General features: G+C 45.6%; 1 protein-coding gene across 5 annotated transcripts; it reads right to left on the bottom strand.

Annotated features, from left to right (window-relative positions):
* Positions 1–39,925: 39,925 nt before the first annotated feature.
* On the bottom strand, positions 39,926–67,612 carry LOC125508556 (outer envelope pore protein 37, chloroplastic-like). 5 transcript variants are annotated; one of them, XM_048673292.1, is made up of 8 exons: positions 67,133–67,612; positions 63,544–63,690; positions 61,275–61,499; positions 41,270–41,359; positions 40,872–41,042; positions 40,694–40,788; positions 40,333–40,453; positions 39,926–40,206 (listed from the first exon to the last, which is right to left on the bottom strand). In XM_048673292.1, exons 1-8 carry the CDS (start codon positions 67,523–67,525, stop codon positions 40,075–40,077), a joined length of 1,374 nt encoding a protein of 457 aa, XP_048529249.1. In that variant the 5' UTR covers positions 67,526–67,612; the 3' UTR covers positions 39,926–40,074. The 5 variants fall into 5 exon arrangements, with proteins under 5 accessions (XP_048529249.1, XP_048529250.1, XP_048529251.1 ...); XM_048673293.1 differs by having other exon boundaries at positions 61,311–61,499; positions 67,133–67,611; XM_048673294.1 differs by lacking the exon at positions 63,544–63,690 and having other exon boundaries at positions 67,133–67,611.
* Between the last annotated feature and the right edge of the window lie 4,477 nt (positions 67,613–72,089).

Genomic DNA, 72,089 nt, shown 5'->3' with positions numbered 1-72,089 from the left:
GGAGATGATCTAAGACCGCGTGTAATGGGAGTATCATAAGTGGTATCATGCATATCAACTAAGCTTTTATGATGATGTGACACATAATTAAATGAGGAAAGAGAGAATGTCTGCAGGCGAGGGAGCGCGCCCTCTCTCGCAGCGGTGGCTAGAGGGCCTAGAGGGAGTTCGACCGCATTGGGGACGTCCTTTGGCTGACCACCAAGCGTTTTCACGAGGTGGAGCTCGAGCTCATCGAGGCAAAGGAGGCGGTCGCAAACGAAGAAAAAGGCACCGATGTGTGGCTTGAGGCAGCCAAGGAGGAGTACCATCTCGCCTTCACTCTCTCCTACTCCGTGTCGAGTATTATCTTCATGTCAAGGACTAGAGTAGTTTAGATTAGGTTTATCTAGTATGTCGAGTTATAATATTGTGAACTCTATGTTTAAATTATGTTGCTTCTGCCATATCTTTTGTGGTATGGTAAATAATTTCATAGTTCTAAAAAAAGTAAATCATTTGATAGTATATCACTTAAATGAGCGTGTGTACGTTCATAGGGATGAGTGTATGTGTGTATGTATAAGCGCTTGCATCTGTACTGATGTTAAAAAAGAAATTGGTTGTGATGCGGTTTTAAGGATTTGCTAGTGATGCTTTGTAAGAGCATCTCCAACAGCCGCCGAACGCGCCGCGCGCTAAAACCTACTTTGTCGCGCGCCCATCTCCTGATTTGGCACGGCGGGCAGCGCTGGCTCCAGCAGCCGCGCTAAAATGCAGCGCGCTCGCAGCTCCAACAGTGCGCAAAAAATGCAGCGCGCGCGACTCGCACAAACAACATATGCATTTCAAATAGAAGCAAAAATGATCAAACTATAACAAAATAAATCAACAATAAATAGTTCAATTTCGTTATTACAACCCAAACAAATAGTTTATCGTTCAGTACAACAAATAGTGCAATAATCACAACAAATAGTTCATGAACAATACAATGTTGAACGCACAAATCATGCTCTTTGTCGTCCATGCCATGCCCACCACTCCTCAATGAGATCCTTCTGAAGATCATTGTGCGCTGCGGGACGCCGAATGGAATGATATGAGGCAACAAAACGGGCCACCCTTTCAGCCCTCCTCCACTTGCACGGGATGTCCCAAGAGCTCATACTGTGGGTAGTCTAAATCTTGGCCACGGTCATTCTCGATGATCATGTTGTGCATGATCACACAAGCGTGCATGATGTACCGAAGCATTTTTTGATCCCAAAATCTAGCCGGTCCTCTCACAATAGCAAATTGGGCTTGCAAAATCCCAAAAGCTCTCTCCACATCTTTTCTAGCCGCCGCCTGAGCATTGTGGAAATCAAGATTTTTCTTACCTCCGGCTTTTTCAACAGCTTCACGAAGGTTTGCCACTTTGGATAGATGCCATCCGCTAGATAATATCCATAGTTGTATGTACGGCCATTTGCTACAAACTGCACCGGTGGCAACTCACCATTTGCAATCTTATTCATCAGTGGAGACCGGTTGTAACACCCCAGACACACCCGCCGGTGGTCGTTACTTCTGGCGGGATCTAGACTGGCCCCACAGATCAATACTAGTCTTTTCTGCGCACTTTGTCCTCACTCGTGCGCGCCCGGGAGCAACTTCCCGGTCGATCACCCATCCTGACACTACTCCAAGCTGAGCACGCTTAACTTTGGAGTTCTATCCTAATGGGCTCCCAGAAAAGAAGGAATTCCTTATTGATATGAGTAGTCTATCATCCCTAATAAGCCAGGCTATCACATACACCCCCACTCAGAAGAACCGACGTCCTCGTCGGGCCACGGGAACATTCCCTCTTGGCACATACGTCTGTGCATCCAGTTCGGCACATGTGCCATGTCGTGTGCCACGACGGGTCACAAATGTCATGCACAACATGACCGCGCACCTGTCCGCAAACATCCGTGTAACCACGAGGGTCGGCTATGATACCAACTTGTAACACCCCGGACACACCCGCCGGTGGTCGTTACTTCTGGCGGGATCTAGACTGGCCCCACAGATCAATACTAGTCTTTTCTGCGCACTTTGTCCTCACTCGTGCGCACTCGGGAGCAACTTCCCAGTCGGTCACCCATCCTGACACTACTCCAAGCTGAGCACGCTTAACTTTGGAGTTCTATCCTAATGGGCTCCCGGAAAAGAAGGAATTCATTATTAATATGAGTAGTCTATCATCCCTAATAAGCCAGGCTATCACACAGGTTGACAACATTGATGTCATTCAAAGATCCAGGCATTCCAAAGAATGCATGCCAAATCCAAGTCTCTTGATCGGCCACCGCTTCAAGGATTATAGTGGAACCCTTTTTTTGCCCGTGGAATTGCCCATGCCATGCCTTTGGACAATTCTTCCAACTCCAATGCACGCAATCTATTGAGCCAAGCATGCCAGGAAAGCCGCGAGCTTTGTTCATCGCCAATAGCCTTGCGGCGTCTTCAGCATTGGGAGATCTCAAATACTCCTCGCCAGACACTTGCACAATTCCGACTGCGAAGCGCTTGACACACATGATGGCTTGACTCTCACCCATAGCCAAGTGATCATCAATTAGATCAGCCGGGATACCGTATGCCAACATACGCAAAGCGGTTGTCACCTTCTGAAAGGTGCTATGCCCGAGCTCTCCGGCGGCATTCCTCCTTTGGTGAAAAACCCGGTCATGGCTCGCTAGTTTCTCTGCAATGCGCCTGAACAACTCGGTGCTCATCCTAAACCGGCGACGAAAGTACGACTCCGGGTATGTGGGATTCTCCACGAAATAGTGCCTCATCAATCTGTTATGGGCATCGATCCTATCCCTCCAAATTTTCTGCCGACCCATAACCGAACCACCGTGCTTTGGTTTTTTTATTGATATGCATAGCTAGGATCATTGCAAGATCCTCCTCCTCTTCCATATCAAATTCTTCTTCGGAAGAATCATACGACAAACTCATCTACAATGTTCAATACTATGCTATAAAACTAGAATCAACATGCACCAAATTCATGACGTTTGAGCAATACATACCTTGCAGGCGTTTTGTCGAACACCTTGCGGGCGTCGAGCGGCAGCGAGCGCTCGAGCGCTGTTCGTTGGACGAGGGACGCGCGCGAGGGGCGGCGGGACTAGAGGGAGGGCGGAGAAGCCGCCGCGGCGCGGGGATAGGCCGGGGAAACGCCGGAACGGTCGCCGGGTGGCGCGGGCGGCGGCGATGACGTGGTTGGAATCAAAGCAGAATCCAAATTTTCTGTTCATGTACTGGGCGCAAAATTTTCTGTTCTCTCACAGAATCAAAGCAACTATCATCCAAATCATCCCAAAGGCTTTACTTGCCACAAACACTAATTTAAACACAAAACACAACCATAACAGTAGCATAATTGTGTCCACACCAAAAAATAGGAAATAAACAAGAAAAATAAATATAGCTATTAGGTTGCCTCCCAACAAGTGTTATTGTTTTACGCCCATAACTTGGCGTAATGCATAGTTTCAAGTGTTGTCATTCTTCAAATTAATTCCATAGGTGGCTCTCATAATAGATTCATATGGTGGCTTAACTCTCTTTCTAGGTAAGTGTTCCATACCCTTCTTTAATGGAAATGGAAACTTTATATTACCCTCTTTCATATCAATAATAGCACCTATGGTTCGAAGGAAAGGCATACCAAGTATCATGGGACAAGACGGATTGCAATCAATATCAAGCACAATGAAATCAACGGACACGTAATTCCTATCTACAAGAATAAGAACACCATTTATTCAACCCAAAGGTTTCTTAATAGTAGAATCCACTAAGTGCAAATTGAGTGAACATTCATCCAAATCATGAAGGCATGGCACATCACATAAAGATTTTGGTATATTGGAAATACTAGCACCCAAATCACATAAAGCATTGCACTCATAATTTTTATCTTTATTTTAATGGTAGGTTCACATTCATCATATAATTTCCTAGGTATTGAAACCTCTCATTCTAGCCTTTCTTCTAAAGCTTTCATCGTAGCTTCTGCAATATGTTTAGTAAAGCTTTATTTTGTTCATAAGCATTGGGTGAATTTATCATGCATTACAACAAGGAAATACACTCAATTAAAAAACAATTATCATAATTTAAATCCTTGAAATCCAAAGTAGTGGGCACATCACTATTTAAAGTTTATACCTCTCCAAACTCACTTTTATCAAAAAAATCATTAAGATTTTCACCCTCCGAACAATGGAGACGTCCTCTAGCTAAAGTTGACTCATCTTTAGTTTCCATTTCAGCAAGTTTTATATTGCTAAACAAAGATTTAATGGTGAGACACCAATCATTTTAATATCTTCAGCGTTACCAAGTGCAAAAGATTTCGATTTAGCCACCATTTTCTTCACTAGATTAGTTTGCGTATCAGAAATTTTCCCTGGCAGATTTTCAGTAAGAGCAAGTTGAGATTGAAGATTGTCAACTTCTTTATTAACATCATCGAGTTGTTTTCCAATAGCATCTAATAAGGTAGAGTGTTCCTTAAGTTCTTCAGTAAAGAATTTATTGTGCTCAAATTGCGTAAACATGAAGTCCTTAGTATTTTTCTGAATTTTGACCAACCTTTTATGATAAGAGATATGATGATAATTTTCTCGAGGCATAGCGACAAGGCAAGCAAACAAGCAAAAAGGCAAACGAAAAATATTTTTGTGTTTTTGTGGAAACATTTTAGAAGTAGGGGAGATCAAAACGAGAGGCAAATGGAAAATGAAAGTAAATGCAAGCAGATGAAAGTTTATGCCATGGTACTTGATAGGTGTTGGTGATGTCTCCCCGGCAATGGCACCAGATATTCTTCCTGCTACTTGTGAGTTGCGTTCGGATTTCCCCGAAGAGGAGAGGATGATGCAGTACAGTAGAGATAAGTATTTCCCTCAGTTAAGAACCAAGGTTATCAATCCAGTAGGAGAACCACGCAATACCTCGTGAACAATATGTACACACAAAATAACAAGTACTTGCACCCAACGCAAACAAGGGGTTGTCAATCCCTTGGCGGTTAATTGGAAAACCTCGTGGTGATAGATAGATAAACAAAAACACAAATAAAATAGAAGTAAAGTAAATAAATTGCAGCAAGGTATGGATTTTAATATATGATAAAGATAAACTCGGGGCCATAGTTTTCAGTAAGGGCTTCTCTCTTGAACAAAAAGCATATGGTAGGTAAACAAATTACTGTTGGGCAATTGATAGAAATCGCATAGTTATGACGATATCCAAGGCAATGATCATGTATATAGGCATTATGTCCGAGACAAGTAGACCGACTCATGCCTGCATCTACTACTATTACTCGAGCATCGACCGCTATCCAGCATGCATCTAGAGTATTAAGTTCATAAAGAACGGAGTAACGACTTAAGCAAGATGACATGATGTAGACAAAGTAAACTCAATCAATATGAATAAACCCCATCATTTTACCCTTAATGGCAACGATACAGATATGTGTCATGTCCCTTTCTTTCCATGGGATTGAGCACCGCAAGATCGAACCCATCACAAAGCACCTATCCTATTGAAAGATAAATCAATCTAGTTGGCCAAACCAAATGGATAGATCAGAGAGAAATAAAAAGTTATAAAAATCATGCATAAAAGAGTACAGAGAAGACTCAAATAATATTCATGGATAATTTGATCATAAACTGACAATTCATCGGATCCCAACAAACACACTGCCAAAGAAGATTACATCGAATAGATCTCCAAGAACATCGAGGAAAACATTGTATGGATGATCAAAGAGAGAGAAGAAGCCATCTAGCTACTAGCTATGGACCCATAGGTCTGTGGTAAACTACTCAAACATCATCGGAAGGGTAGCAAGGTTGATTTAGAGGCCCTCTATGACTGATTCCCCCTCCGATAGAGTGCTGAAAAAGGCCTCCAGACGGGATCTCGCAAGAACATAAGCTTGCAGCGGCGGAAAAGGTATTTTTTGGGGGTGGCTCACTGTTGGTTTCCCAATTTTAGAGAATTTATATAGTTAGAATTAGGTCAAATGGAGGAACAAGGGGCCCACAAGCAACATGGGCGCGCCTACCCCCCTGGGCACGCTCATGTGCCTTGTGGCCTACTCCTTCGCCTTCTAGCCTCCTCCCGAAGCTACTAGGGTCTCATGTCCAGAAAAAAATCGTCAAAAGTTTCATGGCATTTGGACTTTGTTTGGTACTGATTTCCTGGAAAACCAAAAACAGGCAAAAAACAGCAATTGGCACTTGGCACTAAGTTAATTGGTTAGTCCCAAAAAATGATATAGTATTGCATATAATTTCATATCAAACATCCAAGATTGATACTATAATAGCATGGAACAATCAAAAAATATAGATACGGTGGAGACTATCAGAGCTCAAAGAGCTCGGCAATGGTCTGCACCTTGTGGGTATTGAGCTTCTCCCTGATCTTGGGATGATGAACGTTCGAGTGAAAGACTGATGATCGTAGTAGGATCAATGTTAGGGATATTGTGTTGCACTTGGCTAAAGTGTTGTACGTTCTTGCGCAATGGTTCCCCGGGCTTTTGCACCAGGAGGTGCAGATCATTGGGCATCCCTGGTCGCTTGAACCGTCCTTGGAAGGCGCCCGCGAATTGCTTGCAAAAATCATCACATGATGAATGGAATTCTCTAGAAGATTCATGAGCCATGAGCGAACTTTGGGCTTGAGTGCCATGGGAAACTAGTTGCCAAGTGCTCGCTTCCTGCCGCGAGCAGCAACAATAGTGATGGTGTGGATGCTGAGGAACTCATCAGGGTTGGTTTTCCCGTCATACTGGACAGAAAGGTCAAGGGGCCTTGGCCACTTGATGCAGCATAACTTCGGGGTGAACGCGGTGCAACCTTCCCCATAAGGCAAGTTGCCCTATCCTCGTCAAAGCACTCCGCATCCTCAAGATCCGCATGTGCATCAGATTGCCGATGAGTTTCTCAGTGTCTCTCTATGCGGGTGCACGCATCTTGGCCTTGGTGATCGCTGATAGTCTAACGCTGGTCTTGATGACACCTTGGGAGGAGAAGACGCCACCAAGACTGGGTGTTCGCGGTCACCACGCGGCCTTGCCTGAGCCTGATGTCGTGGGGACTGCGTTGATGCCACGTGTCACTTGCTTTGGCGGCCATCATCATCGGCCGGAGCAGTGGGTGGGTGGCGCGTGGACACGCCATCCCACTCGCTCTGGACAGCATAATCTACCACACTTTGAATGGTGGCCCTCCAAGCTTCCATCCTATTGGCTTCAGGATGGAAACCAAGCAGACATCAGGCTCGGGCCAGGGCCTCGGTGGGTGAACTAACCATGTCATAAGCTTGAGACAGCCTAGAGCCCCTAGTGCGGTTGCCTGAGGGAGCGGTGTTGCCACCTCGCGGGGACACAAGGCTGCCTCCTGGAGGAGGGCAGCATTGTTCCTCGTTTGTTGTCCTGGATGGATGCTTGGAAGTGTGGGTTGCTGCCTCGCCGGGACCTGTGCTTATGTGCCTTGTGGGGCATTCCTCGCAACCGCCGAAGGCTACAAGGTCTGCCTGTTGGCATGAGCGGGAGAGTGATTCCCTGCAATGCCAGCTTGGGAAGGAACATCTGTGGTCATCGAGCTCTTACTCCCAGCCGCCTGTTGACCGTGGGGCCTGAGATTCTGGGAATTTCGTGCCACATGGTCTTCTTCGGCTTGAGGTTGCGATGGAGCTTTTGCCAAAGAGCCCAGGCCTTTCGCAGTGTTGCGTGTTTTTGGAGGCACCATCCCTACCGTGTGATGGTGAAGAGGTCGATGAAGGCAACGATGAATCTAGCGTTGTCAGAGACGCCGGCAGCTTTGTCGATGTAGATCCACACGAGCACCCCCCTACCTGGTGCACCAGATGTCGACGCACATTTCCAGAACACACGCAAGACACCGTGGACTGGGGGCGTACTTCTGTTGATTCGTGAGTGGGCCGCAAGGTGGGGACCTACACTACCAAAATGCACGAAGTTGACATGATGATTTACCCAGGTTTGGACGACATGGTTGCGTAATACCCTATTCATGTTTTGTGTGTGGCTATTTCCATAGGATGACGAGCTACATGCCCTTCCCGGGAATGGGAAGCATTGTGTGCTTCTACTGGTGTGCTTGTAGGAAATATGCCCTAGAGGTAGTAATAACGATTATTTTGTATCTCCAAGTTTGTAATGGATGTTCATGTTCCATGCTATAACTGCAATGATTCTCGAGTCTGCAATATCCACAAGGCTCGGAGGAAAACTCATTTGCACGTGTGGTATATTAAACGGTAAAATGTATTCCTAGTCATGCCTCTAAGACTACCTCAAGTGTTGCACGATGGTCCTATTTTCCTGATCATGGGCATGTCATGCCAGCAACTTTGAGGGCACAATGTTAGAAGAACACGTGTAGAATTGACCTGAATTGATGTTATGCTATGAGATACATTCGTCACAAGTTAGTGGTTAATAACACGGAGATAGTTAATGTTTACATAATTCCTTAGACCATGAGACTATCGAGTTCCTTCGCACTTGCTTCGTGAACTTTGGGGTTTGTTAAACGTCATCCGTAAATGGGTGGCTATTACGACGGCTTTAGGGTTCATGGAAAAGTATGACAAGGAATGAGTGTAACGCCCTCGATGCGGCTATATCTCCCACGTGTCGAAGCACGACTTAGAGGCATCACCGCATTGAAAGCAATGTCGCAAGTGAGGTAATCTTCACACATCACATGTAATACATAAGGGAAAGAGATACATAGTTGGCTTACAATCGCCACTTCACACAATTACATGAATAAAGCATTACATCATCCAGATACAATCAAAGGTCCGACTACGGAACCAAAATAAAAAGAAGACTACCCAAAATGCTACACAGATCCCCGATCGACCCCAACTGGGCTCCACTACTGATCAACTAGAACGAAACAACACAAAAGGACAAGATCTTCATCGAGCTCCTCCTTGAGCTTGGTTGTGTCATCTGCATGGTTCAACGGCACCTGCAAGCTGGTTTTGGAAGTATCTGTGAGTCACGGGGACTCAGCAATCTCACACCCTCGCGATCAAGACTATTTAAGCTTATAGGAAGGGTAAAAGGTATGAGGTGGAGCTGCAGCAAGCGACTAGCATATATGGTGGCTAACATACAAAAAAGAGAGCGAGAAGAGAAGGCAAAGCACGATCGTGAAACTATGATCAAGAAGTGATCCTAGAACAACCTACATCAAGCATAACTCCAACACCGTGTTCACTTCCCGGACACCGTTGGAAAGAGACCATCACGGTTACACACGCGGTTGATGTATTTTAATTAAGGTCAACTTCAGGTTTTCTACAGCCGGACATTATCAAATTCCCATCTGCCCATAACCGCGGGCACGGCTTTCGAAAGTTCAAATCCCTGCAGGGGTGTCCCAACTTAGCCCATCACAAGGTCTCACGGTCAACGAAGGATAAACCTTCTCCCGAGACATTCCGATCAGATTCGGTATCCCGGTTCTACAAGACACTTCGACAAAGACAAAACAAGTCCAGCAACACCGCCCGAATGTGCCAACAAATCCCGATAGGAGCTGCACATATCTCGTTCTCAGGGCACACTCAGATTGTCCAAACTTCCGGTAGGCCAGCCCAGAGTTGCCCCTGGTGGCCACCGGCGGCTGACAGGTTAGACCAACACTCAGAGGAGCACTGGCCCGGGGGGGTTAAAATAATGATGACCCTTAAGTCTGCAGAACCCAAGGGAAAGAAAAGGCTAGGTGGCGAATGGTAAAACCAATGTTGGGCATTGCTGGAAGAGTTTTATTCAAGGCGAACTGTCAAGGGGTTCCCATTATAGCCCAACCGCGTAAGGAACGCAAAATCCGGGAACATAACACCGATATGACGGAAACTAGGGTGGCAAGAGTGGAACAAAACACCAGGCATAAGGCCGAGCCTTCCACCCTTTACCAAGTATATAGATGCATTAATTAAATAAGATATATTGTTATATCCCAACAAGTAAACATGTTCCCACAAGGAACAACATCTTCATGTTCCAACAAGGAACAAACTTCAATCTTCACCTGCAACTAACAATGCTATAAGAGGGGCTGAGCAAAGTGGTAACATAGCCAAACAACAGTTTGCTAGGGCAAGGTGGGTTAGAGGCTTGGTTCAACAATATGCGAGGCATGACAAGCAAGTGGTAGGTATCACAGCATAGGCATAGCAAAAGAGCGAGCAACTAGCAAGCAAAGATAGAAGTGATTTCGAGGGTATGGTCATCTTGCCTGAGATCCCGCAAATAAGAAGAACGAGTCCAAGAAGAAGACAAACAGACGTAGTCGAACGGATCCTCACACCTCCGAAACGGAACCGAAGCTCACGAGAAAGGCAACCCGGAAAGAAGCAAACAACATAGTAAACAACCAACACATAGACATGGCATGATGCACAAACAATTATGATGCATGTCCGGTGTAATGAAGCATGGCATGGCAAAATGCACAAACAATCCTACAAATTAAGTGGAGCTCAACATGCAACTCCGTTGCATATTGACGAAACACCACGTGACTTATTTAGTTCTCTCTCGTTTATGTACCCAACAATATTAAATGTTCTTAGCATGGCAAGAGGGTGAAGCATAATTAAACTACCTAACTAGGCAAGTTTAAATGAGGCCGGAACAACAAACCACAAGTCCGGAAACTCCTCATGTGCATAATATAGATTTGGTACTGTTCTGCCCTAAACATTATTTTAGAGTTGTTAAACATGCAAAGTAAGGCCACCATGTTAAACTAGGCAAAATTCTACCCCATTTACATATAAAGTTTATTAAATTTGGAGCTACGGTTATTTAGTTATGAATTAAATCATTTTAGCATGGCATAGGAGTAAATTAATGCAAACAACAGTTTAAGCATTTTTAACATGGATGAAAGTTGCATATTATTAAACTAGATGAAATTCTAAGCAAGTTTCATATATAAATCATTTTAATATGATGCACCGTTGATGAGTTATTAAATGCATGATCTAGAGGGACTAAACTGTAAAACAGGTTTACTGGAAAAATAGACAAATTCGCATAACTGGAAAAAAAACAGGTATGGGTCGCAACAAAGGCCGGCCCAACAGTGCATAGGATCTAGGTGACTACTCACCATGGGCTTCGGCCCGTTGGTGAAGGAGGCTGGCTGGGGAGGAAGCGCCTGGGCCATGGCGATTGTCGGTGGAGGCGGCCCAGGGGGTGCGGTCGAGCAGGCGTGGTCAACGGGGCGAGCGGCTGCGCTCTGCTCGTTGCAGAGGAAGAAGAGGTCAGCGGCAGGGACCAACATGCCCATGTGAGGGCGCTCGTCCAAGGAAGCAGCAGCAGAGGGGCGACGTAGCTCCTCCCGCAGCAAAACGAAGCAGGGGTGCGGCGCTTGGCGAACGGAGCTTCTACTCCGGCGACGAGGCGATGCAGGGGACGGAGGGAGGAGCGGATCGGCGTCCCAGGAGAGGTCGAGGCGCTTGCAAGGCACTCCGACGAGGAGCGGGCAGACGGCGGATCCGGCGGGCGACACGGCAGGGGAAGCAGGAGCCATCGACGCCGTCTTCGTTGCGGATGCAGGCGCGCGGCGGTGCAGGCTTCGTCGGGCGTGGAGGACGGAGCTGAATCTTGGCAGAAGAAGGTCTCGGGCAGCCATGGCAACATGTGCGGGCGCAGGAGGAGTTCAGGACGGAGGCGCGAATGCCTTCGGGGATGGAGCTCCTGTCGTGGTTGTACTGGTCAGGGAGGAGGTGGGAGAGCACGGCGGCGGAGTTGCGAGGTGGTGCTCCGCGTCTGTGGCGATGCAGCAACCTCCTGGCGATGCGGCGGCCTGGTGGATGGTGCTGCTCGACGAGGCAGAGGCGGCGATGCTGGTCTTGAGGGGTGGTCACGGCGCGCGCGAGGAGGCCAGAGAGATGGAGGAGAAGAAGGGACTTCGCCGGGGATGGCTCGGTCGTCGCCGCGGCGCTGGGGGGATCGGGCGCGGCCTTGGTTGGTGGTTGGCCGAAGGCGAGGAGGGAGATGAATGGCTGTGCGCTGGTTGGTGGATCGGGCAAGATCCCGATATGGATGGTGAGAAAAGTGGCGGCGGCGGGTGAGGGGATGGATGGGACAAGTGCCCTAGGTTTTAGGGTTTTGTCCAGATTTAGACTAGGGATTATAAATAAGGAAAGAGGGAGAGTTTAAGGGCTAATCCGTCCCTCCAAATAAAATCTAACGGTCGAGAAAAATAGACTAAGAAGTCCAAAAGAGAAAACGGTGATGTTTTGTAGACGTTTGGGGATGATCCGGACACAACGGTGACGACTGTTCGGGTCGGGTCCAGGACAATTTCGGACGCGCACGTGAGGGGTTCGATGCACTGTGCAGAGAGGGTTTCGGACCGTGCGGTCGCATCGGATTACTCCGGAAGCGAAGAGGGGAAGGAGGATGGACTAGGTGGGCCGTGGCGAGACTGCGAGGGGGAGAAGAGAGAGGGAGGGCCCGGCATCTGTTTCCGGAGACCGAAAACGTCCGACGTTAGACCGACTATAATGTCGCTATAGTTATCCGTTGGGCTATCAAACAAACTCCGAATGCGATGAAACTTGGCAGGCGGCCTACCTACAAGATAACAACACCACATGCGAACTTTCAACCCATTCCGAGAACATTTTCCGGCCACTTATAAAATACTATTTCGGACATGCCGCGGGCGCGTGCAAATGTGTCTGGGCTCAGAACGGGCAACGGAAAGAACTCGGAGAACCCGGACGAATGCAAGTTTTAAAACATGATGATGCAATGCACATGACGGCATGATAAGATGCAACACGCAAGCAAATGACATGGCAACAACAGCGAATAACAGGAAGACACCTGGCACATCGGTCTCGGGGCGTTACAACACTCCACCACTACAAGAGGATCTCGTCCCGAGATCTAGAATGGCACCGGAGGGAAAAACGGAAGAGAAAAAGAAGAGGTAAAACTAAGTTGCTTCTTTGACGAATGAGTGAGACCAAAGAACCTTGAGAAGGTTGAACAAATTGAAAGAAATAAAACAACGGAGAAGAACAAAGTTGAAAACACTCCGTTAAGAAAGAGGAAAAGGAAGAACCGATTCGGGTAGCATTCCGGTTGAAAAGAGATGAAAGACTTGATAAAATGAAAAATCTTGAGCAAAAGGACACAACACTCCGGTTAAATGGATAAACCAAGAAAAGACCACGATCCTGACAAAACAAAAAGATGGGTTGAAGAGAGCAACATCACAAAGCCTCCGGAACAAAATGAAGAATGGAATGGAATGAACGAAGTAGAAACCAAGATCTTGGCAGTGCACGCTTACAACCAAGGCTAGAACGGAGTTGTTGGATTATCAACAACAAAAAGATAAGCTTGATATGGTCTTATGGAATACGTCTCAAATTATGAGGTGACAAGCTGCCACTCACAGAAAAAAAATTGGATTGGTATGACAAAGGCGACGAGAAACTATTTCACCGGGAGGATAAATGAAGAACTTGGGTCATTTATGAGCACCATAATAGCAACAATCCTTAGGGAAGGCTTTAGGTGAAATATAACCCAAGATAATTCCAACGAATAGGTTGATGGATTTAAAATACCTCATTCTTAACAATATGTGAATCATGAAACATGAGCTCAAATTATCAAGAATGACATAATACCACCTCCAATGATACGGTAGAAAGATTTGCACTCCGGATAGCAAGAAGAAGAAAACTTGAGCTTCTTAGCAAAGACTGTCGATGAACACTTCGAGAAGGAATTAAATCCTTGATGAATCCATCAAGTAGAACCTTCATGAAGAACTCCGGTAATAAAAGAATGATCCAAAACGGAAAGAAAGGGTAGTTGAAAACACAAGGTGGAACCTTGTAAAGATTTAGATAGATCTCCGTGATAACATAATTGCGAGAGCTTGGGACTCCGGGAAAGAAAGATGAACAAATGAAATCAAGAATTTATTCGTTATGAACAAGCTCCGAAGGAAGGAATTGATCACTTGGATGAAACAAGAATAAGATGTATGTTATGCGTATCCTTCACCAAATTAAATTGATGACAATCAACGGATTTGACATACTACTTATCCTCGTAGAAAGATTAAGATAGATATAGCGCAAACTTGAGAAAGTCTTCAACGAACCACCATAAGAATTGAAACAACGAATAAATTGATATGATAAATGAAGGAAGAAGAATCTTGAGCGAACCACCGTAAGAATTAAAAATGAACAAAGAAAATATAAGGTAGACACCGCGAAGAATTTAGCAAATGAATGAAGATGCTTGAGAGGATTTAGATACATGAGAACGAAGAGATCAAGAACTGATTAGAGGATAGTTGATCGATGCACCGGTAAGATTAGGAGAACGATAACTGAAAGCTGGGAATGAATAATCATGAGATGATGGCTCCGGAGAATCCAACTGAAAATACTCTGAATTACTCCGGATGGGTGAAAAGAATTCTGACAATCGAAAACAATTATGAGAGGATGGCCTTGAACTAGAACCACGAATCTTGAAGAGAATGGAGCAAGATTGAGAGAAAATTCTTCTTCGGTCTTCATAATCTGAGAATTACGACGAGAAACACTACCAAGAATTGTTGAGGCACTCCGGAATGAAGAATGGAAAAGGTTGAGCCAACGATGAAAAGAATTTGAAAGATCTTGGAGAAAAACATTTGACTGATGACAATTCATTCTTACGTCAAACTTTAAAAGAATTTGAGGATAGCTCCAGGGAAAATAAGAAGAGTTAGGTAAGATCCTGGGAAAAGACCTGTGGGTTAAGGCCCATTCAAAAGAAACACCTTTGAACGATTTAAAATAGATAATGCACCGGTTGAATTAAATGGCTTGAATGAGATAACATCCTCGCAAAAGCTTGAACGGATTGAGAATGGAAACGAATCTCCTGAGATATCTTGAGCACTCCGGAACAATTAAACAGCGAGAAGTGAATTATTATGAGGTGCACCGGAACGAGGAAAAAGGATATGATCAACACGAAAGCTTGAGTTGGTTCCACCGGAGAAGAAAAAGAATGAAGAATGACGAATGAGTAGAGCATCTTCAAAAGAACCACCGTGTAGGAATGTGAAGGAAAAGAATGAAGAGACCTCCATCGATAAAATGGATAGTTGGAAAGGAAATCTGGGTCCTCGAAGAAAAAGGGTGGGAGGGTGGGAAAAAACAAAGGCAACTTGGGATGGATGAAACGAACACCGTTGAGAAAGCTGAGATTGAATCTTGCGGATATTGAAAATGAACGGATCCGCTTGAAGAGAAACACGCCGGTTAAAAGGGATTGACAAAAACAATCTTGATGATCAAGAAGGATTGGTATTCACATCGGAGTATGAGAACACCACTTGGAAAAGGTATGGAATCAACATTTGACTTCGAAGCAACTCGAATACCACAACTCAAAACAAAAACAAAGGATTGGCTTGCGGAATAAGCCGGAACAAACATATGATAGAGATTTCGTCCGAAGTTTTCGTGGTGGGGCCTACATGGGCTTGATCGTACAGCACCATCATGTACAAGGCAGTGCACATGACATACGAAGCGTCCCCGAGTCGGCATAGCCAAGGACTCTTTAAGACACAACGAGACCACTGTAAAACCAACCGTGAATAGGCGGACCACTAGACGTCGAACCCCAATTTCATATCATACATCTGTCGGAAAGATATCCTAAGAGCTACTTGAATTCCCACTTACAAACTCCCGAAATTTTCCGATTATGCAATCAGGTGTTGGGGATACAGGGGAAGCATAATATCTCACCGAAAACTAACAAATCCTACATCCAGTTGTATCCATCCTTCAACACATAACCAAGAAACCTTCGGAAATCATCTACCTCAACCTTCGAAAAGCATCCATTATACGAGTTATGGCAATACTCCCGAACTCCCGCCCACAACTGGGTGGCGTCGAGGTTATCTCACCAACAACTGCATAAAAGAGATTTTCGATGTCGGCGAAACTAATCTCAGGTATTCCAGAACTGCAACGATAAAATTGTCACGACAACACCTCAGAGCTCAACTCCCCGGGACACTGCCACAACCCCTAAATGACAGGAGGCACCAAGAACAATGTTCTTGTCACAAATCCATCAGAACGATTCCAAGATACCCCCGTGATCCTAAAAAAAATTTAGTGAAATTTGAGAAGAGAAGAGTCAAAACTCTACGTCGGGATGCCTTACCAGAGCGATGAGGGGACCGGGGAGTAAAAAGAATTCATGAACTCTCCGATATATAATTCCTAACTGAATCAAAACATTTTTCTAGACTCAACTCGTCCGCTAATTAGATCAAGCGGTGGGGGCTCCTAAGGTCGGGGAAGGCTCTGATACCAACTTGTAACGCCCTCGATGCGGCTATATCTCCCACGTGTCGAAGCACGACTTAGAGGCATCACCGCATTGATAGCAATGTCGCAAGTGAGGTAATCTTCACACATCCCATGTAATACATAAGGGAAAGAGATACATAGTTTGCTTACAATCGCCACTTCACACAATTACATGAATAAAGCATTACATCATCCAGATACAATCAAAGGTCCGACTACGGAACCAAAATAAAAAGAAGACTACCCCAAATGCTACACAGATCCCCGATCGACCCCAACTGGGCTCCACTACTGATCAACTAGAACGAAACAACACAAAAGGACAAGATCTTCATCGAGATCCTCCTTGAGCTTGGTTGTGTCATCTGCACGGTTCAACGGCACCTGCAAGCTGGTTTTGGAAGTATCTGTGAGTCACGGGGACTCAGCAATCTCACACCCTCGCGATCAAGACTATTTAAGCTTATAGGAAGGGTAAAAGGTATGAGGTGGAGCTGCAGCAAGCGACTAGCATATATGGTGGCTAACATACGCAAAAGAGAGCGAGAAGAGAAGGCAAAGCACGATCGTGAAACTATGATCAAGAAGTGATCCTAGAACAACCTACGTCAAGCATAACTCCAACACCATGTTCACTTCCCGGACACCGCCGGAAAGAGACCATCATGGTTACACACGCGGTTGATGTATTCTAATTAAGGTCAACTTCAGGTTTTCTACAACCGGACATTAACAAATTCCCATCTACCCATAACCGCGGGCACGACTTTCGAAAGTTCAAATCCCTGCAGGGGTGTCCCAACTTAGCCCATCACAAGCTCTCACGGTCAATGAAGGATAAACCTTCTCCCGAGACATTCCGATCAGACTCGGTATCCCGGTTCTACAAGACACTTCGACAAAGACAAAACAAGTCCAGCAACACCGCCCGAATGTGCCGACAAATCCCGATAGGAGCTGCACATATCTCGTTCTCAGGGCACACTCAGATTGTCCAAACTTTCGGTAGGCCAGCCCAGAGTTGCCCCTGGTGGCCACCGGCGGGTGACAGGTTGGACCAACACTCAGAGGAGCACTGGCCCGGGGGGTTAAAATAATGATGACCCTTAAGTCTGCAGAACCCAAGGGAAAGAAAAGGCTAGGTGGCGAATGGTAAAACCAATGTTGGGCATTGCTGGAAGAGTTTTATTCAAGGCGAACTGTCAAGGGGTTCCCATTATAGCCCAACCGCGTAAGGAACGCAAAATCCGGGAACATAACACCGATATGACGAAAACTAGGGCGGCAAGAGTGGAACAAAACACCAGGCATAAGGCCGAGCCTTCCACCCTTTACCAAGTATATAGATGCATTAATTAAATAATATATATTATGATATCCCAACAAGTAAACATGTTCCCACAAGGAACAACATCTCCATGTTCCAACAAGGAACAAACTTCAATCTTCACCTGCAACTAACAACGCTATAAGAGGGGCTGAGCAAAGTGGTAACATAGCCAAACAACAGTTTGCTAGGGCAAGGTGGGTTAGAGGCTTGGTTCAACAATATGTGAGGCATGACAAGCAAGTGGTAGGTATCACAGCATAGGCATAGCAAAAGAGCGAGCAACTAGCAAGCAAAGATAGAAGTGATTTCGAGGGTATGGTCATCTTGCCTGAGATCCCGCAAATAAGAAGAACGAGTCCAAGAAGAAGACAAACAGACGTAGTCGAACGGATCCTCACAACTCCGGAACGGAACCGAAGCTCACGAGAAAGGCAACCCGGAAAGAAGCAAACAACATAGTAAACAACCAACACATAGACATGGCATGATGCACAAACAATTATGATGCATGTCCGGTGTAATGAAGCATGGCATGGCAAAATGCACAAACAATCCTACAAATTAAGTGGAGCTCAACATGCAACTCCGTTGCATATTGACGAAACACCACGTGACTTATTTAGTTCTCTCTCGTTTATGTACCCAACAATATTAAATGTTCTTAGCATGGCAAGAGGGTGAAGCATAATTAAACTACCTAACTAGGCAAGTTTAAATGAGGCCGGAACAACAAACCACAAGTCCGGAAACTCCTCATGTGCATAATATAGATTTGGTACTGTTCTGCCCTAAACATTATTTTAGAGTTGTTAAACATGCAAAGTAAGGCCACCATGTTAAACTAGGCAAAATTCTACCCCATTTACATATAAAGTTTATTAAATTTGGAGCTACGGTTATTTAGTTATGAATTAAATCATTTTAGCATGGCATAGGAGTAAATTAATGCAAACAACAGTTTAAGCATTTTTAACATGGATGAAAGTTGCATATTATTAAACTAGATGAAATTCTAAGCAAGTTTCATATATAAATCATTTTAATATGATGCACCGTTGATGAGTTATTAAATGCATGATCTAGAGGGACTAAACTGTAAAACAGGTTTACTGGAAAAATAGGCAAATTCGCATAACTGAAAAAAACAAGTATGGGTCGCAACAAAAGCCGGCCCAACAGTGCATAGGATCTGGGCGACTACTCACCATGGGCTTCGGCCCGTTGGTGAAGGAGGCTGGCTGGGGAGGAAGCGCCTGGGCCTTGGCGATTGTTGCTGGAGGCGGCCCAGGGGGCGCGGATGAGCAGGCATGGTCAACGGGGCGAGCGGCTGCGCTCTGCTCGTTGCAGAGGAAGAAGAGGTCAGCGGCAGGGACCAACATGCCCAGGCGAGGGAGCTCATCCAAGGAAGCAGCAGCAGAGGGGCGACGCAGCTCCTCCCGCAGCGAAACGAAGCAGGGGCGTGGCGCTTGGCGAACGGAGCTTCTACTCCGGCGACGAGGCGATGCAGGGGACGGAGGGAGGCGCGGATCGGCGTCCCAGGAGAGGTCGAGGCGCTCGCAAGGCACTCCGACGAGGGAGCGGGCAGACGGCGGATCCGGCGGGCGACACGGCAGGGGAAGCAGGAGCCATCGACGTCGTCTTCGTCGCGGATGCAGGCGTGCGGCGGTGCAGGCTTCGTCGGGCATGGAGGACGGAGCTGAATCTTGGCAGAAGAGGGTCCCGGGCAGCCATGGCAACATGTGCGGGCGCAGGAGGAGTTCAGGACGGAGGCACGAAGGCGTTCAGGGATGGAGCTCATGTCGTGGTTGTACTGGTCAGGGAGGAGGCGGGAGAGCACGGCGGCGGAGTTGCGAGGTGGTGCTCCGCGTCCGTGGCGATGCAGCGACCTCCTGGCGATGCGGCGGCCTGGTGGATGGTGCTGCTCGACGAGGCAGAGGCGGCGATGCTGGTCTTGGGGGGTGGTCACAGCGCGCGTGAGGAGGCGCAGAGAGATGGAGGAGAAGAAGGGGCTTCGCCGGGGATGGCTCGGTCGTCGTCGCGGCGCTGGGGGGATCGGGCGTGGCCTTGGTTGGTGGTTGGCCGAAGGCGAGGAGGGAGATGATTGGCTGTGCGCTAGTTGGTGGATCGGGCAAGATCCCGATGTGGATGGTGAGAAAAGTGGCAGCAGCGGGTGAGGGGATGGATGGGACAAGTGCCCTAGGTTTTAGGGTTTTGTCCAGATTTAGACTAGGGATTATAAATAAGGAAAGAGGGAGAGTTTAGGGGCTAATCCGTCCCTCCAAATAAAATCTAACGGTCGAGAAAAATAGACTAAGAAGTTCAAAAGAGAAAATGGTGATGTTTTGTAGACGTTTGGGGATGATCCGGACACAACGGTGACGACTGTTCGGGCAGGTCCGGGACAATTTTGGACGTGCACGTGAGGGGTTCGATGCACTGTGCAGAGAGGGTTTCGGACCGTGCGATCGCATCGGACAACTCCGGAAGCGAAGAGGGGAAGGAGGATGGACTAGGTGGGCTGTGGCGAGACTGCGAGGGGGAGAAGAGAGAGGGAGGGCCTGGCATCTGTTTCCGGAGACCGAAAACGTCCGACGTTAGACCGACTATAATGTCGCTATAGTTATCTGTTGGGCTATCAAACAAACTCCGAATGCGATGAAACTTGGCAGGCGGCCTACCTACAAGATAACAACACCACATGCGAACTTTCAACCCATTCCGAGAACATTTTCCGGCCACTTATAAAATACTATTTCGGACATGCCGCGGGCGCGTGCAAATGTGTCTAGGCTCAGAACGGGCAACGGAAAGAACTCGGAGAACCCGGACGAATGCAAGTTTTAAAACATGATTATGCAATGCACATGACGGCATGATAAGATGCAACACGCAAGCAAATGACATGGCAACAACAGCGAATAATAGGAAGACACCTGGCACATCGGTCTCGGGGCGTTACAATGAGATAGCTCGCGATTGGGATTCGCTCCTCCGACGATGGAGAGATATTCTCAGGCCCTCTTGGTGTTATGGTATCCATCATCATATGGCCGGACACAATGTGATTTGACTATAGGGATGCTGGAACACGGAAATGAGAAAAGAGAAAAGAGAACAAAACCGGTAACGAGGTAACTGGCATAGTGGACAAGTTGTTGATCCACGAGGATGCCAATACATCACACCACGGGTGTTTGTAATATAACATGAAGCAACAGGATAGCACCCGGCAACTAGAGGTTCACTCGAATAATTATTCGTGTGGGTATAGGGGTCAATATGGGTGTCCACGGCTCTAATGTTGATCATTGATTGGAAAGCGTTCCAGTCATGTCTATACTTCACCAAACCTATAGGGTCACACGCTTAAGGGTCATCTATTTGCTGAATACTAGATAGGGAGTCTGAGAGAAAGTCACCAGAAAAGTTTTGGAGACAACTGAAGAGTTCCGGAGAGAGAACACGGGAAGTGTTTCGGTAAAACTGAAAAGTTGATTCAGAGTATACCATTAAGTCAAATTGGTTTCGGCACACACTTGAAAATTCTTGGAGGGTGCGAGAATTGTTCATGGAACTTCTGGGATTTTTCCGGGAAAATGCCAGAAATGTTCCGGAGCTGCCGGAACCGCTTTGGTTGCTTTTTACCGATGAAAATCATTGATCTGGAAATGTTTTGGAATGCATCCAGAGTTATTTTAGTGGGTACTAGAATTATTCTAAGACCTACAGAAATATTCTTGGATTTAACGGACGTGAAAAATTGTCTTCATGAATAGTGAAAACACATTCTTGTTTGCTTTTTGCTGATGAAAATCATTGATCCGAAAATATGTCAGAACACAGCCAGAATTGTTTTAGTGGGTACTGGAAATATTCTGGACCTACAAAAATATTTTCAGATTTAACGATCGCGGAAAAATGTTTTCACGGATAGTGAAAAAGCACTTTATGGTTAGCTTCTTTGGGAAGCCACCTTTGAGGGCATTTTGGTATTTCCAAGTGTCCTCTGCCCCATGGGCTTGGCCTATAAATAGGTGTGGAGGGGGCTGCCAAAACTCACACCTTTTCTCATATACAAATGCCATGCAATGATCTGGCCATCTCTCTCCCTCCCCGCGAAATAGTTTCATAGAGCCGAAAGGCTGTCTGGGTTCCGGTGGGAACTAGTTCTGGACGGTGAAGCCCTGCCGGATAGCTGACACCGCATGTGTGCAACCCCCTCGATAGGTCATAGGTTCGATCTTTTGCCCGAGGGGTTGTTCGAGGGTCCTCTCGAAGGGCTATCCGAGTTACCGTTCGAGTTTTGAGGGTCCTCCCGAAGGGCTGTTTGTGACATTGTCCGAGGGACCGTCCGACTGCCTCCCAAAGGGCTGTCCGACGAGGGAGTACATCCTCACGGTTGGGAGGTTGTAAATCCTAGCTACGGGGATCTACACCGACGATCCACATCGACTCTACTTCCGATGCGCTACGAGTCGGTAATGATCGGATTAAACCTTGTATGCAGTCTCCATAGTGATTCTGGGTGTGCTCGTAGTACGGAATTTTTTTGTTTTCTGTCGCGTTCCCCTACAGTGCTACCAAATGTCCAACCTTGCTTCTTATAGTCTGGTCCTCCTTTTATAGCTCAAGGGGTACCACAATGGCTTAGCTGCTAAGGAACCTACCCAATGCATATAGGTAGGTATGTGCATTAAATGTGTGATGTTGTGTCATCGTCTTCTGTCTTTCGAGAACGAACGCCTAACTTGGCACTGCCGCCCATGCTGGATGATGACCCACAAGTCTAGGAGATTAATCTTAGCCCTTTCGATAAGAGTGTCGAACCCAACGAGGAGCAGAAGAAAATGACAAGCGGTTTCCAGCAAGGTAATTTCTACAAGCACTGAAACTGTGGGTAACAAGTAGTTTGATAGTAAAATAATTTGTAACAAGAAAGTAACGGTAACGGTAAATAAAGTGCAGCAAGATATCCCGATCCCTTTTGTAGCCAAGGACAAGTTGGAATGGTCTCTTATAATAAGCAAAGCGTTCTTGAGGACATACGGGAATTTCATGTAGTCACTTTCATCATGTTGGTTTGATTCGCTTTTGCTACTTTGATAATTTGATACGTGGGTGGACCGGTGCTTGGGTGTTGTTCTTACTTGAACAACCCTCCCACTTATGATTAACCAACTCGCAAGCATCTGAAACTATGAAAGAAGAATTAAGATAACAATCTAACCATAGCATTAAACATAGGGATCCAAATCAACCCCTTACGAAATAGCGCATAAACTAGGGTTTAAGCTTCTGTCACTCTAGCAACCCATCATCTAATTGAAATAAATATGCCCTAGAGGCAATAATAAAGTTGTTATTTATATTTCCTTATATCATGATAAATGTTCATTATTCATGCTAGAATTTTATTAACCGGAAACTTAGTACATGTGTGAATACATAGACAAACACAGTGTCCCTAGTATGCCTCTACTTGACTAGCTCGTTAATAAAAGATGGTTAAGTTTCCTGACCATAGATATGTGTTGTCATTTGATGAACGGGATCACGTCATTAGAGAATGATGTGATGGACAAGACCCATCCGTTAGCTTAGCATTGTGATCGTCTAGTTTTATTGCTATTGCTTTCTTCATGACTTATACATATTCCTCTAACTATGAGATTATGCAACTCCCGAATACCGGAGGAACACCTTGTGTGCTATCAAACGTCACAACGTAACTGGGTGATTATAAAGATGCTCTAGAGGTGTCTCCAAAGGTGTTTGTTGAGTTGGCATAGATCGAGATTAGGATTTGTCACTCCGTGTATCGGAGAGGTATCTCTTGGCCCTCTCGGTAATGCACATCACTATAAGCCTTGCAAGCAATTTGACTAATGAGTTAGTTACGGGATGATGCACAGAACGAGTAAAGGGACTTGCCGGTAACGAGATTGAACTAGGTATGATGATACCGACGATCGAATCTCGGGCAAGTAACATACCGATGACAAAGGGAATAACGTATGTTGTTATGCGGTTTGATCCATAAAGATCTTCATAGAATATGTAGGAGCCAATATGAGCATCCAGGTTCCGCTATTGGTTATTGACCGGAGATGTGTCTCGGTCATGTCTACATAGTTCTCGAACCCGTAGGGTCCGCACGCTTAACGTTCGATGACGATTTGTATTATGAGTTATGTGTTTTGGTGACTGAAGTTTGTTCGGAGTGCCGGATGAGATCACGGACATGACGAGGAGTCTCGAAATGGTCGAGAGGTAAAGATTGATATATTGGATGAAGGTATTTGGACACCGGAAAGATTTCGGGATGTTTCAGATATTTATCGGGGAACCGAGGGGTTACCGGAACCCCCCGGGGAAGTTATGGGCCCTAATGGGCCATAAGGGAGTAGGAGAGGGCAGCCCACATGGTGGTGCCCCCCCCCCAGGGCAATCCGAATTGGACTATGGGGAGGGGGCGCGGCACCCTCTTTCCTTTCCCTCTCCCTTTCCTTCCCTCCTTCCCCCTCTTGGAACAGGAAAGGAAATCCAACTAGGATTGGGAATCCTAGTTGGACTCCCCCCTTGGTGCGCCCTCCTTGGCCGCCGGCCTTCTCCTCCCCCTCCTTTATATACGTGGCCAGGGCCCCCCCCCCCAAAGACACATCAATTGTTCTTTAGCCGTGTGCGGTGCCCCCCTCCACAGTTTACCACCTCGGTCATATTGTCGTAGTGCTCAGGCGAAGCCCTGCGCGGATCACATCACCAACACTGTAGCCACATCGCTGTGCTGACGAAACTATCCCTCGACCCTCTACTGGATCAAGAGCTCAAGGGACGTCATCGTGCTGAACGTGTGCTGAACACGAAGGTGCCGTACGTTCGGTATTTGGATAGGTTGGATCATGAAGACGTTCGACTACATCAACCGTGTTACATAACGCTTCCGCTTTCGGTCTATGAGGGTACATGGACACACTCTCCCCTCTCGTTGCTATGCATCTCCTAGATAGATCTTGTGTGTTCGTAGGAAATTTTTTGAATTACTACGTTCTGCAACACTAATAACTACTCCACAATGCATTCCCTTAGGCCCAAAGATGGTGAAGTTTCATGTAGTCGATGTTAACATAACACCACTAAGGGAATCACAACATACATATCATCAAAATATTGAACGAATATCAAATTCACATGATTACTTGCAACATGACTTCTCCTGTGGCCTCAAGAACAAGGGCAAGTACTCAAAAATAATATTCATGCTTAAGATCAATGGGATATTAAATAGCATAATGGGTCTGAACATATAATATTCCACCAAATAAACCATTTAGCATCAACTACAAGATGTAATCAACACTACTAGTCACCCATAGGTACCAATCTGAGGTTCCGGTACAAAGATTGAACACAAGAGGTGAACTAAGGTTTTGAGATAAGATGGTGCTATTGAAGATGTTGATGTAAGATTGGCCTTCCAAAGATGAGAGGGTTGTTGTGATGACGATGGCTTCGATTTCCCCCTCCGGGAGGGAAGTTCCCCCAGCGGAATCGCTCCGCCGAAGGGCAAAAGTGCCCCTGCCCAAGTTCCGCCTCGAGACAGCGGCGCTCCATCCTGAAAGTCCTCTCCTTATTTTTTTTCTAGGTCAAAAGACCTTACGTACCAGAAGATGGGCACCGGAGGTGAGCCAGGTGGCCCACTACCAACGAGGGCACGCCAGGGGGGCTGGCACGCCTGGTGCCTTGTGGTCACCTGGGTGGCCTCCTCTGGTAGTTCTTTTCTCCAATATTTATTATATATTCCGAAATAATTCTCCGTAAAATTTCAGCTCATTTGGAGATGTGCGGAATAGGTATCTCTGACATAGCTTTTTCAGGTCCACAATTCCTATCAGTATTCTTCCTCTTTGTGTAAACCTTGCATATTATGAGAGAAAAGACATTATAATTACTCCACAAAGTGTTATAATGCATAAAAACACTATAAATAACAGTAGGAAAACATGATGCAAATGGATGTATCAACTCCCCCAAGCTTAGACCTCGCTTGTCCTGATGATGATGGCTTTGATTTCCCCCTCCGAGAGGGAAGTTCCCCCGGTGGAATCGCTCCGCCAGAGGGGAAAAGTGCCCCTGCCCAAGTTCCGCCTCGAGACGGCCCCGCAAGTCCTCTCCTTATTATTTTTCTAGGTCAAAAGACCTTATGTGCCAGAAGATGGGCATCGGAGGTGGGCCAGGTGGCCCACTACCCACCAGGACGCGCCCTGGTGCCTTGTGGTCACCTAGGTGGCCCCTCTAGTAGTTCTTTTCTCCAATATTTATTATATATTCCAAAATAATTCTCCATAAAATTCCATCTCATTTGGAGATGTGCAGAATATGTATCTCTGACATAGCTTTTTTAGGTCCAGAATTCCAGCTGCCGGTGATGTCTACTACACAACCTTCTTCTTGTAGACGTTGTTGGGCCTCCAAGTGCAGAGGTTTGTAGGACAGTAGCAAATTTCCCTCAAGTGGATGACCTAAGGTTTATCAATCCGTAGGAGGCGTAGGATGAAGATGGTCTCTCTCAAGCAACCCTGCAACCAAATAACAAAGAGTCTCTTGTGTCCCCAACACACCCAATACAATGGTAAATTGTATAGGTGCACTAGTTCGGCGAAGAGATGGTGATACAAGTGCACTATGGATAGTAGATAAAGGTTTTTGTAATCTGAAAATATAAAAACAGTAAGGTAACTAATGATAAAAGTGAGCGTAAACGGTATTGCAATGATAGGAAATAAGGCCTAGGGTTCATACTTTCGCTAGTGTAAGTTCCCTCAACAATGATAACATAATTGGATCACATAACTATCCCTCAACATGCAACAAAGAGTCACTCCAAAGTCACTAATAGCGGAGAACGAACGAAGAGATTATGGTAGGGTATGAAACCACCTCAAAGTTATTCTTTCCAATCAATCCGTTGGGCTCTTCCTATGGGTGTCACAAACAACCCTAGAGTTCGTACTAGAATAACACCTTAAGACACAAATCAACCAAAACCCTAATGTCACCTAGATACTCCAATGTCACCTCAAGTATCCATGGGTATGATTATACGATATGCATCACACAATCTCATATTCGTCTATTCAACCAACACATAGGACCTCAAAGAGTGCCCCAAAGTTTCTACCGGAGAATCACGACGAAAACGTGTGCCAACCCCTATGCATAGGTTCATGGGTGGAACCCGCAAGTTGATCACCAAAACATACATCAAGTGAATCGCGTGGTATCCCATTGTCACCACAGATACGCACGACAAGACATACATCAAGTGTTCTCAAACCTTTAAAGACTCAATCCGATAAGATAACTTCAAAGGGGAAACTCAATTCATTACGAGAGAGAAGAGGGGGAGTAGAAACATAAGATCCAACTATAATAGCAAAGCTCGTGATACATCAAGATCGTGTCAAATCAAGAACACGAGAGAGAGAGAGATCAAACACATAGCTACTGATACATACCCTCAGCCCCGAGGGAGAACTACTCCCTCCTCATCATGGAGAGCACCGGGATGATGAAGATGGCCACGGGAGAAGGATTGCCCCCTCCGGCAGGGTGCCGGAACGGGTCTAGATTGGTTTTTGGTGGCTACGAAGGCTTCTGGCGGCGGAACTCCCGATCTATTGTGCTCACGGAGGTTTTTTAGGGTATATGGGGATATATAGGCGGAAGAAGTACGTCAGGGGGGCACGAGGGGCTCACGAGGGTGGAGGGCGTGCTCAGGGGGGGTGGGCGCGCCCCCTGCCTCGTGACCTCCTCGCAGATCCCCCGACGTGCACTCCAAGTCTTCTGGGCTTCTTTCCTTCCAAAAATGAGTTCCGTGAAGTTTCAGGTCAATTGGACTCCATTTGATTTTCCTTTTCTTCGAAACCCTAAAACAGCGTAAAAACAGAAACTGACACTAGGCTCTGGGTTAATAGGTTAGTCCCAAAAATGATATAAAAGTGTATAATAAAGCCCATAAATATTCAATACAATAGATAATATAGCATGGAGCAATCAAAAATTATAGATACGTTGGAGACGTATCAGCATCCCCAAGCTTAATTCCTGCTCGTCCTCGAGTAGGTGAATGAGAAAAACAGAATTTTTGATGCGGAGTGCTACTTGGCATAATTTCAATGTGATTCTTCTTAATTGTGGTATGAATATTCAGATCCATAAGATTCAAGACAAAAGTTTAATATTGACATAAAAACAATAATACTTCAAGCATACTAACTAAGCAATTATGTCTTCTCAAAATAACATGGCCAAAGAAAGCTATCCCTACAAAATCATATAGTCTGGCTATGCTCCATCTTCACCACACAAAATATTTAAATCATGCACAACCCCGATGACAAGCCAAGCAATTGTTTCATACTTTTGATGTTCTCAAACTTTTTCAATCTTCACGCAATACATGAGCGTGAGCCATGGACATAGCACTATATGTGGAATAGAGTGGTGGTTGTGGAGAAGACAAAAAGGGAGAAGATAGTCTCACATCAACTAGGCGTATCAATGGGCTATGGAGATGGCCATCAATAGATATCAATGTGAGTGAGTAGGGATTGCCATGCAACGGATGCACTAGAGCTATAAGTATATGAAAGCTCAACAAAAGAAACTAGTGGGTGTGCATCCAACTCGCTTACTCACGAAGACCTAGGGCATTTTGAGGAAGCCCATCATTGGAATATACAAGCCAAGTTCTATAATGAAAGATTCCCACTAGTATATGGAAGTGACAACATAGGAGACTCTCTATCATGAAGATCATGGTGCTACTTTGAAGCACAAGTGTGGTAAAAGGATAGTAGCATTGTCCCTTCTCTCCTTTTCTCTCTTTTTTTATTTTTTTTATTTTTTTATTTGGGCCTTCTCTTTTTTATGGCCTCTTTTTTTTATTTGGGCTTCTTTGGCCTCTTTTATTTATTTATTTTCGTCCGGAGTCTCATCCCGACTTATGGGGGAATCATAGTCTCCATCATCCTTTCCTCACTGGGACAATGCTCTAATAATGATGATCATCACACTTTTATTTACTTACAACTCATGAATTACAACTCGATTCTTAGAACAAAATATGACTCTATATGAATGCCTCCGGCGGTGTACCCGGATGTGCAATGAATCAAGAGTGACATGTATGAAAGAATTATGGACGGTGGCTTCGCCACAAATATGATGTCAACTACATGATCATGCTAGCAATATGACAATGATGGAGCGTGTCATAATGAACGGAATGGTGGAAAGTTGCATGGCAATATATCTCGGAATGGCTATGGAAATGCCATGATAGGTAGGTATGGTGGCTGTTTTGAGGAAGGTATATGGTGGGTGTATGATACCGGCAAAAGTTGCGCGGTACTAGAGAGGCTAGTAAAGGTGGAAGGATGAGAGTGCGCATAATCCATGGACTCAACATTAGTCATAAAGAACCCATATACTTCTTGCAAAAATCTATTAGTTATCGAAACAAAGTACTACGCGCATGCTCCTAGGGGGATAGATTGGTAGGAAAAGACCATAGCTCGTCCCCGACCGCCACTCATAAGGAAGACAATCAATAAATAAATCATGCTCCGACTTCATCACATAACAGTTCACCATACGTGCATGCTACGGGAATCACAAACTTCAACACAAGTATTTCTCAAATTCACAACTACTCAACTAGCATGACTCTAATATTACCATCCTCATATCTCAAAACAATCATCAAGTATCAAACTTCTCTTAGTATTCAACACACTCATAAGAGAATTTTATTATTCTTGAATACCTAGCATATTGGGATTTTAAGGAAATTACCATGCTATTTAAGACTCTCAAAATAATCTAAGTGAAGCATGAGAGTTCATCTATTTCTTCAAAATAAAACTACCACCATGCTCTAAAAGATATAAGTGAAGCACTAGAGCAAATGACAAACTACTCCGAAAGATATAAGTGAAGATCGATGAGTAGTCGAATAATTGTGCAACTATGTGAAGACTCTCCCATTTAATAATTTCAGACCTTGATACTTTATTCAAACAGCAAGCAAAACTAAATAAAATAAAATGACGCTCCAAGCAAAACACATATCATGTGGTAAATAAAAATATAGCTCCAAGTAAAGTTACCGATGAACGAAGACGAAAGAGGGGGTACCTTCCGGGTAGGGATGGCAGTTTTGCCCGTGGGTATGGGTACCCGCCGGTACCCAACTCGAAAACAACGGGTATGGGCAAGATCTGAAGAGATTATTTACCCATGGGTAATGGGTATCCATACCCGCAAAATATATGGGTAGGATATGGGTATGACATTGCGCCCATGGGTAACCCAATGGATACCCAGAAACAATTAATAAATGAAAATAACTCCTATGACATGTGGGGTCATCATCCAACTCCTATGGCCCACCCTAAGTCTCGATTCCTTAAATTGGCCATAGCCCATAGGCCCGTAATCACCTGCTTGCCACTCCTCATGCGTCCTATGTGATTCGTTGAAAAGATGAAATCTTGACTCTTCGCTACCAAACTCCTATCCAACGCTCGATCCAGCGATTCCCCATTCCCAACACGACCTCCCACCGTACCGGGTTTATACTAACCGCCGCTCATACTCCCTTGATGCCTCCAAGAGACCACCCACCACAGTAGCATGTGTTAGTGATATACTACTCGTCCATGCTCACTTGAAGTTTAAACCCATTTCTCTACATTTTAAAATTTTAAATTCTATATATTATATCCACTGGATACCCATTGGGTATTGGATACCCGTTGGGTATGGGCATGGGTGCCAATTTATGCCCATGGGTATTGAAATGGGTGGGTATAGAAATTTTCTGTGGGTATGGGTTTGGGTAGAAGGAGGTTGTACCCGCCCATACCCTACCAATTGCCATCCCTACTTCCGGGGCATCCCCAAGCTTAGGCTCTTGGTTGTCCTTGAATATTACCTTGGGGTGCCTTGGTCATCCCCAAGCTTAGACTCTTTCCACTCCTTATCCCATAGTCCATCGAATCTTTACCCAAAACTTGAAAACTTCACAACACAAAACTTAAAGTAGAAAACTCATGAGCTCCGTTAGTATAAGAAAATAAATCACCACTTCAAGGTATTGTAATGAACTCATTCTTAATTTATATTGGTGTTAAACCTACTGTATTCCAACTTATCTATGGTTCATACCCTCCGATACTACTCATAGATTCATCAAAATCAGCAAACAACACATAGAAAACAGAATCTGTCAAAAACAGAACAGTCTGTAGTAATCTGGACCAAACGTATACTTCTGGAAACCCAAAAATTCTAAAATAAATTTCTGGACCTGAGGAATTTATCTATTAATCATCTGAAAAAAGAATTAACTAAATAGCACTCTCCAAATAAAAATGGCAGCAATTCTCGTGAGCGCTAAAGTTTCTGTTTTTGACAGCATGATCAACAAGACTTTCCCCAAGTCTTCCCAAAGGTTCTACTTGGCACAAACACTAATTAAAAGCATAAAACCACATCTAAACAGAGACTATATGAATTATTTATTACTAAACTGGAACAAAAAGTAAAGAACAAGAATAAAATTGGGTTGCCTCCCAACAAGCGCTATCATTTAACGCCCCTAGCTAGGCATGATGATTTCAATGATGCTCACATAAAAGATAAGAATTGTAATATAAAGAGAGCATCATGAAGAATATGACTAGCACATTTAAGTCTAACCCACTTCCTATGCATAGGGATTTTGTGATCAAACAATTTATGGGAACAATAATCAACTAGCATAGGAAGGCAAACCAAGCATAACTTCAAAACTTTAAGCTCATGGAGAGGAAACTTGACATTATTGCAATTCCTACAAGCATATATTCCTCCCTCATAATAATTTTCAGTAGCATCATGAATGAATTCAACAATATAACCAGCACCTAAATCATTCTTTTCATGACCTACTAGCATAGAAAATTTACTACTCTCCACATAAGCAAAATTCTTCTCATTCGGAATAGTGGGAGTTTCATAAGAGACTTGAATACTATAAATTGTTTTCACATTAAAAGAGTAATGTTCAGAGAAAGGGTACTCATAATCATGACAGGTTTTATAAATATAATCATCACTACTCTTTATAGCATAAGTTTTATCACAATAATCATCATAAGTAGCAACTTTGTTCTCATCATAATCGATTGAAACCTCTTCCGAAATAGTGGAAACATCACTAAATAAAGTCATGACCTCTCCAAATCCACTTTCATAAATATTATAAGATTCAACATCCTCCAATATTGTGGGATCACTACTCCCTAAAGCTGACACTCTTCCAAACCCACTTTCATCAATATAATCATAATAGGTAAAAGGCATGCTATCATCATAACAACTTTGCATATCAAAATTTGAGAGGCTAAAAATATCATCTTCATTAAACATAGCATCCCCAAGCTTGGGACAAACATTAATTGCAGCAAATATATTCTCAAATATTTCATCCTCATCAAACATAGCTTCCCCAAGCTTGGGCCTTTTCATATCATAAGCATAATCACTCTCATCATTAATAGTATGGATAGCACCAATAGTATAGCAATTATTATATCCTTCCAAGCAAGTGCCAAAAAGATTTTCAAGATCATAAGAAGTATCATTATCTTCCCAATCATAATCATCACAACAAGCAATAGGCATGACGAGATCATCATCAAGTGTATCATCTTCATTTTCATGAGGCACAGCAATAATAGGAGCAACTTTATTTGGGAGCGATACCTTTTTACCTCTCTTCCTTTTTCTTTTCTTCTTCTTCACCTCATGTGTGGGTTCAATCCTCTTTTTGGAGCTCCTTATTAATGAGGTTGGTTGAATAGAAGGCTCCTCCTCGTTACCTGATTCATCATAAGAAATAATAGGAGGATATTGGAAAGTCTCTTCCCTTTCATTAGTATTCTCTTCATCTCCTATTTGTTTTCTTTTCTTTATGTAATTGGCAATATAAGGATTTTCAATGCAATTCACCGCACAATACATATAAATCTTCTCTAGATCAAAACCAAGAAGTTTATCGAGATTAAATTTTGGAATACCCTCAGTTATACGTTTTATTTCTTCATAACCCAAGAGCAAACTAAGTTCATTATGATGTGCAAGGGAAATCAAGTCATCACAATTTTTGGACACGATACGGTCATGAAACAATTTGCATTTGATATTTAAATGACCATGTTCATTGCAAAGTTCGCAAGTATGGGTAAGATATCTTAAATTTTCAGCACATTCATCTAGCTCTTCTTGCAACAATTTGGTTTCTAAGTACTTATGCCCCTTGCAATATCTATCTTCCCTATTTGTTGTGTACTTGCAGACATGCACTCCACAAAAATTGACATGTTTATAGGAGGCATTTTCATCATAACTAGTGCAATCATCCTTAGCATCATGGGTATTCAAAGATTTCATACTAACAACATTGCAATCATGCTCACCATTCAAAGATTTAGTGCCAAACATTTTATAGATTTCTTCTTCTAGCACTTGAGCACAATTATCCTTTCTATCATACTCACGAAAGATATTAAAAAGGTGAAGCGTATGAGACAAACTCAATTCCATTTTTTATAGTTTTCTTTTATAGACTAAACTAGTGAAAAAACAAGAAACTAAAGGACTCGATTGCAAGATCTAAAGATATACCTTCAAGCACTCACCTCCCCGGTAACGGCGCCAGAAAAGAGCTTGATGTCTACTACACAACCTTCTTCTTGTAGACGTTGTTGGGCCTCCAAGTGCAGAGGTTTGTAGGACAGTAGCAAATTTCCCTCAAGTGGATGACCTAAGGTTTATCAATCCGTAGGAGGCGTATGATGAAGATGGTCTCTCTCAAGCAACCCTGCAACCAAATAACAAAGAGTCTCTTGTGTCCCCAACACACCCAATACAATGGTAAATTGTATAGGTGCACTAGTTCGGTGAAGAGATGGTGATACAAGTGCAATATGGATAGTAGATAAAGGTTTTTGTAATCTGAAAATATAAAAACAGCAAAGTAACTAATGATAAAAGTGAGCGTAAACGGTATTGCAATGATAGGAAATAAGGCCTAGGGTTCATACTTTCGCTAGTGTAAGTTCCCTCAACAATGATAACATAATTGGATCACATAAGTATCCCTCAACATGCAACAAAGAGTCACTCCAAAGTCACTAATAGCGGAGAACGAACGAAGAGATTATGGTAGGGTATGAAACCACCTCAAAGTTATTCTTTCCAATCAATCCGTTGGGCTATTCCTATAGGTGTCACAAACAGCCCTAGAGTTCGTACTAGAATAACACCTTAAGACACAAATCAACCAAAACCCTAATGTCACCTAGATACTCCAATGTCACCTCAAGTATCTGTGGGTATGATTATACGATATGCATCACACAATCTCAGATTCATCTATTCAACCAACACATAGGACCTCAAAGAGTGCCCCAAAGTTTCTACCAGAAAATCACGACGAAAACGTGTGTCAACCCCTATGCATAGGTTCATGGGCGGAACCCGCAAGTTGATCACCAAAACATACATCAAGTGAATCACGTGGTATCCCATTGTCACCACAGATACGCACGGCAGGACATACATCAAGTGTTCTCAAATCTTTAAAGACTCAATCCGATAAGATAACTTCAAAGGGGAAACTCAATTCATTACAAGAGAGAAGAGGGGGAGGAGAAACATAAGATCCAACTATAATAGCAAAGCTCGCGATACATCAAGATCGTGCCAAATCAAGAACACGAGAGAGAGAGAGAGAGAGATCAAACACATAGCTACTGATACATACCCTCAGCCTCGAGGGAGAACTACTCCCTCCTCGTCATGGAGAGCACCGAGATGATGAAGATGGCCACCGGAGAAGGATTGCCCCCTCCAGCAGGGTGCCGGAACGGGTCTAGATTTGTTTTTGGTGGCTACGAAGGCTTCTGGCGGCGGAACACCCGATCTATTGTGCTCACGGATGTTTTTTAGGGTATATGGAGATATATAGGCGGAAGAAGTACGTCAGGGGGGCCACGAGTGGCTCACGAGGGTGGAGGGCACGCCCAGGGGGGTGGGCGCGCCCCCTGCCTCGTGACCTCCTCGCAGATCCCCCGACGTGCACTCCAAGTCTTCTGGGCTTCTTTCCTTCCAAAAATGAGTTCCGTGAAGTTTCAGGTCAATTGGACTCCATTTGATTTTCCTTTTCTTCGAAACCCTAAAACAGGGTAAAAACAGAAACTGGCACTGGGCTCTGGGTTAATAGGTTAGTCCCAAAAATGATATAAAAGTGTATAATAAAGCCCATAAACATTCAAAACAGTAGATAATATAGCATGGAGCAATCAAAAATTATAGATACGTTGGTGACGTATCAGCCGGTATTCTCTCTCTTTGTGTAAACCTTACATATTATGAGAGAAAAGGCATTAGAATTACTCCACAAAGTTTTATAATGCATAAAAACATTAAAAATAACAATAGGAAAACATGATGCAAAATGGTCGTATCAGTGGCGACCTGGTCTAGTGGTGCCACGCACTGGTGTAGGTGTCATCCCTGCGACAGGCGAGCTTGTGACTCACCCCTGGTTAATGATGTATCTTCACCGCCCAGGCTGCCCATTCGCAACATGTCATGTTGGTTCTGATGAGGCAAAACTGACGCGCCACACATTGGGTTGCTTGGCATGGATACTTAGGGGTAAGTCAGCATAGTCATTGTCGGGGTGCTCCATTCTTGGGTCTTGTCCTTAGATGCTTTACTGCTTCTGACCAGGGGGGTCCCTCATTGCCCGTGCATAGTTGGTCCCATGAGCCAACTATTCATGGTACCAACACTCGCCGTTTTAATCGAGGTTTTGAATTGTGCATAACAATTGGTTTTGCTCCTTTAGTAAAAAGCATAACAATTGGTTTTGCCTTTTTACTAATCTTGATTTATTTCTTTAGATTATTATTTGAGATTTTATAGATCGTACCAAGGAGCAAAACCAATTGTTATACTTTACAGTTCAAAACGAAATGGCAGGACGCTTACATCACACCTGCCGCATTCGCATCGCAGCTCCACACAATTAGTTCTCACATGAAATGGCATCACACTTATAGCACGCCTTTCGCTGACATGTGGGACATCGAACATCGGTGTCCACGTGTCATGCGCCAAATTATAGTTCAGAGCAGCGGGGGGAGGCATTCGGTCATAGCGCCATAATACCAGTATATGAGCAATGAGGCATCAAATCACAAACCCCCACCTTTCCTGTGGTAAGGTGGGAAGAAGAAGCAACCATCATTTTTACTCTTCACTGAATTCGCTTCTCCCTCCTCTTGTTCAAGAAAATCACCAAGGGCGAAGATTTTGTTTATCTATATCTATAACACTCTACAATACACGAATTTCTGAACTTGGATTCATTACTTTAGAGTGATTCAAACTATTGGTCAGGAAGCTGGAGTTGCCATGAACCGCTCATCGAACCAATACTCACTAGATCGAACGGCTAAAAATGCCTGGATTCGCCACCTGCCTTCCCTCACATGGAGTCAGTACTACTAAGAGCACCTACAATGTTCATTTTTGGCTGCCTCTAAACACTCTCTTTCTCTCTTACTAGAGGAGGCCTCCATACATTGCAGCTTGTCACCTCTAACAAAATTTTACTAATGTCGCCTCTTAGCAAAGAGGCTGCCTCTTTCAAATAGAATAAATGTGTGTCCCCACTTGTCAGACTTCTTGTTGCCACAAGCCCTGCAACTCATGTATGAGAAGCCTCCTAGGTTGAGGTTCCCATACTTCCTTTAATAGATGGTGGGCCCATCAATAAAGGAAGAAGAACATTGCTATACACTGTGTGATTTTAAGCTAAACTTATAGGCAGACTGTGGGGTCCAGCTTAGAGGCAAGACAGCCTCTAAGCATTGTGGATGCTCTAAAGCCACTAGACAGTTAGCGTGATGGGTTTTTGAATTCTGCTATTAGGTAGTGTGTGCATGTAGGGCCCATGTAGGACAGACCCACCAAAGATTTTATATGCATGATATGGCTCTAATGTTAGTTGTACAAGCATCATCAATTCACTTTTTATGGATCATCAATTCACTTCGTACTACGACACATACATATATTAGACTTACACTAACTCGGTATTTGTTGAAACAAAACTATCATAGTAATTCCTCTATACGGTGCCCCAATGCAATGTATTTATGTTTGGACTCTGGACTAGAGGGGATGTGCTCTATACATAAATTTCTCCATCTCTCCAAGCGGAAGTGGAGAAATTACCTAAATCTATGCTACTATGAGGTCGTGGCAACATGCCCGTCATTCTCCGGGCATGTGATGGTCACAAACCACAGTCTGTTGTCGTCTTTGTCAACATCATTTTTCTATGCTGCTTCTCTCCTCCTTTTGTTGAATGGCCCATTTTTTTGGTTCTCCAAATACGTCATTGCAGTCATTTTTGTCGCTAAAGAAAGGGATAAACAAAGGGGTCGGAGATTTAAGGACAAATAGAAGAGGAAAAGGCGAAGTGGGAACATGGTCGTACCTGTGCTTCGGTGTCAACTTAGGCGGATGCTCCTATCGTCTGCATGCCACCTCAAAGATGAGAGAGTCCACTTTGTTTGGGATAAGTGGACAAACCTATAGGCCTCGTCATCTCCTCTAGCTATGTTTGGGACAGGTGGAGAAATCTATAGGTTTGGATTTCTCCACCTCTCCCAAACGGAAGTAACAAATCCAACCAAACCTATATATTTTGCATTAGAAAGGGAGAAACAAACGGGTCATAGATTAAGGGGAAATAGAAGAGGAAAAGACAGTGTTTACATAGAGAGGGGGTGGCACAGAGAGGCTGGCCTACTTGCGAGGAGCTCCTCATTGACACAGTCCTAAATAGCTCGCCGTCCGCCAGCGTTGATGAGGACATCACTACCACAGTTACACCCATAACCCCTGCTGCTACATATACTGGACCAATTACTAAAGCTCGCGCATCCCAATTGAATTACCAGGTACTTTATTTTCTTGGTAATGATTCTAATGTTCATGAGAATATGATGCTACCTAAATTGGATACATTTGTTTTTCTTATGAATTAAGGGCCTATTATGGACAAGAAGGATGAATGTTGGAGTAGGATCGAGCCTATCATGGACAGGAAGGATGAACGTTGGAGTAGGATCGAGCATGAAGATGAAGGCACGTGCGAACGAAACAAGAACAGAGTTTCCAGTGGAGTTTTCAGCACTTTGAAGCCACCATGATGACAGACAAGGACATGGCCGAAATATATAAGATGTTCTTTCATAAATTTCAACCATAGCTTATTATAGATGTTGCGCCAACTTATTTTTGAGTCAGGCCCATGTAATTTCAAAATACACTTAATAGGTTGTTTTTAGTCTGTATTAATAGGGAAAAGGACTTAGGACATAATTTAGTCCCACGTTACAAGGATAGACAAAATCCCCCTCTGTCTCCTTATAAATACAGTCCTTAGGGCGTCGTTTAGGCTTAGGTTTTGTTTAAATTAAAGTTCAGCATAGTGCAACACGCATACTTCATTTGTGTCCAACGGCCAGGTAAGATGTTTCAAAACCCCACTTTTAATAAAGATTTTCTCTTCAATTCACAATATCCAAATTACAATCTTAGTTTCTTACTTGTTCTTAGTTTGCCTACAAAAAACAGACCCTTATGGTTAGATTGGTCGTGCTCCAGCATGGTCAATGATCTCTCAGAGTTGGTTTAGCGATTGCTAACGCGCGACGTCTTCGTACATTCATAGTCGGATCGTCAAGGTCTACTCCATCAAAAACTATAGTAGTCATCTAATCGAAAGATCGAGACCCTCGCCACTCCATATTGCTTGGTGAGATTTTTCCAATTTTCGTAGTCTAGATTAGATATGTTCTTCATACCTATGGTCCATGAACAAGCCAAAAATTAGTGTTAGATCATCCTATCTGAACCCATCTGGGCCCTTTTGCAAATTTTCTTTTCAGTGTTTTGTTTTGTTGAATTTGCAATTGCCTCGTCGTGTCGAGTTGCTGGTCGTCATGTTGCCGCCACACAAATGTTACCTCCGCTGCCATATACCTCCACCACATACCCGTCGTCCCATAAAACCACCATACATCTGTCGCGTTCCATAAAACCACCACATACTCGCTGCTATAACCCCTTACATTATTTATAAGAGAGGAAGCCAACCTTTCCATGGGCATCATACTTGCATTTGAAGTGGTCATCATACTCCACCACTCCGTCTCGAAATACGATTGACCACATGCCTCCTCATCCGAAAAAGTCATCGAAAAAGCTTGGGACGAATAGCGAGTCATTGAGTTAAAAATAATAGTTGTAGAGTAGGCAATAGTTGTTTTCTTTATTACGATTCAACGCCGGAGCATGGCCCGGGATCGACCCCCTAAACATTGGCCGCTGCCTAGCAATGTGCTCATTGACGACCAAAGTAGCTATCACAACATCACTTTAATCATCGGACGATTCTTCAAACAAAGATGAACATATTTAGTTATTTAGAAGAAAAAAAACTCATCTGAGTTGTCCAGTGATGAAACAGTACATCAATGGATGGAGGCGGGCATGGACAAGTACCATCAATGCATGGAGGCGGGCATGGACAAGTATCGGCCGAGTCGGGCAAACAGCCGAACTCCTTGCAGGAGGGTGGGTGGCGAGTCGCGATCGATGAATGGAGTCCACGGAGACGGAGGCAACAAGGTTGTCGAACCCTGTCTCCTCCGGCGATGACCTTAGAGGCAGTGGTGGGCTGTCATCGACCTAGGATAGGCAGGCCATGGAAGAAGCGGCCAGAACGATGGCAAAAAGGGCGTCGATGGATGAGGCGGCAGCAGGGGTGGGGCGATGGCGTAGAGGCCAAAAGTGGGATGGCGGCAGCGATGGCGATGGCAAAGAGGATGGGGTGCTAGTTGGGGGATGAATGGTCTATGTGCCATAGACGGGCCGGGCAGGCCAAGGGAAGGACACCGCTGGTGCACTGTTCACTTTCCGTAATATTACACTTGCATATGCAAACCTCCTACCAAACGCTTCAGTTTAACTTCAACTGGCGACAGGGAGTAACATACTATTGTCTTTTCAATTTCCACACACAGCGGATGCACATGCATTCAAATTTCTTATTGTTGCTCACCTTCTCTGCGCAATAAATATCCAAACTAAAAATCCCATCTTTTCTTCACCCGGAACACCACAGTTGAATTATGTATATTGTTCTGAGGGACTTTTATCATGAGTTGGACTTTTGTCTTCAGGGGGGCCTCCTTTGTCTTGCCGCCTGCGTCGCCAACCTGCATTACATGGTGCAAATCTATATGAATCCAACAAAAATATATAGCAAAAAAAATAACTTAACTCCTATGATGAGCTAAATTAAGCTGCCTAGTTATTGTTGTCAGTTGTGAGTAAATCCTTACCCAAACAGATGCCCAGCCAAGCCTTTCGTCCGACCCATAACCTGCTTTCCATTTGACATGCTTACTGGCCTTTTGTTTATAGACAGCACTCCAGTAGTTCGTGTCAAAATGGTACCGGTAACTGAAGATGATAAGTATCGTTAAGCAATGGACGTAACATATAAACAGGGTGCTTCAAGCTCCCTGTGCATTGGAACGCAGAGCAAGGTTACAAGTGCAACGCTCAAAACAGTCTCACAGATCCAGGAGGCAAATCATATGATGTTTCTTTTCTAAGCCTAGATCAGCTACTCTACATCAACCTGTAGAGATACTGGATTCCAACAAAAAGATGGAAATCATTCACACCATTTTTATTTACCTGAACTTGTCTGAAGGAGTTAACTGGCGTTTAAATGCAAATGATAGTGAATTTGATGGTAAAGTGAGGCTGGGAATAAATGATAGCTCATCATCCTACAAAATTGAACAAATGATCCATTACAAGCAGCATGACGGAGCAAATATTCATTAAACCAGGCCAGCTTAGGGATGTTTACCTTATAGCGATACTTGATATTCATCATATTATCATTGTACAATGCAGTGCAAACTCCATTCAGAACATGAGACTTCACTATACCATTTACTGACAAAATTTTCTCACCCTCATCCAACTTCTTCTCCTTGACTGAAACTTCCCCGTTAGGAAACAAGAAGGTTGCTCTTGGCTACACACAAAAGATATCTATTATCATGGTATCTAAGTAATAAACTCAATTAGCACACTAAAAAGGGTTGCAACGTTCACATGGTCATTAGTACCAAGGATTTGACAGCTTCTGAAAAAATTGTCAACACAAGGAATGACAGCATACATATAGGAAGATCTTTGTGATTGCATAACACTAGCTGTCTTCAGCTAAAAAAATATTCCTCTGGAATACAAAATACTGACCAATCCATCAGGAGGAACCAGCGATGATAACTCAATTTTGCATGGTGAATCTCCCAAACTAGTAGTTACTGCCACTTCTCCTTGTCCCTCCTAAGAAATAAAATGATGTCACCTATCTTATATGATATATGTACACTGTAGAACAACAAAATATAAGATTAGCATAACATTTTCTAACGTTGGGTAAGCCTTCCATTAGATTTAGAAGAACAAAGGAATATACTGACCATGTGCTAATCATTACTCATATTTCATTTAGAGCAAATAGAAGTGGCAATCAAGTATAAAACTATAAGCTGAATGCCAACTTTAGAATACTGGGTGATGTTATATAATGGTAGAAACCACATCCCAATTTTGGATGGGTACTGCTACTATCTGAGAAATGTCAGACGAAAACAATAGTTATTTTAGCCGGCAGATTGGATGGTATGTATATTAATCATCAGATGCTACGGCAGAGAACCAAATCAGGAACAAGCTGCATGTTATTCTCATTGTTCAGGGATATCTGTACCACTGGTCAAGCCCATAAATCCAACTTCCAACAAATTACCTATTGTTCACAAAGGAAACATGGTATTTTTTTCTCAAAGATGCATGAGAACTGTGTATCATTGCATTAAGGATAAAATATATATTTACTGGGAAGACCCGACACATGCCATTCAACCCAAAACTACAACGGGAAAAACATGCACCTGCAACAAAAACCAACGACCCGAATAACCCCAACAACGACCATTAGGTCTTAGGTGGCAGCAGCAAAAAATGATTGTGCTTTGGTTTTCATAGGACACGACAAGACTACACAATGATCGTGCTTTTCAAACAACCAAAATATCACTGGATATGATACCTTTTGTTTTAGAACAATAGGGAAAGATCCTAATGGACATAAGTTCCAGGAGGAGCAGAAATAGTCACAAGCCGTGAACAAGCCTCAACAACTAAAAGGAGAAAAATAGGTAGCATATACTGAGTTGTGTCTTCTCTACAATAGAAAGAATATCTCATTTTACAGTAGAATGTACTCCCTCAGTCCCATAATATAAGAACGTTTTTTACATTAGTGTAGTGTCTAAAACTTTCTTATATTACGGGACCGAGGGAGTACAAACAAGTGTTAATTACTACTCCCTCCGTCCCAAAATAAGTGTCTCAAGCTTAATACAAGTTTGTACTAAAGTTAGTACAAAGTTGAGGCACTTATTTTGGGACGGAGGGAGTACATAGTATGCAAACATAGCTAATGGGGATTCCCTAGCAAAATTCAGGTACATAATTAAGGCTCGATTTCATTAGTGCACATTTCTATGCCAAATAAACTGAAATAATCAGGTCATTATGTCAATAAAAACGAAAGATTTTTATATGCACACATGCTCGAATTTTGTATGCACACCAAGAGGCTTGCCCGTTTTGTGCCCAGGAGGAGAGCATAAATCACATCCTACTGGACTGTGTTCTTGCGAGGGAGGTCTGCACCAGTGTTTGCCTAGCTCTCAACAAACCGGATTGGGTCCCCCCGTGGGGATCAAGATTGGTGGAGTGGTGCACTAACAAGTTTGGGGCTGACCTAAGCAAGAAAGACGTACGGGTGATCTTCCTTCTAGTAATGTGGAAGTTATGGAAGCACCACAATGCCATTGTGTTCGATGGAACTTCACCATCACTGTCACATGTAGTTCATATAATAGAGGTTGAAGGTAGAACATGGAAGCAAGCGGGAATCTTGAAGGGAGATGTGGAAGCCTTGTTTGGGGCTTTGGTGAGGTGGGCTAGCGTAAGAAATTAGATTCGAGTAGGAGGGTGGAGTTGGTGTTCATGTAATATGTAATCACCAACGTGGAGGGGCTCTTCTTTAATATATAGCCCTGCTCAAGAATTCGTCCAATTAACCTGTTAAGTTGCCGATTAATCCCTACTCGTAGGGTCACCGAGTAGCCGATAAAATGATAAATTGTCCGATTAATTGATTAACTGGCTGATTAAATTGCCGATTAGTTTATTAATCCCCTACTTGCCAGCCGACCGAGCAGCTACCAATTAACGATTTCCTAAACAATGATATATAGTATGGCACAGTCGTGCGTATTTGAGGAAAAAGGAATCATTTCATGATCAAACGCAGGTCCGATATGTGACAAGTATGTGACTTTAGAAAAACCTTTGGGGGTTGACCTATAAATACGATGAAATAGATAGAGTTGCTCATCAAGTTGCATTTGCCATAATTAATTCATCCAGGTGAACTAGAGACAAACCTTGGAATCGAAAGGTTTTAGACTTAGTAGAACTAAAACTGAGTACATGAAGTGCGGTTTCAGTACTACTAGGCATGAGGAGAAGGTTAGCCTTGATGGGCAGGTGGTGCCTCGAAAGGACACTTGTTGATATTTGGGTCAATGCTGTAGAAGGATGCGGATATCGATGAAGATGTGAACCATCAAATCAAAGCCGGATGGATGAAGTGGCGCCAAGCTTTTGGCATTCTCTGTGACAAGAGAGTGCCACAAAAGCTAAAAGGCAAGTTCTATAGGACGGCGATTCGAGCCACAATGTTGTACGGCGCTAAAGTGTTGGCCGACTAAAAGGCGACATGTTCAATAGTTAGGGGTGGCGGAGATGTGAATGTTGAGATGGATGTGTGGCCACACAAGAAAGGACCGAGTCTGAAATGATAATACATGAGATAGAGTTGGGATAGCACCGATTGAGGAGAAGCTTGTCCGGCATCGTCTGAGATGGTTTGGGCATATTCAGCGCAGGCCTCCAGAAGTTCCAGTGCATAGCGGACGGCTAAAACATGCTGATAATGTCAAGAGAGGTCGGGGTAGACCGAACTTGACATGAGAGGAGTCCGTAAAGAGAGATGTGAGGGACTGGAGTATCACCAAACTAGCCATGGAGAGGGGTGAGTGGAAGCCTGCTATCCATGTGCCAGAGCCATGAGTTGGTCGTGAGATCTTATGGGTTTCACCTTAGCCTACCCCAACTTGTTTGGGACTAAAGGCATTGTTGTTGTTGTTGAACTAAAGACAAACCAGGTATTTAGAGATAAGAATGAAGTGTTTTCCGAGTGGACAATAAATATTGCAAGTGCAAATGTTGAAACTTGGAAAATTGAAAAGGAGCTTCATGAATGCCATGAAAAATCATGAAAGTTGAAAAGCAAGTTAGTCGCATCTTGATCAACTTGTTACTGAGTGTTGGATACTAACTAGGCTTCGGCCTGTGCTACATCTCCTAGCCCATGTGGCCCATCTGTCTATTGGTGGACAGAGTATATAACTTGGGGGAGGGGGGCTCTCTCTTGTAACCCTAGGACGTTACAGCAGCTGGCTGCTCTCTTAGGTTAGCCACTCCTTCCTTCCTTTCTACTCCCTCTGTAAACTAATATAAGATGATTTAGATCACTAAAGTAGTGACCTAAAACGTCTTATATTAGTTTACAGAGCATGGTATCAGAGAGGCTGGCCAATCTGCTGTAGGTGACAGCAGATCCAAAGGATGTTAAAGGCAGTGGTGTAGGTGGCAGCAGATCCAAAGGAGGTTGAAAGCAGGGTGTAGGTCGCAGCAGTATAAAGGAGATTGAAGGCAGTGGTGCTTGTGATGGAGTTTGTGTTGCTGTGAGTGGAGATGGCACAGGATCTGGCCTAGGTAACTCGACAGGTTGGCCAATCTGCTGGCTGCAAAGGCAGCAGATGGGTCACCCTCTTCTGATATTTCTGGGGAAGGTAGGAAGCAAGCCCCAAAGAGAGAGGTGCAGTACAAGCTTGAGCTCATGCCAAATGAGATCAAGCTGGATGGGGTTGGAAACTACCTGAGTTGGTCCAGGAGGGGAATGCTAATTTTTAGGATGAAATCAATTGAAGGGTATGTGTTAGGAAAGATCAGTGAAGCCTGAAGAGAAGCTGGGAGATGAGTGGAAGAAATGAAATGCTACGGATTCACTGGTACTCACTTGATTGCTGAATTCCTTGACACCTGCTGTTGCAGCACCAGTGGAAGCGCTTTCCACGTCAGGTATGGGATGCCCTGTCAAAGATGTATTCAGGCAAGGGAAATGTTATGCTGGTCTCTCAGACTGAAGACACAATACACAACCTGACTCGAGATGAAAAAACAGTGAAGACATGTGTGGGAGAGCACCGTGCTCCAACAGGCCCGCAAAAACACGCGGACGCAAGCACATTGAACGACTACCAGCCAATAAGCCTTATCCACCTGGTGGCGAAGATCTTCGCCAAAGTACTCTCCCTTCGACTTGCCCCCAAGCTGGATGGCCTTGTCAGACGGAGCCAAAATGCGTTCATCGCCGGTCGAAGCCTACATGACAACCTCATTCTAGTCAAGCAATCGGCCCGGCTTCTCCACCAGTTGGGTGCCCCGCGAATCTTGCTCAAATTGGACCTCACGCATGCCTTCGACTCTTGGAGGTCCTGTGTAATATGGCTTCGGGAACAGGTTTCTGGAGTGGATCACTATCGTCCTCTCATCAACAAGCACACGAGTACTTACGAACGGCGAGCCAGGCCCACCTATTTGGCACCGCCAGGGTGACCCCTGTCACCGCAGCTGTTTGTGCTTGTTGTCAACATCTTAGGCAGGCTTATCGAGCACGCAATTGACTTGGAAGTCATGGCTCAGCTGCACCCGACGCGTTCGATCCCCACGATGTCCCTATACACCGACGACGTGGTGTTTCTCTGTCACTGTTCGTCCAGCGACATCATCGTCGTGTGCGAAGTCCTGATGCTCTTCGGCCGCGCCTCCGGCCTGATGGTTAATTACGTCAAGAGCTCCGCCTCGCTGTTGCACTGCAACACGAACGAGGCGACATCTGCGCTGGCGCACCTTCGCTGCCCTACCGTCGACCTGCCGATCACCTACCTTGGGATCCCCCTCACAATAGGCCGACCGACTACCGCCCAATTGCAACCCCTCGTCGATGGGATTGCCAGGCGGCTCCCCGCATGGAAGGCCAACCCGACGAACAAAAGTGGGTGTCTCGCGCTAGTGAAGTCAGTCCTAGGTGCCATCCCCGTGCACCAGCTCCTCACCTTCATGCCGCCGAAGAAGATGCTTCGTCAAATCAAGAAGATTCAGCGTAGCTTCTTGTGGGTTGGCCGCGCTGCCGCCAATGTTGGCACTGCCACATCAATTGGCGCCGCGTCTGCCGTCCCATATCGCATGGAGGCCTGGGTGTTCAAGACCTGGGGCCCTTGCTCTAAGACTATGCTGGCTCTGGTTCTCGCGCACTGACCATGAGCGCGCCTGGAGTGGCCTGGACCTGCAATTCTCTGCCGACGAGCGAGCGCTCTTCTTCGCGTCAACCATGATGACTCTCAGGAACGGATCAACGGCATATTTCTGGGAGGACCGCTGGATCAATGAGCAGTCCCTAAGGGAGATCGCCCTAGCCCTTTACAACTGCATCCCCAAGCGCCGCCGCAAGATCCGAACCGTCGCTCAAGGTTTGCAAGGACATAGCTGCTAGAGACATCCACAGGACCCTGGGCATACACGAGATTGGCAAGTACCTGCAAGTTTGGCTGGCGATCGAGCACGTCATGCTCTCGGACACCCCCGACCAACTTGTTTGGAGATGGCCGGCCTCCGGTACCTATTCTGCTAGCTCATGCTACCTCGCCACCTCCCAGGGATCCACGACTTGCTCCTCGTAGAAGCTCATCTGGAAGAATTGGGCGACGCCGCATGTGAAGTTTTCTCACTGATTGGCCAACCAAGACAGGTGTTGGACAGTTGATCGCCTTGCTAGGCATGGTCTCCAGCACCAGCCACGATGCCCACTCTGCGACCAAGCCCCCGAGACAATGCGTCACCTCCTTCTGGGGTGCCCCTTTGCCAAGCAGACTTGGCATGAAATCCTCTCCTGGCTACGGATGACCACCGCAGGCCCAAATCACGGAGAATCCCTCATGGACTGGTGGTTGCACGCCAGGCAAAACACGCCGGCACTAATGCGCAAAGGCCTTGTGATGTGGAGCATCCCAAGGTCATCCCCATGGACCTACCTACGTCCCCTACGACACCACTTGGACCAATGACAAGAGCCCGAGCGAAGGCTATCGAAGATAAGGTGAACTCTCTCCTCTCTGAACTTCCACTTTCTATGCATGAGACATGGCTACTACCTAAGTCCGAGTTGTTGTGCATGATTTGGTACCAAGAGGACCCTCCCGAAGATGCACATGAAGATGTACAAGTCCCCAAGTTCACGGATGAAGAGAAACGCCGAGAGAAGAAGAAGGCAGCTCCAGGACCCGGACATCCGGCCCCAAGCCCGGACATCCGGCCGCTGGAGACTTCGACCACAACAGCCTACCAGCCGCCACGCAACTACATGCCCCGGACATCCGGCCCGGCCCGGAAATCCGGCCTCGAGCCCGGATATCCGGACACCACCTTCCCGAGAGCAACATGGCCAGCTTCACCAGCCTGGACATCCGGCCTCCACAGCCCGGACATCCGGCCCTCCGGGAACGCCCGGACATCCGGCCTCATCAGCCCGGACATCCGGCCCCGCGTGAAAGCCCGGACATCCGGCCCGATGCCCGGACGTCCGGCCTCCCTGTCTGCGCACAGTGAAGGGCCGAGGCCCGTGTACCCCTTCTACCCCTAGACTATATATACTCCATCTCGTCCAACTTTCTAGGGTTAGCATTGGTTTAACTCATATTTAGAGATAGAGCATTGCTCATCCACATCGGATCTACTCCACGAGAGAGACCGCGGCCCCTCTTCAGAGAAGATCCCTTTGGATTCAAGACCTCCTTCCGGAGAAGATCCCCTCGTGGATTCAAGACATCCTCACGGAGAAGACCAGTTACCTCGTGTATCATCCGTTGTTGACTTTGGATCTTGTATCTCCCTTTGTGTTCATGGATCTAGCGCATGTGTGATCATACTTGTTGGTTTGAGTGTTCTCTTGTGTTCCCCTTGTGTTTTTCCCCTCGTTTCCCTCCTCGTGTTCTTCGTGTTCATCCCGGGATCCGCTCCTTCCGTGAAAGATCGGCCGATTAGGGTTCCTACCCTACATCATCTTGGTATCAAGAGCCACGTTGATCACGATTTTGGAGCCTCCCCGTTGTGTTGCTAGCCTAGTTTTGTTGATTTCGTCCCTAATTTGAAAATTCCCCACAAAAATAGCCCCAAATTTTTTTTTTGTGATTTGCTCGTGTGATGAAGTTTTGTTGGATTTGATCCGCAGATTTCGTGTGTTGCAGGTAGATCTAGCTTTCCATCCATTTTTCTCCAATTTCCATCCACAAATTCCCCCGAATTTTGCCTGGATTTGACCTCTCCTCGCGAAGATCCTCACGTTCATCCTCGGATCCAGAGCCCGGACATCCGGCCCGACAAGCCCGGACATCCGGCCCCTGGCAGCACCACTTCCTCTCCACCGCCCGTTTTCCGTCCATATTCGCCAAATTCTGTTCCGGTGCCCACATATAATTCCGCATACCTCCACCACTTTCGCATAGCACCACCTTATACCACATACACAACCATCGCTTACCAACACCAACTCCGACATTTTTGGTCCAATTTTGCTTTGAGAATTTGAGTTGTGGTACTGTGTCCTACTTGTGTTTCGGCTTTTTAGGTACGGTTCGACATCAACATCACCGCCGCTCACCTTCACCACGGACGCGTCATCAACAACGACCACATCGACTACATCTTGGTATTCGTGGTTGGATCACCGTCATCCATTCTTGCTTACGGACGAGGAACCGAAGAAACGGTAACCTCACCTTGGTATTGGACATATCACTCTTGCCATTACATTGATAGCCATCATAGCCTTACTCCTTTGCGTTGCTTACCCATCAAGACTAGCCTTTGAGTATTGCCGGCAACGAGACTTGTGCACATTAGTGATCATACTTCCCATAGCATACATACATCATTGTTGCATATCTTGTATCATCTCTTGTGTCACAAGGTAGTCATCGCATACACAATTGCTATCTTGGTTCGTCAAGCATTGCATGAGAAAAGAGCTCAAACATCAAAGAGCCAAACAAGCTTTTAAGCAAACGGAAAAGATAAGCAAAGAGCTTTTAAGCAAAAACCATAGCATCATACAACATTAAGATTGTCATATTAGATCATCTTGGATCATATCATCGAAACACCTTGCATAGAACATACTTGGGATAGAAGTCGTTGCATTTTTGCTAAGTAGGTTGTGCACAAGTCTTGTATCTGCCTATTGTGCAATCGTGCTAGCGTCTCTCTAGTGTTGTGCAACAAGAGCATTTTTGTGAATTCCACATTTTGGCTCATCCTTGGTTGCCCAACCCCACTTATCTCTTTGCGTGTGTGTTTCCGTGTACATTACATTGCTTGGTCTACTTGTTGCATTGCAATCTTGCGAATCTTTTCCAACATTATTGAAGCTCACTTACAATTGCATTAAATTTTGTGCCACCATCCTAACCAAGCTCCACCATAAGCTTTTACTTGTGTAGGTGTGAGAAACCGACAAGAATTGATACCAATTGTGCTATTTCCTTGTCCACATTGGAGTGATCATTGATCCACTTTCAACTTCGGTCAAGATACATTTGGTATTCATTCTTCTCTTTTTGCCACTCACATTTTTTATCTTGGAATGATGGATAGGCCAAGTACTTCTACCAACCCACTCTTCATTGAGCACAACGACGACATGAACTCCTACGTCACCAAGAGCCACCTCTTTGGTGCACAACGTGCTTTGCATCAAGAGCAACAAGCAATGAGTGAACGCATCGACAACCTCGCCGCTGACTTGCGACTCTCCGAGCAACGTACAAGGACTACTTCGACCACAAGCTCGACGATCACAAGCAAGAGAACGACGCAAGAATGGACGAGATTCGCGCTTTCTTGCTCAACCGCTCTTCTTCCACTTCATCTTCATCAAGGACTCGCTCAAGTCGACACTCCGACTTCACCCTCTCCGACTCAAGTATACCGACATCGAACACTCTTCGACGTGCCGCGCGCAACGATCATCAAGCAAGCCTCAATCCTCTACACGACACCAACTCTCAAGAGCACCGACAACGTCAAACCCAAGAGGCTTTTACGCTAGCACGAGAACGGCAACGACAACGCCAACATGAAGCAGAAGAGCGAGCGCGTCTACACCAAGAAGCACAAGATGCCGAGGCACAACGTCAAGAGCAACAATTGCGAGATGCTCAAGCACTTGAGGCGCAACAAGCCCTCCAAGATGCAGGTCGCGCCATAGCCAACCGAGGCCGACAAGCTCGTGAACATGAAGAAGCACTTCACGAAGAAATTCAAGAACGAAGATTTCAAGCTCGCGTGCATCGTCAAGTTCCTCAAGTTCCTCCTCGAGCTCGACAAGCTCCTCCACAAGCTCGCCAAGAACATCAAGCTCATCAAGAGCATGAAGACAATGGAAATCCTCCACGACAAGGGCAACAAGAGGTCGACAACCCTTTTCTCCAAGAGCAACATGAGCTTGACAATCATCAACAACATGGACGTCATCATCCCCGACCCCAACACAATTAAGAGCAACGCTATGACAAGCTCAAGTTCACCATACCCAAGTTCAATGGAAGCAACGATCCCGAAGAGTACCTTTCATGGGCATTGAAGGTCGACAAAATCTTCCGTTTGCACAACTATGAAGAAGAGAAGAAGATCGCGATGGCAACCTTTGAGTTCCAAGACTATGTCCTCATTTGGTGGGAACAAGTTATCGAGCGCCGAGAGGTAAGAGGTGAACCACCCATCACTACTTGGGCGCAAATGAAGGATGTCATGAGAGCACGCTTCGTGCCTACCTACTACAACCGCGACCTCTTCAAGAAACTCCAACTACTCAAGCAAGGAACCAAAAGCGTTGAAAAGTACTACAAGAAGATGGAGATTGCCATGATAAGAGCCAACGTCACGGAAGATGATGAGCAAACAATGGCACGTTTCTTGAATGGACTCAACCATCCTATCAAGAAGATCGCCGACTTCCAACCATACTCGAACCTCATCGAGCTAGTGCATCAAGCTACAAAAGCGGAACGTCAAGTGCAAGACGATTACAAGTATGCCAAGTGCTCATCCAAGTCATACGGCTTCTCCAACACCCAAGCTTCAACGACTCCAACACCGTCTACCAAGCCTTCTACAAGCAACGTCGACAAGTCGAGTTCCAAGAAAACTTCGTCAACTCCAAGTCATCCTCCTACTACAAGCAACTTCAAGCCGAGAGCTTCATCATCATCCACTCCAACCGATGAGACCGTCAAGACGAGTTCCTTCAAATGCTTCACATGCGGAGGCCGAGGCCATAAATCCTATGAGTACACCAACAAGCGAACCATGATCCTCAACGACGACGGCACTTATGACTCCATGAGTGAAGGAGAAATGGACGCCCTTGAGCAAGTCGCCATGCACCGGCAAGTGAACGATGAAGAGGAACAAGTCTTTTGCGATAAAGATTCAAGTCCCGCTCTTGTTGTCTCCAAGGTCTTGACTCTACAACATCACCAAGAAGAAGACCAAAGATGCCATATCTTTCATACAAAGGCCGGCATCAATGGAAGATTCATCAAGGTCATCATCGATGGAGGGAGTTGTCATAATCTCGCAAGTGAAGAACTTTGCTCCAAGCTCCAATTGCCCAAGACGAAGCACCCACATCCATACAAAGTTCAATGGCTTAGCAACTCCAGCACTCTCCAAGTCGAGCATCGAGTACAAGTCTCCTTCAAAATTGGCGCCTATGAAGACACTTTGGAGTGTGACATCGTTCCAATGACCTTCTTCTTGGACGCCCATGGCAATTTGATAGAGGTGTCATTCACAACGGCCGAACGAACCACTACATCTTCAAGATGAAGGAAAAGGAGTACGTACTTCGTCCCATGCCTCCAAGTCAAGTGATCGCCGACAAGCAAGCCACCCATCGTGGAGAGAATAGTGAGAGAGCGAGCCACCAAAAAGAGAGTGAACGCCACAAGCCCAAATCGAGCATCTCCACGATGAGCGACAAGAACTTAGTTCTCTTTGCCACCAAAAGTGAGATAAGAGGAGTGTGTGAGAATCCATCTAGTGTCCTACACTACGTCCTTTTGTGCAAGGACAATGCAACACAAGCTAACACCTCTCACGCTCTACCTTTAGTGTTGTCTTCTCTTTTGCAGGAATTTCAAGATGTTTCCCCGACGAGCTACCTTCGGGACTACCTCCACTACGAGGCATCGAGCACCGCATCGACCTCATCCCCGGAGCACCTCTACCGAACAAAACTCCCTACCGTGTCAACCCTGAAGAAATCAAAGAAATACAAAGGCAAGTAAAGCATCTCATAGACCATAGACATGTGCGTGAAAGTTTGAGCCCTTGTGCCGCCCCGGTCATTCTTGTGCCAAAACGAGACGGTAGCTTTCGCATGTGCTCCGGTTGTAGACCTATCAACGCTATCATCGTTCGCTATAGGTATCCCATTCCACACCTTGATGATATGCTTGATGAACTTAGTGGTGCCACTATCTTCTCAAAAATTGATCTTAAGAATGGTTACTATCAAATCCACATACAAGAGGGTGATAAATGGAAAACCGCTTTCAAAACCAAGTTTGGGTTGTATGAGTGGTTAGTCATGCCTATGGGTCTATCGGAAGCACCGGGTAATTTTATGCGTCTTATGAATCATGTCTTTTGCCCTTACATTGGTGTGTTTGTTGTGGTCTACTTCGATGATATCCTTGTTTTTAGCAAGTCTCTCAAAGAGCATGTCACCCATGTCCGAACCGTTTTACAAACTCTTCGAAAAGAGCATCTCTATGCTAATATGGAGAAATGCCTTTTTGGCGTTGATAAGCTTGTTTTTTTGGGTTTTGTTGTATCTTCTAAGGGTGTTCACGTAGATGAGTCCAAGATCAATGCTATTAAGACTTGGTCACAACCAACGAACTTGCAACAAGTGCGTAGCTTTCTTGGCCTTGCGGGTTTCTATCGTCGCTTTGTGAAAGATTTTAGCACCATTGCTTCGCCTTTGCATGCTTTGAGCAAGAAGAATGCGCCTTTTGTTTAGGGATCATCCCAAGATACCGCTTTCAATGAGCTTAAGAATTTGCTTACTCATGCTCATGTGCTTGCCTTACCCAACTTTGACAAATCTTTTGAGATTCATTGCGATGCTAGTCGTAATGGCATAGGAGGTGTGTTAACGCAAGAGAAGCGTCCCATAGCTTACTTTAGTGAGAAACTTTTCAAAGCGCAACTCAATTACCCCATCTATGACAAAGAGCTATATGCTTTAGTCCGCATTTTGCATGAATGGGAACACTATCTTCGCCCTCATGAATTCATCATTCATACTGATCATGAAACACTCAAGTACCTTAAGGGCCAAACCAAGTTGAACAAGCGCCATGCTAAATGGAGTGAATTTATTGAGTCTTTTCTTTATGTCATCAAGTACATTAGGCAACATTGTGGCGGATGCCCTTTCCCGCATATGCATGCTTGTTACTCAACTTGAGTTGAATGTCATTGGCTTTGAGCACATAAAAGACTTGTATGAGCATGATCCTACTTTTGCATCCCCGAGTCTTCTCTTCGTTTGTTGCTTTTGCAGGAATCTTATGGAGGAGGCTTAATGGGACATTTTGGACGCGACAAGACTCTCGCCACGCTCTCCAAGAACTACTATTGGCTCAAGATGTTTCGCGACGTCAACCGCTTCACCAACCGATGCTCTACATGTCGCAAAGCTAAGTCTAAAGCTCAATCCCATGGCCTTTACATGCCTCTCCCAATTCCATATCAACCATGGGAAGACATTAGCATGGATTTCATACTTGGATTGCCTAGGACTAGAAATGGAAAGGATTCGGTATTCGTCGTTGTGGACCGTTTCTCTAAAATGACACATTTTATTCCTTGCAACAAGATAGACGATGCTTCACATGTTGCTAATCTCTTTTGTAGGGAAATATTGCGTCTACATGAAGTGCCAAAGACGGTCGTCTCGGACCGCGACGTCAAGTTCCTTAGCTACTTTTGGAAGACCCTATGCGCCAAGCTCGGAATCAAGCTACTCTTCTCCACGGCGTATCATCCACAAATCGACGGCCAAACGGAGGTGACCAACCGTACACTCTCCGCTCTACTTCGAATACTCATTAAGAAGAACATCAAGGAGTGGGAGGAGTGCCTGCCTATCACTGAGTTCGCCTACAACCGAGCAAGACACTCAACAACCGGCAAGTCCCTCTTCGAGGTTGTCTACGGATTCAACCCATTGTCACCATTGGACATTCTTCCCCTTCCACTCCAAGAGCGCATCAATTTAGACGCAAGTGCACGTGTGACTCATCTCAAGAAGGTGCATAAAGATACAAGACATACTATCAAGCGCCAAGTACAACGACTTGCGACCAAGCTCAACATCAACAAGCACCCCATGGTCTTCAACATTGGTGATCTCGTGTGGCTACACCTTCGCAAGGACCGCTTTCCACAAGAACACAAGTCAAAACTTCGACCACGAGCGGACGGACCCTTCAAGGTGCTTGCACGCTACAACGACAACACTTACAAGATCGACCTCCCCCGCAACAAGTACAACGTGAGCGATATCTTCAATGTCAAGGACCTCTCGCCCTTCCATGGTGATGAAGAATTTGATCCGAGGACGGATCTTCCCCAAGGGAGGGGAGATGATGCGAAGCATCCCAAGGTCATCCCCATGGACCTACCTACGTCCCCTACGACACCACTTGGACCAATGACAAGAGCCCGAACGAAGGCTATCGAAGATAAGGTGAACTCTCTCCTCTCCGAACTTCCACTTTCTATGCATGAGACATGGCTACTACCTAAGTCCGAGTTGTTGTGCATGATTAGGTACCAAGAGGACCCTCCCGAAGATGCACGTGAAGATGTACAAGTCCCCAAGTTCACGGATGAAGAGGAACGCCGAGAGAAGAAGAAGGCAGCTCCAGGACCCGGACATCCAACCCCAAGCCCGGACATCCGGCCGCTGGAGACTTCGACCACAACAGCCTATCAGCCGCTGCGCATCTACAGGCCCCGGACATCCGGCCCCAGACCGGACATCCGGCCCGGCCCGGAAATCCGGACACCACCTTCCCGAGAGCAACATGGCCAGCTTCACCAGCCCGGACATCCGGCCCTTCGCGAACGCCCGGACATCCGGCCTCGCCAGCCCGGACATCCGGCCCCGCGTGAAAGCCCGGACGTCCGGCCTCCCTGTCTGCGCACAGTGAAGGGCCGAGGCCCGTGTACCCCTTCTACCCCCTAGACTACATATACTCCACCTCGTCCAACTTTCTAGGGTTAGCATTGGTTTAGCTCATATTTAGAGATAGAACATTGCTCATCCACATCGGATCTACTCCACGAGAGAGACCGCGGCCCCTCTTCGAAGAAGATCCCTTTGGATTCAAGACCTCCTTGCGGAGAAATCCCCTCGTGGATTCAAGACCTCCTCACAAAGAAGACCGGTTACCTCGTGTATCGTCCTTTGTTGACTTTGGATCTTGTATCTCCCTTTATGTTCATGGATCTAGCGCATGTGTGATCATACTTGTTGGTTTGAGTGTTCTCTTGTGTTCCCCTTGTGTTTTTCCCCTCGTTTCCCTCCTCGTGTTCTTCGTGTTCATCCCGGGATTCGCTCCTTTCGTGAAAGATCGGCCGATTAGGGTTCCTACCCTACATCACCTCGCCTCCATTGCCCTCTTGAGGCCATGGATGATTTGGAAGTAGCGCAACAATTGCATCTTCGATGGCGCCCAGCCCCTGGTTCATGTCCTGGTCTCCAAGATCAAGGACGAAGCCAAGCAGTGGGCACGCGCTGGTGCCCCTGGCATACGCGTCATCCTGCCGTCCACCTGGGATGTGCACTAGTTTTCCTGTTTTTCGTTTGAGCTTGCCCTCCTAGGAGGATTGCAACCAAACTCTATCTTTTAAATGCAATGAGACACAAAGGTCCTTTGCGTTTTCTTGAAAAAAAAATGTGGGAGAGCTGAGGAATGCATGGGTAGATCTGGACCACCTTCCCCCCTTGTTGCTTCACTCTAAATGTGTAGGAGCAGCAAAAAAGTGGATCGAGGACAGAAGGGTACTGAAATTTTTGAAGGGGCTGCATTTGAGGGCAGGAGATGTGACGCCCTTATAATTAAGCTACAGCAACCCTCTGCTAATGATGTCACGTTCTTTCGTTTACTGTTGCTAATCTCGCATTAGTTTGAAACCGATTCAAATTCAAATTCAAAATCAAGCAAACAATAAAACTTTTGAAATATTAAAACTAAAATGTTCGGGGTGAGTCTAATAATGCACAGGTAATTATGGTGTAGTAATCACACTTTTATAAATGTTTAAATACTAAAAAATTAACAAAATAGTAGCAAAAACAATTATTAAAAAGCTTTTATAATAATAAACCATTACACACTATTTTACTTTAGGTGTCAAGTTAATTGTGGTAGTGGCATATTTGTTAAAACTATTTTAGGTACAACTTTAGTATTTTATTAAAAAAAACTAAAATAAAAGAAAACAGAAAAGAAAAAAGCAAAAGTATAAAAAAAAGAGAAAGCAAGAAAACCCCACTGCCTCCCTCCCCCCCCCCACCACCACCACCAGCTGCCTAACCCTAGGCCTCACCCACTCTCTCCCGCACGATCCCCCACTCTCCCTCGTTCCTTCCCCGCGTCGTCACCCACGACGCACACACACACACATACGCACGGAGGAGGGCGCCCCTGTTCGCTCCCCTCCTCTCGGTGCGCCCGCGCCCGAGGACGGTCGCCGCCCGCCGGCGCCGAGGGCCGCCCCCCGGCCTCCTCCTCGCAGCTCCCCTTCTCTCTCACGCGCCCCCTTTCCCTGTTAGGCAAGCTCGCCCAAGCACGCCCATGGCCGCGCCGTCCCGTTGGCGTGGCCACCGGTCGCAGCTCGCCAATCCGACGCGTCGAGGAGCCCCGCCCAACTGTTCTCCGTCGACCTCCATTCTAGATCGAGGCGGGGAAGCCTCAACGCCGTCGCCCTCGTCCTCTTCTTCGCCTGCGCCGCACGCCACGGTCGTCGTCGATCCACTGGCCCTCGAACCTCCCCAGCCCCGTCGACCCCTCCACGAGCTCCTTGGTGAGCTCCGTGTGCCTCCTTCCTCCCTCTGCCGCTTGATCCGCTCCCGCTGCTTGTTGTCCCCATTGCCGGAACTCTGCTTCCACCGCCATGTACCCCCTGTCGTTTTGGTCTATCCCCGGGCTAGATGAGTGCTCAGATGAGCTCAGGGCGCCCCCTCCCCCCTGATGTTCCCCTGCTAGTTAGGTGGCTCGAACGCGAGCTGCGCCGTCGAACACAGCCACCGCACTTCCTGTTGCCGCCGGCCGTCGTCATTGCGGTTACCTCCGGCCTCCCCAACGTCACCCAGGACCACCATTCGATGCGGCATCAAGCCCGCGTTCGAACAAGCCCGACCGTGCCCGGTTTGGATCACCACCGCCCGTTTCCGACGAGGTCCCGTGGCCCTTCGCCTTGTTTGGCGCTGCCGCCGGCGCGCCACCGCAGTTGAACGTGGTTGGGGCACTGCCAAGTGCCCCCCTGCCCGTCAGGTAGCTAATTAGGAGCTAATGGCCCACTCACATGTGGGCCCGCCACTGTAGCACTTAGTTAGGTTAAATTAACTAGGTAATTTTTGGAGACACTGAGAACATGGGCCCACCCCTCCTAATTAATCTTAATTAGTTTAGTTTAAACACTGTTAAACCAGTAGAGTATGACACGTGGGTCCCTGTGGACCCTCTGACCAGTCAACGGTCCCAGTTGACTGCCTTGACTGCTGACTGGGCAGTCAACTGGACCCTACCTGTCAGCCCCTTGGTACACTGCTGTGTACATTCTATGGGGTGCACTTAGCGTTTTGACCATTATTTTCGAATTAATAATAATTCTAGAAACTGTTTAAAAATTTGAAAATTCATATAAATTAAACCGTAACTCGGATGAAAATACTTTGTACATGAAAGTTGCTCAGAATGACGAGACGAATCCGGATACGTAGCCCGTTTGTCCGCCACACATCCCTAGCATAGCGAACACGCAACTTCCCCCTCCGGTTCATCTATCCGAAAACACAAAACATCGGGAATACTTTCCCGGATGTTTCCCCCCTTCGCCGGTATCACCTACTACTGCGTTAGGGCACACCTAACATCGCTCGTTGTCTTGTCATGCATCGTCATGCATATGTTTGCATTATATTCATTATTTCTTCCCCCTCTTCTCTCGCTAGACACCGAGACCGACGCTGCTGCTATCCAGTACGACTACGGTGTTGACGACCCCTCCTTGCCAGAGCAACCAGACAAGCCCCCCCCCCCTTGATCACCAGATATCGTCTATTCTTCTCTCTACTGCTTGCATTAGAGTAGTGTAGCATGGTACTGCTTTCCGTTAATCCTATTCTGATGCATAGCCTGTCCTTGCTACTACTGTTGTTACCTTTACCTGCAATCCTAAATGCTGAGTATAGGATGCTAGTATTCCATCAGTGGCCCTATATTCTTCTCCGTCTGCCATGCTATACTATCGGGCCGTGATCACTCGGGAGGTGATCACGGGTATATACATATATACATACGTACTATACAGGTGGTGACTAAAGTCGGGTCGACTCGTAGAGTACCTGCAAGTGATTCCGATGTTGGGGACTGAAGGAGCAGGTGGTTCCACCCAGGTAGTGGTGGGCCTAGGTTCCCGATGGCCCCCGACTGTTACTTTGTGGCGGAGCGACATGGCAGGTTGAGACCACCTAGGAGAGAGGTGGGCCTGGCCCTGGTCGGCGTCCGCGGTTACTTCCAAATAACACGCTTAACGAGATCTTGGTATTTGATCTGAGTCTGGCCACTGGCCTATACGCACTAACCAACTACGCGGGAACAGTTATGGGCACTCGACGTCGTGGTATCAGCCGAAGCCTTCTTGACGTCGACTGAGCGACGCGCGCCGGATTGGACTGGAACGCCTGCTCTTGTATTAGGGAGGCTAGGTCTGCTTTCGGCCACCCACACAACGTGCAGGTGTACAATGGGCGATGGGCCCAGACCCCTGCGCCATAAGATTTAGACCGGCGTGCTGACCTCTCTGTTGTGCCTAGGTAGGGTTGCGACGTGTTGATCTTCCGAGGCCGGGCATGACTCAGGAAAGTATGTCCGGCCAAAGGGGATAGAGTGTGTTGGGAAATGTGATGCAGGGAAGTTTATCTATTCGAATAGTCGTGTCCCTCGGTAAAAGGACGACCCGGAGTTGTACCTTGACCTTATGACAACTAGAACCAAATACTTAATAAAATACACCCTTCCAAGTGCCAGATACAACCCGGTGATTGCTCTCTCACAGGGCGATGAGGAGAGGATCGCCGGGTAGGATTATGCTAAGCGATGATACTTGGTTAACTTACCATCTACTCTCTTCTACTGCTTCAAGATGGAGGTTGCCAGAAGCGTAGTCTTCGATAGGACTAGTTATCTCCCTCTTATTCCGGCATTCTGCAGTTCGGTCCACATATACTACCCCTTTCATTGATACCAATGCATATGTAGTGTAGCTCCTTGCTTGCGAGTACTTTGAATGAGTACTCACGATTGCTTTGATCCCCTTTTTCCCCTTTTTATACCCGGTTGTTGCGACCAGACGTTGGAGTCCAGGAGCCAGACGCCACCGTCGACGACGACTCCTACTACACTGGAGGTGCCTACTACTATGTGCAGGCCGCTGACAACAACCAGGAGTAGTTTAGGAGGATCCCAGGCAGGAGGCCTGTGCCTCTTTCGATTATGATCCCAGTTTGTGCTAGCCATCTTATGGCAACTTGTTTAACTTATGTCTGTACTCAGATATTGTTGCTTCCGCTGACTCGTCTATGATCGAGCTCTTGTATTCGAGCCCTCGAGGCCCCTAGCTTGTAATATGATGCTTGTATGACTTATTTTATTTATAGAGTTGTGTTGTGATATCTTTCCGTGAGTCCCTGATCTTGATCGTACACGTTTGCGTGCATGATTAGTGTACGATTGAATCGGGGGCATCACAGGAGAGCTGCACCAATGCATCTGCCCCAGTTGCCTACACTAGAAGAGGCCATTGCAGCCATGGCACAGGAAGAAAAAGGTTGAAACAGATTGAGAAAGTGGAGGTGGTACCTAAACAGCTTACTATGTGTCAAATAGGCAGGAGACACGGGATTGTTACAACTGTGGAATAAATGGACATCTAAGTCAGAACTGTTTTGTTCCCAAGATGTGGCCGTGGAAGGAGGCAGAGGAATTACAGGGGAGTTAGAGAGGCAGGAATGCAGGGAATTCCAACAACTTCAGTTATCAAAGGAGTGCTAGAGCAAACATGTCAGCCATGGATCAAGGGCAAGGACAGTCTAGTTCAGGCCAGAATGAAGTGAAGAAGGCAAAGCAGCAGACTGATGCAAGCTTTTGGCATTTTGCCCACTTTGTCTACACCGATGAAGGTAAGACTGAAAATGCCTCTAGCAATGCATAGATTAAAATCAGAATGGATACTAGATTCTGGAGCATTAAACATGTTGCTGGTAACCTTGGGGAAGTTGAATCGTATAGTCCATCTATGCATCAAGAAACCTATGTTTTTAAGGCGACGCTTTGCTTTAAGGCGCTGGGGGGGGGGGGGGGCCCTCGACGCCTAAAGCGGACATATTTGCAAAGCGCTGGGGGGGGCGCCTCGACGCCTAGGCGTCGCCTTAGAGACGCCTTAAAAACATAGCAAGAAACAATTCAAACTGCCGATGGTACAACTCAGCCAATCAAAGGAACTGGAGTAGTTCAATGTACGACAAATATTAAGCTATCATCAGTGCTACACGTACCGGTATTTCCTGTGAATTTACTCTGTCTAAACGCATTGGTTGATCAAATAGATTGTCATGTAATGGTTGACAGATATGTACCTGATTCAGGAGAGGCTGAGTGGAAGGAAGATTTACCGGTATTTCCTGTGAATTTACTCTCTCTAAACGCATTGGTTGATCAAATAGATTGTCATGTAATCGTTGACAAATATGTATTCCTGATTCAGGAGAGGCTAAGTGGAAGGAAGATTGGGACCGGAACCAGATGTAGAGGCCTGTGGTACATGGACCATGAATCCGGCTAGCAAGGAGGTTCAGCACTAGCTGCAACACAAAATTGTCATGATGCATAATTGTAGAATGAGACATGTAGCGTTTGATAAAAATGAGTAAGTTTTTCCAGATGTAATGAGTGGAATTGATAAGAACAATCTTAAGTGTAAAGCATGTGAGTATGCAAAACACACTAGAACCATCTATGTAAGTAAGGGGCTCAAAAGTATATCCCCATTTATGCTTGTGCACTCTGATGTGTGGACAGTGGCGGCGGACCCGGTAGGGCAAGGGTTAGCGGCCGCCCTACCTTGATTTATCCGGTGCAAGAAGGGTGCGCGCATCGGCGCAGCGGCGTTGCCAATGGCAAGTGACCAAAGCCTGCCCTACCTCAGCTTTTGTCCGTCCTCCGCCACTGTGTGTGGACATGTCCTATTTCCTACTCCCTCCATTCCGAATTACTTGTCGAAGGTATGGATGTATCTAGATGTATTTTAGTTCTAGATACATCCATTTCTGCGACAAGTAATTCGGAACGGAGGGAGTATATCGGTGGGATGAAGTATTTTGTGACATTCATTGACTGTTACTCACGAATGACTTGGGTGTACCTTATGAGGCATAAGGATGAAGTGCTATCTTCTTTTCAGAATTTCTCTGCATATGTTAAAACTCAGTTCAAGGTGCAGGTCCAAATGCTCAAATCTGATAATGGGACAGAATACATCAACAAGTTTGGGGGGTTCCTGTCTGATAAGAGTATTCTACATCAGACATCATGTCCAGACACTCTACCTCAAAATTGTGTAGCAGAGAGGAAAAATCGCCACAGCTTAGAAATGGCTCTATCATTGATGTATACCATGAATGTTCCAAAATTTCTCTGGAGTGAGCCAGTGATGACTGCTACGTTTCTTATAAATCGCATGTCTTCAAGAATATTAAATATGAAATCTCCTTGTGAATTATTGCTTTTTTTTAGGGGAGTGAATTATTGCTAGGTGAGAACAAGTTGGTGATTCCTCCCAAGGTGTTTGGCTGTACTTGTTTTGTTCGAAACCACAGGCCCTTGGTAAGAAAACTTGACCCAAGAGCTGTTAAATGCATCTTCATTGGCTATCCTACTGGACAGCGAGGATATAAATGCTGGAGTCCCTGCGAACGGCGCACATTTGTAAGTCTTGATGTTACCTTCTGGGAATCTAACCCCTTTTATGGTGAGAAAACAGATTTGAGTGATGTATTTGAGGGGGTTGACCAGCTTGGATGTAGCTAGGGGAGTGTCATAGTCGATCTAAACCCGCCTGTTTGGGCATATGATGTATGATGTGTTTGACTGACCTATAACGGACGGTCGAACGTGTTGGGTACAATAGTGCACCCTGCAGGGATAAATCTACACGAATAGCCGTGTCCGCGGTTATGGGCGACTTGGATCTTGTTGACTTGATCATAGAACAACTTAAACCTTATAATCTTAAAACTTGCCAACTGTGTGAGTGCCTTGTGGGTTCTTCCTCGTAGGAGATGCGAGAGGGAATAAAAGGTAGTGCCCTTTGCTTTTGTTTTAAAACCTTTTTTGGGGGCCCCCCCCCCCCCCCACACACACACACACACACAATAATTAGATAAGTATTATTGGGGTAGCTCCAATAACACACTATAGGGATGATTTAGTGAGGAACCGTTGGAGATGCTCTAATAATATCAATGGCTTATGTTGCTTCCATAACAAGAAATGCATGCTGGAGCAGCCCACCCATCAGCTTTTGTTATCTCTTCGTCTTCCTCCTCTTTCTCTTTCGCCGGTGCTTTTAGCAGACAGCTGTTTCAACTCGTATGCCACGTGTCTACTGAAATTGTAAAGTAATGGTGTGGCAGCCACCATGGAAGAGCACTTATGGCACATGATCTGCACTGGTTACGACCCTTGGACAATGGAAGGTTTACAACTTCACAGTTTTTAAGTTGAGAAGGAAAATCAGACTCAGAAACTACATTGCAGCTTCCTACAAAAAGCTTCTCAGAGACAATATTACAGGAAAACACGCGGGAGACGACTGCAACAACTCACATCTAGGTACAGAGCACGCACCTTTCTACTGTTGTACTTCAACTGGAAGTATCTATCCATGTGAATGCAGGAAACAGTGGAATCATCATATTCATGGTCACAAGAGATGGACAAACAGTGTGTCGAACAGCCAATATGAATGTAAGATTGCTCTCCATTCTGGTAATTCTGGAACATAAGGCAGTCTCAGGTAGACGCACATTACTGCCATATATCAGAATCGGTATGATGCATATTATTGATGCCCTAACAAAAAACTATTGCCAGCAGAAACTATATAACAAGTAGGTATTTTGATAGCAACAGATCATGGGATGCCACCTAATTCAAAAAGATTAAAGTGCCAATAAAATGTGTTCCATTGACATGGATTTACATATTAGCTCTTCTCGTTGCTAAACTACTCCGCATCCTATAAATCCTATGCAGTGAACACAATACTTTTTAGCATGGGGCGATGTAGAGTATATGCGCCGGCTTGGACAGAATTCAGCAACCGCTTAATTGAAACTCCTCCAGCATATAAGATAGCATACAACTATACTAGCGTTTTCAAACCATTATTCCTATGTGATTTTGTTCTCCCCTTGAGCTGTATATTCTGCATGAATACATAAGTTTTAAGCCGAACATGAATAGTCCACTAATGCAACACCTTAGAAAAATTTCTAGCCAGTATTCAATCATTTTGCTAACCCAAGGCAAGAGCTCCTCAGCACTAATTTTCACCGCATTGACACAACCCGCTTGATTTCATCTACCCTTTTTTCATTGAGGAGGATAACCCCAGGCCTCTACATCCATATATTATATATTATTAAAAACAATGCCAAGCAAAGTGAAACATTAAAATCAAACAAATCAGTTTACAAAAAATAAAGAGAAAACCGCTATCCACATTGGTCTGCCTCGCGGCAGGATCTCCATAATCCTGCCACAAACCTTATGACCCTGAACCATAATCCACCGCTCAAGCGACATGTGACTTAACAAAGGGCCAAAACTCCCACACAACCCCTTCAAGAAGGAAGCGGTGCTCGCGCGCCAATGTTAGCTGGTCTAACCACAAAGTCAAACATGGGCTATCACCCCTGAAGCAGAACTTTTAACCGACATCTTCAACTTCGATTCCGTCTAACTTATTTTGTGAAAGGGCCTAAGGTCATATTTTAAGCATCACATGTCCTTACAAACACATACAAACAAAAAAACAAAATTATAATCAAATCCTTGGGGGTGCCAAAGTCTTCTTCCTCCTGCATCCCCCAGAGCCGCACCATGAGCATAGCTCGATGCCGCCTATGGGCCTCCGCCTCGGCGGAGCAAACTATTTTTAAAACCAAGAGCTTGTAGAAGCAAAGGCCGAGAAGTCGTCAATGCAAACCAGGAGACGCCGACGGCCGCAATCTGCGAAGCAAATCGCCACTCGGAGAAGAAAATGCCGATAAGGGCCTGTAGAAACTCCGAAGACAACGAAAGACGGCCGAATCCAGATGGATCCGCCGCAAACCTAAACCGATCGGATCCCGAAAGACCCGCCAGAGTTACATCCCCCCCCCCACCCCCCGCGATAAGCAGACCAACAAAATGGGGATGAGCAGGCAGAACATTATTCCTGCACTGGAACAGTGCCGCCTTCTTGCTGCCCCAAACCAAACTCTACGACTCCCTAAAGAAAACCTGGAAAAAAATCACCCATGCCGTTGCGCGACAAATGTCGAGCTCGCCGATGTCCAGGATCGTGCATCGACTCCCTCTTCTCCGGTAACCTAGCGGTCACTGTCGAAGATCGCCACGCTAGATTGCCAGCGCCGTCGTTGAGCACCGCCTGACGAAGACCGCCACTCGAGCACACATATACTTCGCCATCCCGCAACAGCCCTCCAACTCCTCCACAAGCAGGCAGGACCTCCCCGCCGCCAATGGCAACAGACAGGCTTTGCCCGACGACGTGCTCGGGCGGTGACGCGAGAGGGGGTAGATGGGGCGGCGGCTAGGGTTTTGGTATGTCTGCCTGGTCCACTCTTCCATGAATTGTAGTTTTGGTGTTATTATGGATTTTGTTTTAACTACCCAAAGTAAAAAAAAACACTTCCATTACATCATGTCCAATTTTATGCCTCTAAAATTTAAGGCATCTCCAAAGCGGATTCTCAAACCACCCACAACCGTCCAAACTGCGCGGTCCGGACATGTTTAGCCATCCAACACGAGCCTGTATCGGTCCGCCGACCAGTCCGGGCGCGCTTTTTCCTGCAAACCCAAAAGAAACTTGGGGGGCTTTGTGTGAGTCCAGACAACAGCCACGTAGGACTCCGACACCCCTGGTCCACCCAAAACCCCTTGTGAACCCCGCACCTCCATCCTCCCATCTTTCTGTGCATCCGTTTTCTCTCTTGCCTTTGCCGCCGCTCCACCACCCCATCCGCCCCGACACACCCTTGACGGAACTCGACGACTCCGTCGCCTCCATCGCTACGCCAGGGCTCCACGTTGCTTGTCCTCCCCCGCCATTCCACGCCTCTCCTCTCTCCGTCGCATAGGTACCATCCGCCCCTGCAGTACTCACCATGCCCAGCAAGTGTTCAGTGAAATGCCCGTGCTAAATTCTTTTGTCCCTTCTTCTATGAAGCAATGGATTCGGATATGGACTACATATACGAGCACTATGTTGAGTCGTTTGACGGCTTGTCCGACGAGGACTACACAGATGAGACGGCGATGATGCAGGCGGTCCTTGCAAACGCGGAGCATGCGGAAGAGCATGTTCTCAATTTCAAGGGATTGATAAAGGTCATCGAGTGCTCAACCACAACATGGTGGGGGGCCATTTGAAGCTGATGGATGACTACTTTGCCCCGATTGTCCTAATCGCTGACAATTTTCGCCGCCGCTTTCGGATGCGAAAAAATATCTTCGATCCTCTCTACCATGGCTTCCGGGCCTTTGATGACTTCTTCATCTTGAAGAAGGATATCGTGAGAAGGATTGGGTTCTCTGGTTACCAGAAGTGCACGGCCGAACTGCGGATGCTAGCATATGGCACGGCCACTGATTCGTGGAAGAGGATATCGCGAGAAGGATTGGGTTCTCTGTTTACCAGAAGTGTACGGCCGCAACTGCGGATGCTAGCATATGGCACGGCCACTGATTCGTGGAAGATTTGATTGAGCAAATGAAGGAAGATCTAATTGAGCATCTGTGGGTGCAGGGCGGTTAAAGGGGACAACATTGTTGGAGTGTAATATTTAAATTTGAACTGCTGCTGCATTTCAACATTTGAACATTTTTTAACTAAACTGAAACCAGATATGCGGCTACTTTGAGCGTGCGGATGTATGCGGACTTTAAAAAAAATTGGGGTGGATGTATGCCGCTAGGTTTGGATGTTTCCTGTCTGCGGACGGATGCAGTGTCAGGATCAGCGTTGGAGATGCCCTTACATATCCAATATCAAGTCTCAGAACTACACAAACGTACATATTTAACAGCCTTTCCGTATGCTCAAATGCATCCGAGATAGTTCAGTTGAGCAACCACACTTCACAACGTCATCACACCGAAGAGGCGAAGAATCAATAGAAAAGCGGTGGGTAAGAAAAGATCGCACCTTCGTGTTGTGCGCCGCACTAAGGTGGAGCGATCCAGCAAGGTCGGCCGTTCCTCGCAGCACGGCGCCGCGGGAGGCGGTGTCGACGACGGCGGAGAAGTTCCGCCCCATGAGCGCCACCTCGGGAGTCGGGGCCCCTCCCGCGGCCCCGTGGTGAACTCGGAAACGGAGCTTCGCAAGGCCGTTGAGGACGCGGCAGGAGATGCGGTGGGAAAAGAGCTGGCGCTCGCTGTCGAACTCCGATGTCACCCTGATGGGCGGCCGCCCACGCAAGAAACCGCGCTTTGACGGGGGTGGGGGTGTGGTTGGGCTTGGTGCGACGTGGGAGGTGAGACCATCCTCTTCCATTGGTGGGAGAGGGGGCGGTGCGGAGAGGAGCGCGGGCGCCGCCATTGGACGGGGTGCGACGCGGAGGGGAGAGGTGGCAACAGGAGGAAAAAGAGGGACGGAATGAAGAGGACACGTGGCTATCCTTATGCACAGCAATCCAATGGTGGTCGATGGATATGGTGGACCTTGCCAATCGTTGATGCGGGCACGCGCGGCCCGCATGCTCGGCCCTACTCGATCCTTTAGAGCATCTCCGACAACCGCGTCAAACTAGCGTCGCGCCGAAAAATTGTTCGTTTTAGGGCGCGCAACTAGTATTATGGCTTCAGTGGGCGCGTAAAAACAGCGCGCGTGGCATATCTAGTTCAGCGCGCGGGCTGAAACGGAATCACGTGAACAGAAAATTGTTTAGGTTCACTGGAATGTGATTAATTTCTAAAAAATTTATACATGATTGATATGCAATTTGCTCATGTTGTCCTAATTTTTTAAAATTTGTAGAGTTATGGAGTTACAGAAGTATGGTCATTGTTTGAATCATTACAGACTGTTCTGTCTTTAACAAATTCTGTTTTTGTTACATTGTTTACTTGTTTTAACGGATCAATGGTTTGTATCGGTGGGTATAAATCATGGTGAAGTTAGAATACAGTAGGTGTTATGCAATAATAAAATATGAATGTGTTTACAACAGTACCTAAAGTGGTGATTTGCTTGTTATACTAACGGATATCACGAGTTTTCTCTTGAATTTTGTGTGGTGAAGTTTTCAAGTTTTGAGTGAGATCGTGATGGATGAAGGAATAAGGAGTGGCAAGCGCTTAAGCTTGAGGATGCCTGAGGTACCCCAAGGTAATATTCAAGGAGACCCAAGCATCTAAGCTTGGGATGCCCCGGATGGCATCCCCTCTTTTTCTACCAACCATCGGTAAATTACTTGGAGTTATATTTTTATTCATCACATGATATGAGTTTTGCTTGGAGCGTCGTGTATTATATGAGTCTTTGCTTTGTTTGATTTTTAGTTTGCCACAATCATCTTTGCTGGACACACCTTTTGGAGAGAGACACACATTATTCATGATTTGTTAGAATACTCTTTATGTTTCACCTATATCTTTTGAGTTAGGCAGTTGCTCTAGTACTTCACTTATATCTTTTAGAGTACGGCGGTGGTTATATTTTAAAAAAATAGTTGCACTCTCATGCTTCATATATATCATTTTGAGAGTTGATAATAGTAATGGCAATATGTACAAGTTATGAAATTAGTCCTGATATGATAGGTATTCAAGAGGGTATAAAGATGGTAATATGTGGGAGGTACTAGTTAATAACTGTGGTTTAGTAAGAATATTTGTGTTAAGGTTTGTGATTTTCAAAGCATACACGTATAGTCTCTCGTTATGCTAAGAAGTTGGAGTATGATTTATTATTGAGTGTGTTTCTCTGTGTGAAGGTCGGGGGCGCGCGATGGTTAACTCCTATCAACCTCCTCCTAGGAGCACGCGTAGTAGTACCTTGATTAGAGGGATAATAAACTTTTGCCATAAGTATGTGAGTTCTCTATGACTAATGTGAGTCCATGAATTATACGCAATCTCACATTTCTACCATTTGCTAGCCTCTCGGGTACCGTGCATTGCCCTTTCTCATCTCGAGATGTGGTGCAAACTTCACCGGTGCATTCAAACCCCATGATATGATATGCTTTATCACACATAAATCTCCTTATATCTTCCTCAAAACAGTCACCATACCTACCTATTATGGCATTTCCATAGCCATTCCGAAATATATTGTCATGCAACTTCCATCGTTCCTTTTTTTATGACACGCATCATCGTTGTCATATTGCTTTGCATGATCATATAGCTGACATGGTATTTGTGGCTCAGCCGCTATTCATCATTTTAATACATGTTATGCTAGATCATTGCACATCCTGGTACACCACCAGAGGCATTCATATAGAGTCATATTTTGTTCTAGTATCAAGTTGTAATTTTGAGTTGTAAGTAAATACATGTGTGATGCTCATCATTATTCATTATTAGAACATTGTCCTAAGTGAGGAAATAAAAAATAAAAATAAATAGAGAGGTAAAAAAGATCCCAACAAAAAAATGAAAGAAAAAGAGAGAATGGGCAATGCTACTATCCTTTTTCCACACTTGTGCTTCACAGTAGCACCATATTTTTCATATAAAGAGTCTCCTATGCTTTCACTTTCATATAGCTAGTCGGAATTTTTCATTATAAATTTGGCTTGTATCTTCCAATAATGGGCTTCTTCAAATGTCGAGGTCTTCATGAGCAAGCAAGTTGGATGCACACCTACTTAGTTTTCTTTTGAGCTTTCATACACTTATAGATCTTAATGCATCTGTTGCATGGCAATCCCTACTCCTTACATTGACATTAATTGATGGGCATCTCCATAGCCCATTGATTAGCCTCGTCGATGTGAGACTTTCTTCTTTTTTGTCTTCTTCGTATTAATCTCTATCACCATATTCTATTCCGCTCATAGTGCTATATCCATGGCTTGCACTCATGTATTGCATGAGGGTTGAAAAAGTTGAAGTGCGTTAAAAAGTATGAACCAATTTCTTGGCTAACACCGGGGTGCATGTTTTATACTCTGTGTTAAGAAGATGGAGCATGACAAGGCTATATGATTTTGTAGGGATGACGTTCTTTAGCATTGGTATTTCGAAAGGCGTGATTGTTCATTGGTATGCTTGAGTATTGATGTCTTTATGTCAAATTATAGACTATTGTTTTGAATCATTCGGATCTAAATATTCATGCCATAAAAGAAAGATTACATGATGAACATGTTAGGTAGCATTCCACATCAAAAATTCTGTTTTTATCATTTACCTACTGGAGGACGAGGAAGAATTAAGCTTGGGGGTGCTTGATACGTCTCCAACGTATCTACAATTTCTGATTGTTCCATGCTATTATAGTATCAATCTTGGATGTTTTATATGCAATTATATGCAATATTATATCATTTTTGGGACTAACCTATTAACTTAGTGCCAAGTGCCAGTTGCTGTTTTTTGCCTGCTTTTGGTTCTTTAGGAAATTAGTACCAAACAAATTCCAAATGCCATGAAACTTTTTGACGATTTTTTTCTGAACATAAGAGACCCTGGATGCTTTGGGAAGAGGTCAGAAGGCGAAGGAGTAGGCAACAAGGCACATGGGCGCGCCCAGGGGGGTAGGCACGCCCATGTGGCCTGTGGGCCCCTTGTTCCTCCTTTTGACCTAATTCCATCTCTAGAAATTCTCTAAAATCAGGAAACCAACAGAGAGCCACCCAAAAAATGCATTTTCCGCTGCTGCAAGCTTCTGTTCTTGCGAGATCCCATCTGGAGGCATTTTCCGGCACTCTGCCGGAGGGGGAATCGATCATGGAGGGCCTCTACATCAACCTTGCTATTCGAGAAGTTTTTGTGCATTTTTGCATAAAAATAATTTTTTATGAGTTTTGATGCAGGTAATATATGTGAGACCTGGCTTATTGTCACATGTACATCTTATGCATGCTTGTTAAAAAAGGAGAAGTTTTGCATGCATGTGGCAAGCTTGGCCTAGACAGTACATGTATACATCATGTACACGTATTCGGGTATCTCGGCCGGCCGACAAGGTCACACGTGTACGTGCCCAAATACGTGCATTACCCTCGAAGAGAAAGAGAATGAAAATAAGTGTCATACATGTACAAGATACGTGAAAGATCTTCATGTTCATGCAATGAGTCGACTAGGTGGAGTACTAAAGTACCGCACAACCTCGGCTATGTACAGCAGCTGGGACGTATCCGTATACTTGCACCTGCCGACAACCTCACACGTCTAGAAGCACCAGAGACAAGTCCATTTAAAAGGAAGTATATCTACCGTGATTTCTTTCAAGACGCTCGTACATCCGATCTTCCATTCATACGTATGGCGTTTCCTTTGCATTGCGCAGCGCTACAAGAAGATGATTAAAAGGAATAAGAAGATCCAGTGGCGTCATGCCTTGTCGAACACCCAACCCCTTCTACCTATATATAGAGGAGGCAGACAACTCACCAGACCATAACCAACACGTAGCAGGGCACATCTCTTGTACGGGAGAACTTAGGCATGCAAAGGAAGGAGAGCCACGCGTACGACGGCCTTGCTCATGAGTCAAGAAGATGCACATACACACATGAGAAGACCGACCAGAGGATGTGCCGACGGGCAATGGCAGCTCGCTTGGGCTCGAAGCTGCGCCGACTGGCAACGACAACACAGTCGAAGGCCATGGAGGCCGCGACACCGCCCGCACCGTTGAGTCTGTTAACAACCATGAAGACCTTCAAGATGTCCATATATGTGGGCATCACATGGACGTCCTCTTCTTTCCCTACGGTACTTACATATTATTTTTCATGTACAGATGCAATGGAGATGGCGGACAACACATCCAGCACAGATGGCCGAGGACGACACAGTGCTCTTCTCGTACTAAGTGCAATGAAGATGGCAGTCGACGTACCCAATGAAGATGACCGAGGACGACGGGGCGCCCTTTTCGTACCAGGTGCAATGGAAGCGACACCACCCGACTAGGAGACTAC

Source organism: Triticum urartu, chromosome 5, assembly GCF_003073215.2.
Source record: "Triticum urartu cultivar G1812 chromosome 5, Tu2.1, whole genome shotgun sequence".
Lineage (NCBI taxonomy): Eukaryota > Viridiplantae > Streptophyta > Magnoliopsida > Poales > Poaceae > Triticum > Triticum urartu.
Note: the sequence above shows the minus strand (reverse complement) of the source record. Positions and strands in the feature narration are given on the sequence as shown.

Excerpts from the sequence above, each read along its gene's own strand:
- LOC125508556 (XM_048673292.1), bottom strand. The coding sequence starts at position 67,525 with ATGGCGGCGCCCGCGCTCCTCTCCGCACCGCCCCCTCTCCCACCAATG. Across the intron at positions 61,500-63,543 it reads TGAAGTACAACAGTAGAAAG|CTAGTGCTGAACCTCCTTGC; the intron begins GTGCGTGCTCTG and ends TTTGTGTTGCAG. Across the intron at positions 40,207-40,332 it reads TTGGCTGGGCATCTGTTTGG|GTTGGCGACGCAGGCGGCAA; the intron begins GTAAGGATTTAC and ends CATGTAATGCAG.